Source organism: Cetorhinus maximus, unplaced genomic scaffold (genome assembly GCF_964194155.1).
Source record: "Cetorhinus maximus unplaced genomic scaffold, sCetMax3.hap1.1 HAP1_SCAFFOLD_550, whole genome shotgun sequence".
Lineage (NCBI taxonomy): Eukaryota > Metazoa > Chordata > Chondrichthyes > Lamniformes > Cetorhinidae > Cetorhinus > Cetorhinus maximus.
The window spans coordinates 176,474-248,562 of NW_027596492.1; the positions used below are offsets into that span (position 1 = coordinate 176,474).

The window sequence follows — 72,089 nt, forward strand, 5'->3', positions numbered from 1 at the left end:
CATGACCAGCTTTTGCAAGGAGATTGTATGACTTTCCCATTTGTCCAGTTGTTCTGTAGTCCACTAAACCACTCAACTGTTTGCAGTTTGTTCCCGAGTGGTGAAAATTTCAGGAGCATTTGGTGGCACTTTCATGCCTCTGCATTGCTTCACTGGGAAGAGAAGCTAGAGGCCCGACTCCAAACATGTCAATGTGGCTGCATCTGAACTGTCTCAGCTGCAGAGGAAAGGTCACTTCATACAATGGTTCCCTAATGTGTGGCCATCTCCCTCCGCCTCTGCCCCGCTCCCTGCATGTACTTCTGCACCACCATCAGGCTGTGCTGCCTTCCCACCCCCCACCAACGGCAGAGCAGCACTTGCTCCAGAACTGCGCAGTCAGCCAGTTGGAAATAGCGAAATGCCTGTGCCCTCGCCTGAATGTGTGGCGCCTGTTTCTTAAGTTCAAACAGGCGACCCTGGCGAGCGCTGTGTAACGTTAGTGCACACTCGCCCCCGAGTTCCTCTGGAAATTCAGCTCACCAGGTGCACCGTCTTTTACATGTTGCTGTGAAACACGTCGGCGTATAATCTCGCCGACATTCCCAGATGATCCAGCATGGGGGGATGATTCTCGTGGGCAGGGCTTATAATAATATGCAGATGTATGAAAATGACATTCCTGATGTGCGGCAGCAGGAAACATGGTCACCCATTGACAGGTGGAGGGGATGTTCGCAAAGCTGGTTTCACAACGGAGTGGAACCAAATTTTGGCCTTCTCACCATATTGTTCACTCACGCCCACCATGACACCCGACACCAACGGGGACGGCAAATTCCAGCCAAAATATTAAGTATTTTTCTTTCTTCACAGATGCTGCCAGACCTGCTGAATAATCCCAGTATTTTCTGTTTCAATTTCAAATTTTCAACATCTGCAGTATTTTCAACATCTGCTTTTATTATGAATTATTACAGACATTGGATTAAGAATTTGGATTTAGAACTTGAGATTTACCATTAAAATAATTACATTTCTTCTTTCTAACAGGTAACACAAATCATATTTATTTTTTGGATAAGAGAGGTGATATCTCACTAAATGGACCAGACAATCCTGGAGATGGTCCTGTTGTCTGGAAATGGAAACCACACTCAGGGCAAGAAATCCAACAGCTGGTTACTTTTTGGAGAGACGGATGGAGCTGGCGGAGTGCAGATTGGAGCAGACAATTTATAACCAGCGAGTTGTTGAGGTGTATAATAAAAGATCGGTATACCATTAATCTGAGAATTCGCAATCCTAGAATTCAATTTGCTGGATTGTTCACATTGACTCAGACACAGCCGAGAAATGAAATCCTGAAACGTTATGAAATATTTGGGATCAAAGGTGAGTGGAACATAATACAGAAAAAAACGATGATTCTCCATAAATAATTTCAGGTGTAATGATGAGAGATTGCTGGGATTCAGATGGTTCAGGATTTTGGATTTTGGGTCGGGATGCCGACGTTTGGGTCAAATGGGGTTTACAATCCTGCCCCTGTATGGGCACAGTCGCCCAGCAGTGATTTTCCTTGAATTGGTCAATTAGAGGGCAGGCTGGCCTGCTATTTGAGGATGGTGGCCGGACTCTCGAAGCTGAGGACCAATGGGAGGATCAGATAAAACAGCAGCCTGCAGCTCCGGTAAGAGAGAGGGGTTGCAGGCTGCCCATCACAAGGTGGTGGGAACCCAATTGGAATATGTAAATTCCTATTAAACTCCATTTTTCCAGGCCATCAGCATTTTGCCATCAGTGGATCGACTCCCCGCCATGTGGAGAGACCACGAGCTAAATGAAGACGGCTTCTCAGTGACAGCATAGGGGGGAGGGATTTTAATATTAAAAAGGGGGTCACGGCCCAGTTGGCACTGCTGACACTGCTGAGCTACCAGTCCTCTGACTGGGGAATTCATGCACATTGATCTTTGAAGTTGCTGGGACATATTGAGATCAGTTCACAAAGCATATCCGACACTGGGATTCATTTATAGAGGTATTGGCCAGAACTTACATTCCCCAGTGGGTCATAACCTGGAGGTAACCCATAAGATGTGCTCGGCAACTTCCTACCCACTCCCCCGTCCCCCCCTGCCCCCCCAACCATCTCCAGCTGTCCCCAGGCAAGGACTACACAGGAGTTGCCCAGGAAGTTTAAGCTTCTATTGGACAACAACCCTGCACCTGGAACCATCCGAAACTCCAATTTATATCGGAGAATTTGATTGGCTCCAAATATTTAAGCAGAATTAAAGCCAGGATTAAAGCCAAGTCTAATCCTGGGTAAACATGGTACTGAACCCCCGAACACCCACCTTCTGACTCCCCACCTCCCCTGCAATTGTAAGATTCCCCTCTCTGGTCCAGAAGTCCTTGTCTTTACTTTTGGTATCAATGGTACACAACAACTGGGGATACTGTTTCACTCAATGTGAAATACCTTTATTAAATCTCTAAGTAATAGGACATACTCACAATGACACTGGTTGCTTCGGAATCCCACGTGCTCGAGTCCATCTCATGTGGCCAGTCCTTCAACAGATCTTGCAGCGTGAATTTGGAATGTCTGACCAGGCCTCTCTACCGACTGCAGTAACAAGGTCCTTGAGGGCTGTGTCTTTATACACCTTCCTGACCCTGGGCCTTGGCATATAAATCAATACCTTAAATCAAATTGTCTGATTGGATTACTAATCCCACCCTGACCATCCAGGACGACCTCTATGAGATCATATCCCACCCTCAACAGGGGCAGGGGATATCTCCAAGCCTACAACGGGTGTGATTACTGTAACCTGGGGCAGGAAGAAGGCCATTCACACTTTCCGAGTGGCCATCGTCTAGTTCAGTTTCTGTAGGTGAAGTGTTTGTGTCAAACCACCACCTCAGTGACCTGCCCTGATATGTCTGTGTCTGTTTAGTTGAAACTGTTTTTATTTTTAATCTTCAATATGAGCATCAGCGATGTCTTCCATCAGAATTTTCCCTCCGTAGCTCCGCCATCTCCCACCATGAAACAAACTCTGCCCACAGGTCTCCACCGTAACCAGTTTACTTTCATTAATATGAAAGAAATGAAAGCAGTCACATGATTAAAGATGAATTATAAAATACAATTAAATGATTAATTGGCATACACAACTCCCTCCCAACACCTCGACCACCCCTCCTGAACAGCCCCTCTCAACCAGCCGAACCCCCACCCACTGGGTGGTCCTACTGTAATGGTCTGGGTACGTTGAGTACAGGGGAGGACTGGAGCCTTCTCTGTGACAGATATTATGGGTAATTCATTTCCAGCACATCCAGTGAGTTGCCAGCACCTGTCGATTTTGTTGGTCTTCCATAAATACCATTCCAAACTATGTAAGCTTAGCTTGATGGGCCGAATAACCTCCTTCTGTGTTACAACCCTATGGAGACAAACAAAGTGAAAGAATCGAACTTCCCAAATGATCTTAAGTGCAAGAAACCAAAAGACAAATTTTCACTTTTTCAAAACTTTGATTGTAAAATCAAACCAAAATCTGCATCAATTAGTCATGAATGAAGAGAAAAGTTGTATTCATTAGGCATTTTAAATTGCACTGTAAATAGCCGATAAAACAAGGATAGATCGTAAAAATATTCTGGCAGTTCCCCCCGAATGTTTGGCACCATGTGCAGAATCCAAAGTCCCTCATAATTCTGGTTTCCTCAAGTAGAGTTTAACTCCTTTCCCTCATGCGGGGTTTAATCATCACGTAGCCTCTGACAACAGCCTTACTCCATCCGAGTTCCATGGATACAGTTATCACCAAAAAGGCACATTTCAGCTCATGACAGTCCTGATGGCATAAATTTCCCAGAGTCACCTTCACCCGGCCACTCACACACCCTTGGAAATGATACGGCCAGCCCTGGTAAAACTTGAAACAATGGGAGTATCTTTCATTCACTACACTGGCTGCCAAAATCCAGACTTCAGTTTTTCTTTCTATTTTAGCTACAGTAATTCCTCACGAAATTTAGGTAGGAAACAAAATTTCTTTACCAAATCAAAATTGAGGAGAGATCTCTCTGAGACAGCCTCACTTCTCCTCAGCAACTGAAGTTTGTGTAATCAGAATTCATGCTCCATTTGAAGCTTTTTCCTCTTGCTTCCTCTTTCCCTTCATATCTGTCACCTCTTTCTGTATCTCTTTGATCATCTTTTTCCTCCCTTGCTGATTTCTCCTTCTCTCAGTCAATCTTTCTTAGTTCTATTCCGTTTTCAATTCTGGTCAGTTGTACTCAATCTTTAAAGGAAACAATCCTTCCTTGGGCCCCAAGTGCCTAACCAATTCTTCAAGGATCCTGCCCCTGGTAGCTCCTGATCTTATGTTCATTCCCATGTGCTCTGCTACAGCCTCGAAATGGTCTTTTCTCAAGTGTTTTAAGTCTCTGACAGTTAGATCCACCCATTCTACAAAGGCTTGAGCCTCAAATGTTAATTTTCCAATAGAATATAGCAAAAGCAAATGTGAAGTTTGTTTAAATGCTGGAAAGTTCCAGTGAATCTCCTTTACAGTCATTGGGTTTAATCCCCCACTTGAGCCTAATTTTGTTACAATCCCGGTGGGGAATCAAAACAACCATATGTGTCAAATGATTTCCAAAGAAGAAACTGCCGACAAGATTTCACTTTTTATAAGTTTAACACAAATCAGAATCAACATAAATTAAACATGAATCTGTACCATAATAATCACTCTATGACTCCAGAAATGGTAATTGTGCTGGTGGATGGGGACCGAGAATTGTCATCCCCACTGTGTTGTTCTACTGGTAAGATGCACTTGTGTTTAAACTGGCCAGACCCTTTAATGCAGGAAGGTACAAGTGCTGATGATGAGCACATCCAAAGATCAGTTTGAACCTAATCATTGGATTGTATATTGATCTGTCTTTCACAGCTGAAGCAAGTCGACAGTGGCCTCTGGTGGGCAGTGACATCACTCTCAGTTGTACCATCTCCAGACTCTCAGATACAGTCAGCCTTCACTGGAAACAGAGAGATTCATCTCAGCAGAACAGGGGGAAAACTGATCAGATCCTACTAAATAATACAGCCTATCTGATAGTCAAACATGTTACAGGAGAGGATGGGAAGTTGTATGAGTGTGAAGTGAAGGAAAATGGATCCAATGTTATCACAGGAAATGCAGATATTTCTGTGGATAAATGTAAGTGCAATTTCCTCGCAGTGGATATTCGGAGTTACAAACAATAAACTGGGACAGAGAAGTGTAGTCATGCATGTGAATCATGAGCACTTCATACTAACAGTCACAATTTGGGGTTCTGATATACATATCAACATAGAACAAAAAACTGAGCTCTCTCCTCTCAATACCACTTCTAGTCAAGTGCTGCTGCTACTTAGTGATTCCAGTTGGTGCAGACTGTAGGTTTCAAATAAGCATTGAGTTGGGAACAGGACTAAGGGAAGAGGGAAGGACAGGGAATCAATGACAATGAACGAGAGGGGGAAGGATGGAAGTGATAGGAATGTAGAGTAGTAATGGTGGACAGCGGGAATGGCAGGGACTGGGAGTGGAGCTCTGGGAGTAGACGAGGGGAAAAGATGCGAGTGATGGTGAAAAGAGGATCAGAGCTTGTATTTACACAATGTACAGAAACAATCCAGGTAACTGAATGGGGAAACAGTGACCAGATATAGACAGAAAAGTGGAGTTTGGGGAACGAGGGCACAACTGATATTTGCTTTTCTTGTCTCTCACCTTATTGAGACTGGAATTGTCAAAGTAAGTGAGGCAGTTCAACAGCGGAAGGTAGAAACTCTGAATTGCAGCATGTGTTTTATAAATGGTGATGCACTGTTTAATCAAACCAGCAAATGCTTTCAGTGGCAGAGCGACTTGAAGAGTGAAAAGATATTCTTCACTAAAGAGGGAGGAAGTGGATCTCAGAATGAGTGAGAATGTTCAGAAAGGCGAGTGAAAGCTTAGAGAAAGAGAGAGGTTTTCAATCCGTGTGAAGACAAAGGAAGAGGTGGAGAGGGTCAAGAAGGGAGAACTGGAAGTTAGACTGAAGGGAACAGAAGATTTTGATACCAATTGTGGAATAGAGGGAGGGGACAATGAGAGAACGACAGAGAATGTGAAGGAGATCATCCTGCAGGAAATTGCAGAGTTACATTGGGATGAGGCTGTGGAGTGATTTGCTGATGAGGTTGAAGATTTCAGATTTAATGCAATGAGGGACAGGGAGACAGTGTCTGTTAGTGAGGATGGTCGAGGAGGATTTAGTGTGGGATAGAATATGGACAGATAGCATGTGCAAAGTCGTCTTTGTGAGATGTTAAAGGTGCTGCTAATTTATTATTCCCCATTCATGATTGCTCCCTGGACAATAAGTAAAGGTTTCCCAACCTCCCAATTTTACCAGCTGTCAAGTGTATTGCTCGAGCAAATAAATTGACTTTGGGTTAGTCTGTCTGAGGAAACTTGAAAGATGGAGTTGCAATGGAGAAAAAAAAAATCATGCAGGATTTTAATGGGTATAAGTCCTGTACAAGATATTAAGTGTACCAGGAGACAGATGTTCAATGTGAAGAAACCAACACGTTGACAGCAACTCAAGCAGCAGCAACTGGATGGTGTTAAAGTGGGTCAGGGGCATGGAGCAGGTATCTGCCCATTTCATATTAGTGAGGCGAGAACTAGAGGCAGAATTTTGTCATGATATTCTGCATCATGCTATTTCTGAATAATTATTACAAACAAATGTGGACTGCACTTGCCTGAAGGGAACCATATTCGGGACATTGCAAAATTCTATGCAAACTGTAGCCCCCATCAGCAGAACTCGATGTTGTTGGCAGAACCTCATAATATTTGGGCATGTGATGTCATAGTGTCGTTCATAGCCAAATAAAATGTTAAAACTTAAAAAGGTTTTTCTTTATTTTCAGAACAATCTATTTATTTTTCATTTTGAATTCAGCCAATTTACAATGTTTAAACAACTCTTATCTTTGACAATAGTGTGATGAAACAAAGTTTAGATGATCAAAGCACAAAATATTTTTGCAAAGTTATGATTATTAATTATTTTTACTGTTTTCTGTACCTCCACATTCTAAAATTCTAACACATTGTTCTCTGTCGCTCTATTACAGATTTATATGGGAAGAGTTACACTCTTTATCGATCAGGCACAGATCACAGTGAACTCTACCTGATTTGTTATGGTGATTATAAGAGTAATTTTCACTCTGCCGCATGGAGTTGGACGTCACATCATCTTCTAATTTTGGAGGAAACAATAGCATCTGTATCAAGTTCCCAGGTCATCAATGTAAACAGTGTCCACTTTGAGAATCGACTGGTCCCCACAGAGGCAAATTTTAATGGTGTGAACTTCAGTGTGAGGATTGTCCCTGTTCTGTTTGAAGATGCTGGAGTTTATAAATGTTCTCTGGGATCAAGTGAAATGGTGACCATTACACTAATCACAGTTAAAGGTAGGAGACAGAATGTTGCTGCTGTTTTCAATGATCAAGTCAGTGTTTAAAATGTAAGTTATTTTCTTGTTTACACAGTGACAGCTGAACCATCTGATGCAGTGACTGAGGGAGACACCGTTACCCTGACCTGCTCTGTCTCTGATGTCACTGAATCAATGAGACTTGTTTGGATCGATAGTGATGGCAAAACTGTTGTAGAGAAAACATTGAATGGACGGAATAGGGAAGAGAAATCACTGAAACTGATTATTCTGAAAGCTGAGAGAGGTGGAGGGAAGTGGATTTGTGTTTTGTTTCATGAAAACAAGCCCCAGGTTTCTGCCCCGTACTATCTGGAACCCAGCGGTAAGTGATTCAGGGTTTGCTCTTTATATTTATACTCTTGATAGAAAATTGTTGTCACTTATTGGTCTTATTGCCAGTAAAAAGTGAGCCTTTATCTCCTGTGGTTGAGGCTCTACAGTGATGTCGAGCATCAGAAAATTTACCCTGAGGTCACTCAGCACAGCCTGGGATCAAACTGGGAAAATTCTGCTTTGTGCACCTCAACTCCATTCTTGGTAAACTCACTGAGACAGAGGAAGCATTTATTTCTAACAGCAAAATGGAGCCATTTTCAATGGTTTTCAAACCCAGAGTGAATCCGAATTCTGAGACTGAATGCCCAACGTGATCACACCAGATCTTATTCTGTGCTGCAAACATTGAAATTGAAACTCTCCATTCCTCAGACTCAGAGAATCTCTTCTTCTCTCTCTGCCTCAGCTGATCCTGGAAACATCTGAACCTCATCACTCTCGTTCTAACTGAGGGAGAGTTCTTTGTGAGTGTAACTCACTCCAGGATTTGAACACAAATATCATGTTTGACATGAGGGCTACAACCAGTGGATCAGATCTAAGCTCTGCTTCCTGCAACATCCATTTGTGAATGATGGTGGACAATTAAACAACTCAATGGCAGAGGAGGCTCCACATATATCCCCATCCTCAATGATGGAGGAGCCCAGCACAACAGTGCAAAAGATAAAGCTGAAACATTCGAAACAATCTTCAGCCACAAATGCCGAGTGGATGATCCATCTCAGTCTCCTCTGGAGGTCCCCAGCATCTCAAATGCCAGTCTTCAGCCAATCTGATTTACTCCAGGTGATATCAAGAAACAGCTGATGGCACTGGATACTTCAAAGGCTATGGGCACTGACAATATTCCTGCAATAGTACTGAAGACTTGTGCTCCAGAACTTGCCGCACCCCTACCCAAACTGTTCCAGTACAGCTCCTACACTGGCATCTACCAGGCTATTTGGAAAATTGTCCTGGTATGTCCTGTACACAAAAAGCAGGATAAATCCAACCCGGCCAATTACCGGCCCATTCAGTCCACTCTCGATCATCAGTAAGGTAATGGAAGGGGTCATTAACAGTGCTATCAAGCGGCACTTGATTAGCAATAACCTACTCACTGACGCCCAGTTTGGGTTCCACCAGGGCCACTCAGCTCCTGACCGCACTGCAACCTTGGTTCAAACATGGACAAAAGAGCTGAACTCCCAAGGGGAGCTGAGTCTGACTGTCCTTGACATCAAAGCAGCATTTGACCGAGTGTGGCATCAAGGAGCCCCTATAAAACTGGAGTCAATGGGAATCAGGGGGGAAACTCTTCACTATTGGAGTCATACCTAGCACAAAGGAAGATGGTTGTGGTTGCTGGAGGTCAGTTATCTCAGTTCCAGGACATCACGGCAGGAGTTCCTCAGGGTAGTGTCCTGGGCTGAACCACCCTCAGCTGTTCCATCAATGACCTTCCTTCCATCATAAGGTCAGAAGTGGGGATGTTAGCTGATGATTGCACAATGTTCAGCACTATTCGTGACTCCTCAGATATGGAAGCAGTCCATGTCCAAACGCAGAAAGTCCTGGGCAATACCAAGGCTTGGGCTGACAACTGGCAAATAACATTCGCACCTCACAAGTGTCAGGCAATGACCATCTCCAACAATAGAGAATCCAACCATCGCCCATTGATGTTCAATGGTAATACCATCACTGAATCCTCCACTATCAATATCCTGGGGGTTACCATTGACCACAAACTGAACTGGATTAGCCATATAAATACTGTGGCTACAAAAGCAGGTCATAGGCTAGGAATCGTGCAACGAGTAACTAATCTCCTAACTCCCCAAAGCCTGTCCACCATCTACAAGGCACAAGTCAGGTGTGTGATGGAATACACCCCACTTGCCTGGATGAGCGCAGCTCCCACAACACTGAAGGAGCTGGACACCATCCAGCACAAAGCAGTCCGCTTGATTGGCAATACATTCACAAATATTCACTCCCTCCACCACCGACGCATAGTAGCAGCAGTGTGTACCATCTACAAGATGCACTGCAGGAATTCACCAAGACTCCTTTGACAGCACCTTCCAAACCCATGACCACTAACACCTAGGAGAACAAGAGCAGCAGATGGATGGGAACACCACCACCTGGAGGTTCCCCTCCAAGTCACTCACCATCCTGACTTGGAAATATATCGCCGTTCCTTCACTGTCACTGGGTCAATATCGTGGAGCTCCCTTCCTAACAGCACTGTGAGTGTACCTACACCACATGGACTGCAACAGTTCAAGAAGGCAGCTCACCACCACCTTCTCAAGGGCAACTAGGGTTTGGGCAATAATTGCTGGACCACCAAGCGAGGCCCATATCCCATGACTGAATTTTTAAAAAGGAAGGTCATTTAAGAAGCAGCGGAAGATGGTGGGGATGAGACACTACCCTGAGGAACTCCTGCAGTGATGTTCGGGAACTGAGATGATGAACTTCCAACAACCAAAACCATCTTCCTTTGTGCGAGTTATGACACCAACGAGCAGAGAGTTTTCCCTCCGATTACCATTGACCCAAGTTTTGCTAGGGATCCTTGATGCCACAATTGGTCAAATGCTGCCTTGGTGTCAAGGGCAATCACTTTCACCTCACCTCTGGAGCTCAGCACTTTTGTCCAGGTTTGAACCAAGTCTGTAATGATGTCAGGATCTGAGCAGCACTGGCGGAACACAAAATAAGCGTTAATGAGTAGGTTATTGCTAAGCAAGTACCGCTTAATAGCACTCTTGATGTCCCCTTCCATCACTTTGCTGATGTTAAAGAGTAGACTGATGGTGTGGAAATTGGCCAGGTTGGATTTGTCCTGCTTTTTGGGTACAGGACATACTTGGCCAATTTTCCACATTGCCAGGTAGATGCCAGAGTTGTAGCTATACTGAAACAGCTTGGCTCGGTGCGCAGCAAATTCTTGAGCACAAGTCTTCAGTACGATTGCCTGAATTTTTGTCAGGGCCCATAGATTTTGCACTATCCTGTGCCTTCAGCTGTTTCTTGATATCACATGGAGTGAATTGAATTGGCTGACGACTTGATCCTGTGATGCTGGGGATCTCTGGCAGAGGCCAAAATGCATCAACCACTCTGCACTTCTGGTTGAAGATGGTTGCAAATACTTCAGTCTTATCTTTTGCACTGATGTGCTGGGCTCCTCCATCATTGAGGATGGGGATAATTGTGGAGGCTCCTCCTCCTCCAGTGAGTTGTTAATCCACCATACACGACGGGATGTGGCAGGACTGCAGAGCTTAGATCTGATCCATTGGATGTAGTATTCCTTAGCTTATTGCTTGCTGCTTATGTTCTTTGGTAATATTCCTTGTTATAGCTTCACCAGGTTGACAGCTCATTTTTTGGTATGCCTCATGCTGTTCGTAGGATGCCCTCCTGCACTCTTCATTGAACCAGTGTTGATCCCCTGGCTTGGCGGTAATGGCAGAGTGGGGGATATTCCGGGCTATGAGGTTACAGATTGTGGTTGAGTATAATTCTGCTGCTGCTGGTGGCTCACAGTGCCTCATTGATGCTCAGTCTTGAGCTGCTAGATCCGTATGAAATCTATCCCATTTACCACAGTGGTAGTGCCACACAACACGATGTAGTGCCCCCTCAAAATGAAGACAGGACCTCCTTTCCACAAGGACTGTGCAGTGGTCACTCAAACTGATACTTTCATGGACAGATGCATCTGCGGAAAGCAGGTTGGTGAAGATGATGTCAAGCATATTTTTCCCTCGTTGGTTCCCTCGCCACCTGCAGCAGACCCAGTCTAGCAGCTATATCCTTCCAGACTCAGCCAGCTCGGTCTGTATGTTGCTGCCGAGCCACTCACAGAGTGCATTCTGTGCCCTTGCCACCCTCAGTGCTTCCTCCAAGTGGTGTTCAACATGGACAAGTACTGATTCATTAGTTGAGGCCCCCCCTATGGTACATGGTAAGCAACAGGAGGTTCCTTGCCCTCATGCCATGAGACTTCATGGAAGTCCAGGGACAATGCTGAGGACTCCCCGGGCAACACCCTCTGACCGTTGCCGCCACCTCTGCTTGATTTGTCCTGCCGGTGGGACAAGACATACCCAGGGATGGTGATGGGGGTGTCTGGTACCTTACCTCTCAGGTACGATTGCGTTAGTATGACTGGGGCCTAACCAGCATGTTATACAGTTTCAGCATTACATTCCTGCTTTTGTATTCCATACCTCATCTAGTAAAGAAAGCATTCCACATGGCTTCTGTTATCATGCAGCAGATGATATGTGCCAGGTGGATCAATTCCACGAATGAATCTTGATCGCGCTCTCACAACCATTTTGCAATTTGTATTTATTTCGCGACACGTGCACTAAATTCAGAAGTAATAAGTCCACCAAGATTTGAGAGATTTTTTTTTAAACTAAAATTAAAATATTTATTTACAAAAGAGAAGATTTGAAGCACATACATAGAACTACAAATTACTGCTATAACAACTCCTGCTTAGCTACAAAATATAACTAAATCACACACAGAGACAGAAGAACACAAACTCTCATAAATCCACTTTACAATGAACTAGAAAAGTTATGAAAATTATTAGACTCTTATGGCACTTCTTTACTGTCGTGAAACCTTCAGGGACCTGTGGACATGCACTCCAAGGTCTCTCACTTCCTTAACCCCTCTCAATAACTTCCCATTTATTGTGTATTCTCTTGATTTGTTTGTCCTCCCAAAATGCATTACATCACACTTCTCGCGACTGAATTCCATTTGACACTTTTCCACCCACTCAATCAAACCATGAATATCATTTTGAAATCCACAGCTATCCTCTTCAGTGTCAGCTACGCAACCGATTTTTGTGTCATCTGCAAATTTCCCAAACATGCCTCCCACACTTAAGTCCAAACCACTAATATGTAACACAAACAGCAAGGGTCCCAACACTGAGTCCTGTGGAATGTCACTGGAAACCTGTTTCCATTCACAAAAACACCTGTCAATCGTTTCCCTTTGATTCCTGCCATTGAGCCAATTTTGGATTCAACTTGCCACATCCCCCTGTACCCCATGGGCTTTTACTTTTCTGACTAGTCTGATTCAATGAAAGAAAGTTCTTGCATTTATATAGCACCTTTCACATTCACAAGGCATCCCAATGTACTTCGCAGCCAATGAACTGCTTTTGAAGTACAGTTACTAGTGTTGTGTAAGGAAATGTAGCAGTCAATTTGTGCAGTCAGGTCTCACAAACATCAGTATGACAAATGGCCAGTTAGGCTATTTTGAAGGTAAGAGTAAAATATTGGCCAGGCCAGCAGGGCGAACTCCCCTGTTCTTCTTCAAATAGTGCCATGAGATCTGTTACGTCCACCTCTGACAGTGCAGCACTCCCCCCTGTACTGCACTGGAGTGTCAGCCTTGATTATGTGCTCAAGTCCCTGGAGTAGGTCCCGAACCCCACAACCTTCTGAGAGAGTGTATCACTCAGCAACTTGCCACAATGATCACACTGCTGCATCCAGTTTAACTTGTAGCATCCTCATCACGTGCAAGTTATTTCTTAAAATTTATGAAGCACATGTTGTTGGCAATTAAATATTTGGAAAAAGTTGTGCAAAAATCAACATTGGTTTAGTTCAGTTAAGAGCATTGAATAAAATACAATATGACCAAATCTTCTGAAGCCAGCACAGTGGAAACCAGAACATATCTAATTGGTAACTACCCATAATCCAAGCAACGGCAACCTCTATAATGTGAAATAATACTTGTGTTTATACAATACTTTATCGTTCAAAAGTTCACTAAGTAAATGAGAAACTGGTAAGGCGCAGTTAAGAGGGTGTTTCAGTACCACTGGACAAGGGCTGAATATTGGTCACTAGGTTGACTCTTTTCAAATACCACCTTGGGATCTTTCACATTCACTTCTGCTGGCAGACCGGGGGCTCGGTTTAGCAATTCAAACGAAGGATAACACCTCCAACATTGGAGTCAGCCTAGATCTTGAGCTTGAACACTGATAAACTCCGCGACCTTTCCACTGTGAAGCAAGAGTTACCAGCTTAGCTAAGCCTATGCAGCGCCATACATGCAGTCTGCCACAGTTTAAAGCAGTTACAAGGGGGGAAGAAAAAGCTCATACAAGAAAAGAGATTTGTGGAATGTCTACGAGATGGCTTTTTGGAGCAGCTTGTGGTGGAGCCCACTAGGGAACAGGCAATTCTAGATTGAGTGATGTGTAATGAGGCAGATTTGATAAGGGAGCTTAAGGTGAAGGAACCCTTAGGAGGAAGTGACCATAATACGATAGAATTTATCCTGCAATTTGAGAGGAAAAAGCTGGAATCAGATGTAACGGTATTACAGTAGAATAAAGGCAACTATAGAGGCATGAGGGAGGAGCTGGCCAGAATTCACTGGGAGATGAGCCTAGCAGGAAAGGCAGTGGAACAGCAATGGCAGGAGTTCCTGGGAGTAATTTGTGAGACACAGCAAAAATTCATCCCTAGGAAGAAGAAGCATACTAAAGGGAGGACGAGGCAACCATGGCTGACAAGGGAAGTCAGGGACAGCCTGTCAGTTCATCAGACTTTGGATCGTTAGACCATCCCTGTAAGACTTGTTCCCTTACGTGAGACAAAACTGGGTCATGGTCTGTCCACTCTCTTATTTATTTGGCATGTACTGGTGACGAATCCAGAAAGTTTAATAACAAGACAATCTCTTGAGGAATTGGGACATTCACATTGCTGTCTTTTAGAGGTAATCAGCTCAGTGAGTCAGCATTTGCAATCTGGCTTCCCGGCTGGTGGATAAAAGTATATTTGTAAACAGCTAGGATCAGTGCCCACATTTGGATGTGTGCAGAAGCAATTGGGGGTATTACCTTATCTTCCCCGAACAAGCCTAGTAATGGCTTGTGATTGGATACAATGGTGAAGTGGCAACCATGGATGCATTGGTGGAACATCTTAATGCCAAATACAATGGATAAGCCCTTTTATTCTATTTGTTAGTATCTTCATTCTGCAACGCTGATTTGAACTTGAGACATAACCAATGGGCCTTTCAGAGCCATCAGCCATCCGGTGGGAGAGTCCTGCCCCTGCGCCTTAAGGGGATGCATCGCAGGTCAAATTATTTCTTTCTTTGTGTCGAAATGTACCATCAGGGCCGATGAATGTAGTCACTGCTTTACTGTCATAAAAGCCTGTCCTTGTGGACCTTGCCAAGTCCACCTGTGGTTTTTCTTGAGTAAACTGTACATTGGGGCCAGTACTGTTGACACATTTGGGAGAAAACGGCCATAATAGTTAATCATTTCCAAGCAGAACTCGAGTTCTATGGCGTTTATCCGTGCTGGCGCCTCCCGAGTAGCTCTCACCTTGTCTCCTACTGGGCGAAGGCCCTGCCCAGGTAAACCACTTTTTTTGCTTGGAAAATACACCTTTCTCTTTTCAAATGTACTCCGGCTTGTGAGAAACACTTCCATGCCTCTTCCAGGTTAGGCAGGTGTTCCTCATAAGTTAGTCCTGTTACTAGGACATCATCGAGATAAAGCACAACATGGGGCAAACCTTGTGGGAAATTTTCCATTGTCCGTTGGAAAATGGCACAATCCAATGAGACTCCGGCTGTTGGTGTAACCACCTGTGTGTGTTGATAGTCACAAAATCCCAAGAGGCAAGCATGACCCAGACCTCCCTGTCGCTTGCCATTTTAACACTCCACCCTGCTCTCTTGCCCACATGTCTGTCCTTGGCTTGCTGCATTGTTCCAGTGAAGCTCAACGCAAACTGGAGGAACAGCACCTCATCTTCTGACTAGGCACTTTACATCCTTCTGGACTGAATATTGAGTTCAACAACTTTAGATCTTGAACTCCCTCCTCCATCCCCACCCGCTTTGCATTTCTTCCCCCTCCCTTTTGTTTTTTCCAATAATTTATGTAGATTTTTCTTTTCCCACCTATTTCCATTATTTTTAAATGTATTCCACCCATGGTTTATTTCACCCCACCCCCACTAGAGCTACCTTGCTTGTCCTGCTCTCCAATCTTAATTAGCACATTCTTTTAGATAATATCACTACCTTCAACACCTCTTTGTTCTTTTGTCTGTGACATATTTTGGTTATCTCCTCCTATTACTGCTTGCTTGTCCCAACAACCCCCCCCCACCCCCCCACACTACTTCCCCCCACCCCCCCACCCCCCACCAACTAAAACCAGCTTATATTTCAACCCTTTCCTATTTCTACTTAGTTCTGTTGAAGGGTCATGAGGACTCGAAACGTCAACTTTGCTCTTCTCTGCCGATGATGCCAGACCTGCTGAATTTTTCAGGCATTTCTGTTTTTGTTCCCAACCTTTCCAGCCTGTCTAATTCGACATCACTTTTTCTCGTAATGTATAGGGGACTGGCCTTGCCTTCAAGAATCTGGGGGTTGCCCCAGGATCCTCGTCGATTTAGCTTCTAGCCCCTGAATCTTCCCAATCTCTTCCATGAAAACAGAGGCATATTGCTGGAATAATTCTTGCAAGTCTTCCATTCTGAGTTGAAAAATCTCGGTCCAGTCCAATTTTTTTTTCTTAAGCCAGTTGCGATCAACTGGACATGGACCGTCCCCTGCTACCGCTATTAGTGGTAAATTAACTGACTAACTTCCATACTGGAATGGAAACTCACATATACCTCTCAGTCATAGGTCTTCACCAGTATACGTCTTTAATTTAGCATCTGAATGTTCCAGATTTAGTGAGTGGTCTCCTCCATTCAGATATTTGGACGTATGTTCCCCTATAACTGTCGTGGATGCCCCTGTATCCACCTCCATTCGGATGGGTTTCCCGTTGACTTCCACTGTCACGTAGATTGGCTCTGTTTTACCCATTTTTAAGTTGTGTAGTGATTAAATACCTGACTCTGTTTCTTCTGGTCCATCTATTATGTGGATTTCACGATTTCTACCTTTCTGCTTAAAGTTTTGTCTTAATCTATCTTTACAATATCGCATAATGTGTCCATTACGATGGCAGAAGATACACTCGATTCTTTTAAATTGTCATTCGCTTGCAGGCTGTCTGGTTCCATGTCTGCCTGTTACTATTGTTGGTTTTCTCTGTTAAACTATTGCTTTTTGCTGGTCTGTTAATGGTGGCTGTTTCCCAACTTTCCGCACAGCCCTGTGCTTCCCCGCCTTTTCTGACTGATACTTTCCTCCCGGTGTGAAGGACGGCCCCATTTTGTGCTCCCTTGATTGTTTCTGAATCCCTGACTACGCTCTCCATTACGAGCGCAAACTCCAGCGCCTTGCTGAAGTCTCAATTTGTTTCTGACCTCAACAACCCTTTTTGAATGGTGTTTTCAATAATCCCACATACTAACCAGTCTCTTAACATGTTGTTAATCAACATCCTCAACTCACAGTGCCCTATCAGTTGTTTTAAGGCTGCTACATAGCAAGCAACTGTCTCTCCAGGGGTGCGACACCTTGAATTAAATTTAAAACACCGCGTTGTTACCGAGGGTTTCGGTTAAAAGTGGCTTTTCACAAGATTTACCAACTCATCAAAGCTCTTGTAATCTGAGGCATTGAGTGCCATTAGACTATGAATTAGGTCATTTGTTTTACTGCCACATGTCGATTAGAGGGTTGCTCGCCTCTTCTCCTCCCCCAATATATCATTGGCCAAAAAGAAGAATGCAGGGCATTCAATATAATGTGGCCAGTCATTGGTGGTCTGATCAAATGGTTCAAAATGGCCAAACTGTGGCATAGTGGAGGGAGGTAATTTTTATAAATATGGTGAACACTGTGTTTACAATCACCTTGCAAGGTAAGGCTGATTCACTTCTGTTTAATTTTCATGGCTTTCTTTGGTATCATTGACTGGTCGTGTTTTGCCTCATCGCTAGTTGTTATGTTCCTTCTCTGTCAGGTTGCTTTGCTCAGCGAGCATGGTAGCATGACTATCGACTGGTGAGTGAGTTGGTAAACAAGATACTGCAGACGCAGAGACCAATGTAAGATGAAGCACATGCTGTTTATTAACACAAGTAACAGAGCATGAACACAATGTGTGCTTCTCCAACCAGACCTTGTTCTAAACTACTGATTAACATTATAGCCCGCGCTACACAGCAATGAGGTAATCCAGTCATGTTGTTAATTTGCTCACATTCTCTTAAAGGTGTATTGCACCTCAGATTACCACAAATGTCTCCCACTGGTCTGTCACTGATTTGCCTTCAAGTAATTGTACCTAGTCCACTTTTGCCAGATCACCTCTCATAAAATATGTTTTTCCTCAAATTAGAACTTTAGCTCCTGTTCTATCTTTATCCTTTTCCATAATTATGCTAAATCTAGCTGTATTATGGTCACTATCTCCAAAATGGTCACCCACTGCTACTTCATCCACTTACCCAGCTCCACTTGCTAAGACTAAATCTAGAATTGTACTCCCTCTCGTTGGGCTTGTTACGTGCTGGCTAAAAATGTTCTCTTGAGTGCAGTTCAAGAATTTTGTGCCCTCTGTGCCCATTACCCTGTTCGTATCTCAGTTGATATTAGGGTAGTTGAGGTTCCCAACTTTTACCAGTAGGTGAATAGTGAGGCTTCAGTGGAGTTGACTTCGGTCGATGAATAGACGGTTTCGAGGTTCCAGTTGTGTCAGATTTGGTAGAGAGAGAGATTGGGATATCTGCAAAATAGCGATTTGCAGGGGTACTGTGTGTGGCTATTACTCCTGAGTCAAACTTCCAGCACTTGCTCTCTATCAGAGCACCCACCAACTGATACCAAAGCAGCTTTTCAGTTCACTTTTAAGCCCGCCTTTGTATATTCCAAGTGGGAAGTGAATTCACAAATCTGTCTGGGCATTGCTCACAGGATTTCTTGATGAGATGATGCTTGTCTCCCATTATGTCCCATTGGCTCTACCAGGGGCAGCAATGAGTTTCTGGAAGTCTTTAACAGTAGCTTGTCTGGCAACAGGGTGGGGTTCCATTATCTCTGAGGGAGTCACCCAGCAGCATTGCAGCCAGTCGCTTGTGTGCATGTTGAAAACTCAGGTCTTATATTTAAAGTCCAATATTTCCTGATGCAATTCTGTTTCTTTCCTTCACTATCATGACACTCCAAACTCACCGACGTTGCTGTTTGCTGCTCCTTCAATCACAAATTGTTTCTCTCAGACAAGGCGGGAGAGAAACAGCCTATGATTGGAGGACAGCTCCACACAGAAACTTTCATTCAATCTTGCCTGTTTGACAGGCATTTTGAAAGCTGGCTCCAGGGCCCATATAGAGGGGCTTCACGGGCCGCATGCAGCCTGTGGAGCGTATGTTGGACAAGCCTGATTTAGTATATCATCCCCCTCACAGCTGTAATAGATTCTTTAACCAATAATGCTGTGCGGCCTTTTTTTGGCCCCATTTCTATCCTGCCTGAAAACCCTATATCCAGGGATGTTGAGCTGCCATTTTTGCTCCTCTTAAAACCAAGTTTCCATTATAGCAATGATATCATGCTGCCATCTGTCCCCTCAGCTCATCGGCATTTTTAAAATTCATTTACGGGATGTGGGTGTCACTGGCTGGGCCAGCATTTATTGCCCATCCCTAATTGCCCTTGAGAAGGTGGTGGTGAGCTGTCTTCTTGAACCACTGTAGTCCCTGTGGTGTAGGTACAACCACAGTGCTATTAGGGAGGGAGTTCCAGGATTTTGACCTAGCGATAGTGATGGAACAGAAATATATTTCCAAGTCAGGATGGTGATTGGCTTGGAGGAGAACTTCCAGATGTTGGCATTCCTACATATCTGCTGCCCTTATCCTTCTAGATGGTAGTGGTCATGGGTTTGGAAGGTGTTGCTGAAGGAGCCTTGGTGAGTTCCTGCAGTGCATCTTCCAGGTGATACCCACTGCTGCCACTGTTGGTTGGTGGTGGAGTGAATGTTTGTGGAAGGGGTGCCAATCAAGTGGACTGCTTTTTCCTGGATGGTGTCAAGCTTCTTGTATGTTGGAGCTGCACTCATCCAGGCAAGTGGGGAGTATTCCATCACACTCCTGACTTGTGCCCTGGAGGTGAGTGTCACGTGGTGAATTTTTCACCGCAGGATTCCTAGCCTCTGACCTGCTCTTGTAGCCACAGTATTTATATGGCCAATCCCGTTTAATATTTGGTCAATTGTAACCCTCAGGATGTTGATAGTGGGGGATTCAGCAATGGTAATTCCATTGAATGTCAAGGGGTGATGGTTTGATTCTCCCTTGTTTGAGATGGTCACTGCCTGCCACATGTGTGGCGTGAATGTTACTTGCCATTTGTCATCCCAAGCCTGGATCTCGCTGCATTTCGACATGGACTGCTTCAGTATCTGAGGAGTGGTGAATGGTGCAGCACATTGTTTGCTGATGATTGCACATTGTTCGGAACTATACATAACTTAAGTAAGTTATGCATGTAATTAAGTGTATTAAGGATAACGTCTATCTTTAAGTTTGAGTTTTACCTTTAATGTTTAAGCTATCCCTCTATTTGTGGATTAAAAGGTGAAACCTGGGATCAAGTTTCATTTTTGAGTGGGGACAGCAGGTTTAAAGCTCTATTTATATACCTGCACTTCTAGTGAGATTTTTATGACTTGTGAAGGAGAGTTAAAGGCAACAAGAGTGGAGAAAAAAACTGTGTTGTTGCCTAGCAACAGTTATCCAGAGAGGGAGGCCCACCCACACAGACAGAGAAACCAAAAGTTTGATTTCAATTGGTAATTATGCTGTAAGTTGTAGGGAGCACTTTAAGTCTCTCTCTGGCTGACATACCAGCAGACCGCTGAGGGAAATAAGTCTAAGAATGTGAGATGAGTTTCTCTAAAGTTAATGTAACAATGAACGTCAACTCATTAACTGAATCCTGGAAACTGGGTGTCACAAGGAAGTCACCACTGTCTGCAACTCTCCATATCCTTTTTGATTGAAGGATGTTGACGAAATACAAAGGATGCTGTCCAGAATGAGTGCTCAACGTGCTTCCTGCTGGTTTAGTTCTTTTATGGTATAAATATTGGAACAACGCTGAAGAATTTTAAATTTATTGGATTCACCCCAGCTTCTCTCAAGGCAAAGGTAGCTGCTGCAATGTAGTGATGATAGATCTCCCCTCTCTGAAGCATTAACAAGTTTTGGATTCTCTATATTAGGAATGGGGTTATATTACCTGTCCTAGAACGAGTAATGTTTTGATCGAATTGCCATCCAACATGAATTGCATGTTCTGTTCTTTTATTAACTTTTATATCATTTAGAAACTATATTGTCTCACATGGTCTTCTGTGTCCAAACTCAGAAAGCTTTCTCCATATACACTTCAGTGGAGAGGTTGAGGGGAGATGCCCGGACCCTTAAAAAACCTGAGTTATGATATTCTAGCTAAAACTTGTTAAAATGGTTATATGGAGGACGGTAATATTCTCTGGTGTTTCCATTCCCTCAGGGAGAGTTAAATCAGTTTTTTCAGACCTATTTAAGTCTCTGTTGGGCCTCTCTTACCCTACTTTGAGTGAGGGTATTTATCCGGGGTGTACACCTGATCTGAAACGGTCACAAAAAGTGCTAGGATTATAATTCACTTCATCGGCCCCCCCATCTGTTGCCTCCCCACCACCCCCATCTAAATAATCCCCTCAAGCCCCACAACTTCCTGAGTGCTCATCTGATTATGGCTTCTTGAACATCCCCGATTTTAAGTGAGATAAGAACAGAAAGAGCTGTAAAATCCCAGCAGTTCTAGCAGCTTCCGTGGAGAGAGAAACAGAGTTAACATTTTGAGTCCAATATGAGGCTTCTTCGAAAATGGAGAGACCAATTTTAACTGCTTCACCATTGGCTGTCGTTTCTTCAGCTCCCGAGGCCCCATGTTCTGGAACCCCCTCCTAACAGCACTGCCTCCTTACCCACATCCTTCTTTTAAGACGCTCAATATAATCTCTCTCTTTGACTAAGTTTTTGGCCATCTACCCTGATATCTCTTCATGTCACTCAGTTTCAAATTTTGTTTGATACCACTCCTGTGAAGCTCTTTAGGGCTTGTTGACATGTTTATGGTCCTGCATAAGTGCAAGATGTTGCTGAGATTTTTCTCTTTTAATCCTGTCATATCTTTTTCCACTCTTTGTAAGTGTCTTGGAATTTTTTTCATTCAAATTGCTATGGAAATGTGAATGTTTCTTTTGTTTAAAGGGTTGATGGCTGGGAGCAAGTCTGAGAAAACACAATCCATTATAATAACTGTTTCTTTGGAACAACGACCTTCATTCTTTCAGCTACACAGCACATTATCCTGGTGTGTATGTGCTATATCACATCTGAGCTGAATCATAAATAACAACTTATTGAAAATGAATTGTCTACAGGAATAACAGTTACACAAATTGGAATTAAAATTTGCTTTCTGATTTTGAAATATTTATTCCCTTTCCTTCCAGGAAGTCAGAATGATATTTATTTTTCCCATGAGGAAGGTTTCTTTGTATTGAAAGGACCAGACAATCCTGGAAATGGCTCCATTGTCTGGGAATGGAGACCACATTCTGGGAACCAAACTACAAAACAGTTGGGAACTTTTCACAAAGATGATCAGCGGTGGGCTGTGCAATGGAGTGATGAGTACATTAATATACCAGACATTTCTCAGAGGATCCATAAGGACTGGGGCACCCTTAATCTGAGAATCAGAAACCCCACGTTTAAACTTGCGGGAATGTTCACCTGGAGCCAGACACAGCCCAGGAAGAAAATCCTGAAACAGTATGAAGTATTTGGGATCAAAGGTAAGTTGCACAAGAACTAGAATGGGTTCAAATTGTGTTTTTCTGTGAGTAATTCCACTAATATTCTGAACAGAATGTTGGGATCATGTCATTATCCTCCAGTTCTATCACAAGAACCACAACCTATAATTATATAGCACCCTTAATGTCATAAACCAACACAGCGTGCTTCACAGGAGCACCGAGCCACATAAGGTGATATTTGGCCAGACTACTGAAACCTTGGTCAAAGAGACAGGTTTTAAGGAGTGTCTTAAAGGAAGAAAGCAAGAGATTTAGAGTTGAGAGTCATAGGCTGGGACTTAGTTCCTGCGAATGGTTCTGCCCAGCAGTTGGAGGATGAGTGGGAGGCCCGCGTCACTCCTGTGGGGGGGAACTGATGCAAGTAAGTGCTCATTTGGCACTTAATTGGTAAGCATCGGGCCTTCCACTGGATTTACGAGCCCAGGGATGGAAATACCACCCCCAACCTAACTGCACTCCGGAGCGTAATACTTCCTGGGACTTCTCAAGGATCAGTACTGAATCCCTGGACACGTGTTTGGAGGAGGGATGGGGATCGTGTGGTGAAGGTTGCCTGAAGGCAGGGGCGATCTGAGGCAAAAGCAGAAGGTGTGGCATTTGGCACACCCCACCCCCACTCCCCCCACCCCGCTTCATGATGCCAGGTCCCTCGATCAGGCATAGAGTGCCTGACAACGAATCCCCCAATGAGGTCACACGCAAACCCGACATTATTGGTTATTAGCATGAGCATCTGTTCACCAATTAGAGAGCTGCCATTGATTTCTGGTGGGATTAGGATCATTGGTGTCAAGAGCCTCATTAATGATTCTACTTGATAAACTGCAGTCAGGGAGTGGGAATCCCGCATCGTGCCCATCGCACTTCCAACTTTACATGGGACAGATTTCCTGAAACTGGGAATCCTATGCAGATATTTCAGCCTGACTCCCTACCACTCACAATCATGCCCGCTCCGGTGGGCAAAACTAAATTACATTCATAGAGTTATTTATGGCACAGAATGTGGCCATTCCACCCATCGACTCTCTGCTGGCTCTCCATGGAGCAATCCAATTAGTCCCATTCCCTTGCTCTATCCCCATAGCGCTGACAGTTAATTTCCAGAATTTAGGAGCCCAGGCAACTGAAGATGTGGCCATCAATGCTGGAGTGATTAAAATTAGGAATGTTCGAGAAACCAGAATTCATGGAGTGTAGATATCTTGGAAGATTGTGGGACAACAGAAGATTCCACAGGTTGGGAGAGGTGAGTCAGTGGAGGACGTTGAATACAAGGGTGAGAATTTTGAAATCGAGATGTTGCTTGAGTGGGAGCCAATGTAAATCAGTGAGCACAGGGATGATAGGGAAAGGGACATAGTGCAAGTTAAGACACGAACATGAATGACCTCAAGTTTACAGAGAGTAGAATGTGTGAGACCAGGCAGGACTGCATTAGAATCATTGAGTCTAGAGATAACAAATGCATGGATAAGTTTTTCAGAAGTTGTTGAGCTGAGACCTGAGCAAAGTTGGGCAACGATATAGAAGTGGAAGTGGGCAGTGTTAGTGACGGCATGAATTTTGGTCTCCTTATTTAAGAAAGGACATAATTTCATAAGAAGAAGTTCAGAGCAATGTTCACTAGATTGATTCCCGGGATGAGGGTGTTATCTTATGAGGAGAGACTGGACAGATTGGGCCTGGAAACCTTGGAATTTAGAAGAATGAGACGATCTTATTGAAAGATCTTGAGACAGTTTGACAGAGTGGGTGCTGAAAGTGGAAACTTGTGGGAGGGACCAGAACCAGGCGACACAGTTTAAAAATAAGTGGTTTCCCATTTTAGACGAAGACGAGGAGAAACATTTTCTCTCTGAGGGTCATGATTCTGTGGGACTCTGTTCCCAGGAGAGTCTTAGAGTCAGGGTCATTGAAAACTTGAAGGCAGAGGTAGATAGATTCTTGACTAACAAGGGAATCAAAGGATATTGGGGGTAGGCAGGATAATGGCGTTGAAGCCACAATCAGTTCAGTAATGATAGTGTTGAGTGGCGGAGCAGGCTCAAGAGGCCAAATGATCTACACCTGCTCCTAACTCATATGTTCATCTGTGCATATGGATATCGGTTTGAAGCTCATCCAGGGGTCAAATGTGACACCAATTTGTGAACAGAAAGGCTTAATCACAGACCATTGCCAGGGAGAGGAATGGAGTCAGTGACTGGAGAACGCAGTTTGGAGTGGGGATTGGAAACTACAGTGTCAGTTTTCCCAGTAATTAATCACCCAGCCCAAAGTGAATCTCTGACTAAACATGTCAAGTGGCTGAAAATGCTTTGTGCATTACAACTAGTGAATGTACTAAGGGTTAGTAGTGCTGATTATTAACATTAGCATTTGTCTAGGATCATAAAATTACTTACACAAGGACCCTGGAGGGGATTGAAACTGGTGGCAACCTTATGGAATTTGTGGTGAGGGCCGAATATGATGACATCGATTTTTCGAATATTTACCTTTTTCTTTCATTATTTCCCGGGATGTGGGCTAGTCCAGCCTTTTTTTGGCCATCCCTAATTACCTTGAGAAGGTGGTGGTCATCATCAACTTCTATTGAATTCAAATTTCACCATCTGCCATGGTGGGATTCGAACCTGGGTCCCCAGAACATTACCCTGGGTCTCTGGAGCAGCATAAAGAGGAAGAGAGGAGGGAGGAGGGAGCCAAGGGGAACAAGTGAATATTATCCAGAAAATGCTAATTGTCAGCACTAAGCACTGCTGGTTGGCATTTGTCTGATTATATGTGTTCATCGTGAAAGAAAACTCCTAATGCATTGGTTCCACAGCTTATTGAGAAATATCAGCTTCATATATCTGCTTTTACAGTTGAAACCGATTCCCAGAGGCCTGTCATGGGCAGTGACATCACCCTCAGTTGTACCATCTCCAGGCTCTCAGATACTGTCAGTCTTCACTGGAAACAGAGAGGCTCATCTCAGCAGAACGGGAGGAAGAACACTGATGAGATCCATCTGAATAACACTGTCTATCTGATAGTCAGACATGTTGGAGCAGGAAACCAGAATCTGTATACATGGGAAGTGCAGGAAAATAACTCCATTGTTCTCACTGGATACACAAATGTTGATGTGGATTGGGGTAAGTCCAGAGCTACCTTGCAGTAGATATTAAATAGTTACTCATATAAAACTATTACACAGAAAGTACAGTGATGACTGACGTCACTGTGGGATTTTACTGCAGAATGTGCTCCTTGTTTTTGCTCTTGAACATGGGACATGGGTGTAAATAGAAACTGGGGACATGAAGAACTGATGTAACCCACCAGCTGGGTTTATTTCAATGCACATTATTGAATAAAAAAGAATCAAATCCCTCATTCAAAAAAGAAAATGTGATTCCAGTCGATACTGGGATAGAGAAATACAAACAAATTAAAGACACCCAACATAATGGTAAAAGATTAGGCTCTTTCCTGAGGCATTTTCTCAGTCAAGGTGGTAACTCACAAATATGATCTGAGTGGTTTACATTTCGGGATGTTCACATTCTGGTGATACCTGAATAAATGATCGCATAACCCAGGGATGTAAGAATAAGGCCACTTTAATCTAAATGGTAATTTGTGCCTATCACACACGTACCTCTTTAGACCATTTGAAAAAGAATCAAAGAATTCCTTGGTTAGACAAGGCCAGTAATGAATTGTAAAGCTGTTTGAATCACACCCCCACTCAAGATCAAATGGCCACACCAGCATCCTCAGGAGCTGGTGGCATTTCTGTTACAGGATCGTAACTGCAACATAGTTTTTTTGTGCACAGATTTGAGATGGTGCAGCCTCTTCAAGCATCTCGCCAACATTCCACTGCCTACAGCAGTCTTCAAGGGGCAGGAGCAGCACTTTAATCCTCAGTGCTCTCATGGCAGTATGCCTGCAGTCTGGCAAGGTGCCTCAAGCAAGACAACCGTCACTCAGTGGATCTGGCCTTTGTGTATGATGTTGATTCTGAATCCGCACTGTAGTTTGTCCACACAGGCAATCGTTAATGCAAAACAAGTGTCCAGGCCTCATCAACATCCTCAGTTCCCAGCAGCCTCAAATATCTGGCAGGAATCGCAAGGTTCAACATCTGTTTCCCTTGGGGAAACAGCATCACATTGAGAGGGGTCATGTTTGGGGCAGATGGACTTTGTGCCACGACCCAGTGTTTAAACAATAGTCAGCCTGGGTCAGTAGCCAGTTTCTGGCCAATTTCGCTGTCCCAGTGCTGCACTCCCAGCTGACTTATGCCAGGAGAGTGATGTTTATCCCTGTGGAAATTCAGAAGATCTGCATCTCAGCAGCTATAAAAATCTAACACCTTGTCTCCTGTCTCTCTGTTCCAGATTTACACAATAAGAAATACACACTTTATCGGCCAAGCACAGATCACAGTGAACTCGCCCTGATTTGTGAAGTTCATTCTGAGTCCACTAAAACTAAATGGACCTGGTCATCACGTTATTTTCAGAATCAAGAGAAGGAAATAGCTTCTGCTTACAAATCTCAGCCCATCGATGTAAACAGGACCTACTTTGGGAATCGTCTGGTCCCCACAGAGACAAATTTTAATGGCAAGAATTTCAGTGTAAGGATTGTCCCTATTCTGTTTGATGATGCTGGAGCTTACACATGTATTTCGGGGAAGTATAAAATGGTGACCATTAAACTAATCACAGTTAAAGGTAGGAGACAGAATGTTACTGCTGTTTTCAATGATCAAGTCAATGTTTAAAATCTAAATGATTTTCTTGTTTACACAGTGACAGCTGAACCGTCTGATGCAGTGACTGAGGGAGACACCGTTACCCTGACCTGCTCTGTCTCTGATGTCACTGAATCAATGAGACTTGTTTGGATCAATAGTGATGGCAAAACTGCCGTAGAGAAAACGTTGAAGGAAGAGAAACAGGAACAGGGTTTGTTACAACTGATTATTCAGAATGCCGACCGAGACAGAAGGAACTGGACATGTGTTTTGTTTCATCAAAACATTCCAAAGGTTTTAATTCCATATTACCTGAAGATTAACAGTAGGTGTTTTAGATTTTACTCTTTCCTCCATCGAAAGTTTATACTGCTTTTTTATTATGGTGAGCGCTTACTTTTCATATCTTCTTACACGGGGGAGGGCAATGCGTAGTGGGACCATCGCTGAGCTAGTAATCCAGAGACCCACAGGGTAATGCTCTGGGGTCCCAGGTTCCAATATTGCCATGGCAGATGGAGGAATTTAAATTCAATACAAATCTGGAATTTAAAGTCTAATAATGACCATGAAACCATTGTTGATTGTTGTAAAAACCCATCTGCTTCACTAATGCCGTTCAGGGAGGGAAATCTGTCGTCCTTGCCTGGTCTGGCCTATGTGTGGCTCTGGGCCCACAGCAAAGTGGTTGACTCTAAAATGCCCTTTGAAATGGCCTAGAAAGCCACTGAGTTATATCAAACCACTACAAAGCCTCAAATACGGAATGAAATCCTGACTGAGCAGCTGGCACTGCCACTGGCACCGGAATTGACAACACAAACTCAGCCCTGTCAACACTGCAACGTCCTCCTTACTAACACCTGGGGCTAGTGCCAAAGTTGGGAGAGCTGTCTCACAGACTAGTCAGGCAACAGCCTGACATAGTCATCCTCACGGAATCATACCTTACAGATAATGTCTGAGACTCCACCATCACCACCCCTGGGTATCTCCTGTCTCACTGGCAGGACAGGCCCAGCGGAGGTAGCCACACTGTGGTGTACAGTCGAGAGTGGGTTGACCTGGGAGTCCTCAACATCAGCTCAGGGCCCCATGAAGACTCATGACATGAGGGCAAACATGGGCAGGGAAACCTCCTGCTGATTACCACGTACCGCCCTCCCACATCTGATGAATCAGTGCTCCTCCATGTTGAAAACAATTTGGAGGAAGCATTGAGGGTGGCAAGGGCGCAGAATGTACTCTGGGTGGGGGACTTTAATGTCCATCATCAAGCGTGGCTCAGTAGCACCATTACTGACCAAGCTGGCCAAGTCCGAAAGGACATAGCTGCTAGACTGGGTCTGCGGAAGGTGGTCAGGGAACCAACACGAGGGAAAAACATACTTGGCCTCATTGTCACTAACCTGCCTGCCACAGATTCATCTGTCCATGACAGTATCGGTAGGAGTGCCCACTGCACAGTCGTGGAGACAAAGTCCCTCCATCGTGTGTGTGGCACTACCACCTTGCTAAATGGGATAGATTTCGATCAGATCTAGCAGCTCAAGACTGGGCATCCATGAGGTGCTGTGGGCCATCTGCAGCAGCAGAATTGTATTAAACATAATCTGTAACATTATGGCCCGGCATATCCCCCACTCTACCATTAACTTCAGGTCAGGGGGTCAACCCTGGTTCAATGAAGAGTGCAGGAGAGCATGCCAGGAGCAGAACCAGGAAACATAAAAATGAGGTGTCAACTTGATGAAGCTATAACACAGGACTACTTGCATGCCCAACAGCATAAGTAGCAAGTGGTAGAAAGAGCTAAATGGTCCCACAACCAACGGATCAGGTCCCAGCTCTGCAATCCAGCCACATCCAGTCGTGAGTGGTGGTGGACAATTAAACAACTTGCTGGAGGAGGAGGCTACAAAAATATCCTCATCCTAAATGACGGAGGAGCCCAGCACATCAGTGCAAAAGACAAGCATTTGCTGCAATGTTCAACCAGAAGTGCCAAGTGAATGATCCACCTTGGCCTCCTCTGGAGGTCCCCAGCATCACAGGTGCCAATCTCCAGCCAATGCAATTCATTCCACGTGATATCTTGAAATGGCTGAAGGCACTGGATAGTGCAAGATGTACCCGCGACTGTAATTCTGGCAATAGATCTGAAGACTTGTGCTCCAGAATGTGCCGTGCCCTTAGCTAAGTTGTTCCAGTACAGCTACAACACTGGCATCTACCCAGCTATGTGGAAAAATGCCCGGTTATGTCCTGCCCACAAAATGCAGGACAAATCCAACATGGCCAATTCCAGCCCCATGAGACTATTCTTGATCATCAGTAAAGTAATGGAAGGTGTCATAAACAGTGCTATCAAGCAGCACTTACTTAGCAATAAGCTTCTCACTGACGCCCAGTTTGGGTTCCACCAGGGCCACTCAGCTTCTGACCTCATTACAGACTTGGTTTAAACATGGACAAAAGGGCTGAATTCCCCAGGTGAGGTGAGAATGACTGGTCTTGACATCAATGCAGAATTTGCCCGGGTGTGGCATCAAGCCCTGGCAAAACTGGAGTCAATAGGAATCAGGGCGAAAACTCTCCACTGGTTGGAGTTATACCTAGCACAAATGAAGATGGTTGTGATTGTTGGAGGTCAGTCATCTCAGCTCTATCACATCACTGCAGGAGTTCCTCAGGGTCATGTCACAGGTGCGAGCATCTTCAGCTGCTTCATCAATGACCTTCCTTCCACCAAAAGGTTAGAAGTGGGGATGTTCGCTGATGATTGCACAATGTTTAATACCATTCACGACTCCTCAGATACAGAAACAGTATATGTTGAAATGCAGCAAGACCTGGTCAATATCCAGGCTTGGGCTGACAAGTGGCAAGTAACATTCGCGCCGTACAAGTGCCAGGCAATAACCATCTCTAACAAGAGAGAAGCTAACTATTACCCCTTGACATTCAATGGTATTATCATCACTGAATCTCCCACTATCAGTATTCTGGGGGTTATCATTGACCAGAAACTGAACTGGAATAGTCATATAAATACAGTGGCTATTAGCATAGGTGAGGCTAGGAATCCTGTGGCGAATAACTCACCTCCTAACTCCCCAAAGCCTGTCCGCCATCTACAAGGCACCAGTCAGGAGTGTGATGGAATAGTCCCCACTCACCTGGATGAGTGAAACTCCAACAGCAGTGCAGAAGCTGGACACCATCCAGGACAAAGAATCCCTCTTGATTCGCACCCCATCCACAAACATTCACTCCCTCCACCACTATAGCACAATGGCAGCAGTGTGTACCATCTACGAGATGCATTGCACGAAATCACCAAGGTTCCTTAGACCTTCCAAAACCATGACCACTCCAATCTAGAAGGACAAGGGCAGCAGCAACCCCACCACCTGGAAGTTCCCCTCTAAGCTACGCAGCATTCTGACTTGGAAATATATCGCCATTCCATCACTGTCGCTGGGTCAAAATCCTGGAACTCCCTCCCTAATAGCACTTTGCGTGTACCTGCACCACATGGAATGCAGTGGTTCAAGATGGCAGCTGATCACCACCCTCTGAAGGGCAAATAGGGCTGGGCAATAAATGCTGGCCCAGCTAGTGACACTGACACCCCATGAATGAATAAAAAACAAGGCACTAACTGGCCAATTATTGACCAATTAAGGGCTGTTTCCCATCAGGCCATTCCTGTCCATTGCAGCATTTGGCGTTGGAGAGCTGCTGGCTAATCAGATTGGTCGGCAGCTCTGTTATGATGTGGCAAATGACGTGTGCCAGGTAGATCAAATCCATGAGGGGAATGTGATCACATGGTCACAACTGTTTCACAACTTGTATTTCATCTTGTGATGCATGCCCTGAACTCAGAAGTAATCGACTATTGCGACCTCATACATTTTTAGAAAACTAAATTAAACATTTATTAACAAAAGAAAAGATTCCAAGCACATACATAAGTCTACAAATTGCTATTATAATAACTCCTAAAACCTATAATTAATCTGACTCCCAGTTGCACCTCCATTAAGGCAACAGTAAAAACATATAGATTTCAATAGACCCAGGCAATGCCCACAATACCCTGCACAGTGAGTTACAAAGTGACGTCTCTCAGCTTCAGTTCCTGTCGACAGCAACTCCATGCACAGAGTCTGGAGGCTTTTCACACTTGTGTTAGATCATAGAATGCCTTCCCCTCTTACACATAAGCTCATCTCATGTATTCATGTTTCTCCCTTTATAATGCAAATTCCATTGTCTTTGTCTTTGGAAGTTTACCTTTCTCAGAATATAAATATTTTTGTAGTGCTAATTTTATCAATAAACTTTAGGAAAAATAAACACACTGTTTGGCTTAGCTTCTTCTGGCTGGGTGTAACACCTTACCATCTCTTTGAAATTCAAATTAACCTAATTTATCTAAAAACGCAAATGTTCCTTGAATCTCACATTCTAAAACTTCAGCCATGTTTACATATTTAGCATTTCAAACCTAGCTTCTTGTTGAATGCTCAAAGATGATGGATGGTTTGGCGCAGTTTTCATGTTGCTGATTCCATTTAGGCTGACAACTCTTTGAAATTCAGCGCTGGTAAAGGCAGTACCATTATCTGAGAATATTACTTCTGGCAATCCATGGAGAAAGAAACTTTGGCATAACTTTTCTATAGAAGCACCTGACGTTGACGTTAATCTCATAAATATCTAACCATTTGGAAGGATCATCAATAATCAGTAGAAAAATGGTTCCAATGTGCAATCTCACCCAGGGCCTACCAGGCCACTCCCATGAGTGTAATGGGGCTGCCACTGGCAACTTCTGTAGCTGTTGGCACTGCACAGTGTTTAACAACCTTCTCAATACCGCTGTCCATTCCCAGCCACCTAAGATAACTTTGCGCGATCATCTTCATTCTTGAGATTCCCGGATGGGCACTGCGTAGCTCTACTAAGAGCAGTTCCCTTCCTAGTGAAGGAACTACTACTTGTGCACCCCATATTAGGATACTATCTTGACTGCTCGCCTCGTGTCTCAGGTTGAAAAATGGCTTCAATTCATCAGGGGCTCATTTCTGGGACCATCCACTTAACACTTGGTCTCTCACTTGAGATAGGACTGGAACACGATCCATCCAGTTTCTTATCTGCCTGGTACAGACTGGTGAGGAATGCAGGATATTCATCGCGAATACGATCTCTTGGGGAATTGGGACATGTTCATTGCTCTCTTGCAAAGGAAGGTGACTAAGGGTATCGGCATTGCCAATATGCACCCCTGGTCTATGCACATAATTGTATTCATATGCTGATAAAATTAGAGCCCATCATTGAATTTGTGCAGAAGCTATGGGAGTGATAGCCTTTTCCTCGCTAAACAGATCCAAGAGTGGTTTGTGGTCTGATACTATTGTGAAGTGTCGCCCATTGGGAAATTATTTTTACACCAAAAGTAATCAACAGGCCTCCCTTTTTGATTTGAGATTATCCTTCCTCGGGCATGCTAAGTGTCCTGGATACATAGCCTATTGGCCTCTCTGCACTATCGTCCATGTGAGATAGTACCACTCCCACTCCATAGGGAGTGCGTCGCAGGTTAGCACCAATTCCTTATTTGTGTCGTCATGTACTGACAAATTTGAAGAATGCAAAAGCTGTTTGACATTCATGAAGGCTTCTTCCTGGGGTGACTTTCAAACCCAACGCTGGTTTTTCTTTAGCAGAGAGTGTAGAAGACCATTGTTAGATTGGTAGGAATCGACCATAATGATTTAACATTCCTACAAATGATTTAAGTTCAGAGGCGTTCTTAGGCGTAGGTGCCTCCCTGATAGCTTTATCCTTCTCTTCAACAGGGTGTACCCCTTGGGCGTCTATCCGGTAGCCCAAATAAATGACTTAATTTGCCTGAAAATTACAGTTTTTCTTCCTTAGGTGCACTCCTGCTTCGAAAAATTGATTCATGACTTCCGCCAGATTAACCAAGTGTTCCATTTCCGTGAATCCAGTTATTAGTTCATTGTCCATGTAGACCACGACTTGGGGTAATCCTTTTAGCAAGCTCTCCATTGTCCTCTGGAAAATGGCACAGGCCGAAGGAAAACCGAAGGGCAGGCGTGTGTAGATATAACCCTTTGTGGGAGTTTATGGTTACAAATATTCTGGAGGCATCATCTAGTTCCGGTTGTTGATATGCCTGATACACATCAAGCTTTGTATATGTTGTCCCTCCTGCTAGTTTGGCTTTGAGGTCTTCAACCCTGGGCATCGGGTACCCAGCCAGTTTGGCTGCTTTGTTGACCGTTAGTTTATAGACCCCACAGATCCAGATGGTCTGGTCTGGTTTTAGGACAGGGATGATAGGTACTGTCCTCTCTGAGAACAGGACCGTTTTTACGATACCCAGCTTCTCTAGCTGGTTCAACTCAGCATCAACCTTCTCTCTCAGAGCGTATGGCACCGGTCTTGCTTTGAAGAAGCCAGGGGTTGCTTCTGAGTCCACGTAAATCTTGGCCTGTAGGCTTTTGATTTTTTCCCAGTTGATCCCGAAAGACGGTGTCAATTTTTTATAGGTTTCTATGAGATCCCCCCTCATTCTTTTGAACTCCAGCGAATATAGTCCTAAACGACTCAACCTCTCCTCATATGCCAGTCCTGCCATCCCAGGAATCAGTCGGGGAAACCTTCGCTGCACTCCCTCTATAGCAAGTACATCCTTCCTCAGATAAGGAGGCCAAAACTGCACACAATATTCCAGGTGTGGTCTCACCAAGGCCCTGTATAATTGCAGCAAGACATCCCTGCTCCTGTACTTGAATCCTTTGGCTATGAAGGCCAACGTACCATTTGCCTTCTTTACCGCCTGCTGTACCTGCATGCTTATCTTCAGCGACTGGTGTACAAAGACACCCAGGTCTCATTGTACATTCCCCTCTCTCAATTTTAGCCACTCAGATAATAATCTGCCTTCCTGTTTTTACTACCAAAATGGAGAACCTCACATTTATCCACATTATACTGCATCTGCCATGCATTTGCCCACTCACTGAGCTTGTCCAAATCACACTGAGGCATCTCTGCATCCTCCTCACAGCTCACCCTCCTACCCAGCTTTGTGTCATCTGCAAATTTGGAGATATTACATTTAATTCCCTTATCTAAATCATAAATCTATATTGTGAGTAACTGGGGTCCCAGCACCGATCCCTGCGGTACCCCACTAGTCACTGCCTGCCATTCGGAAAAAGACCCGTTTATTCCGACTCTTTGTTTCCTGTCTGCCAACCAGTTTCCTATCCATCTCTATACACTACCCCCAATCCCATGCGCTTTAATTTTACACGCCAATCTCTTATGTGGGACTTTGTCGAAAGCCTTCTGAAAGTCCAAATAAACCACATCCACTGGCTCCCCCTCATCAATGCCACTAGTTACATCCTTGAAAAATTCCAGTGGATTTGCCAAGCATGATTTCCCTTTCATAAATCCATGCTGACTGTGTCTGAGTCTGCCACTGTTTTCCAAATGCTCAGCTATTAAATCTTTAATAATGGACTCTAGAATTTTCTCCACTACCGATGTCAGGCTGACTGGTCTATAATTCCCTATTTTCTCTCTGCCTCCCTTTTTAAATAGTGGGGTTAAATTAGCTACCCTCCAATCTGTAAGAACTGTTCCAGAGTCTATAGAATCTCGGAAGATGACCAACAATGCATCCATTATTTCTAGGGCCGCTTCCTTAAGTCTTTGATTCCCCTTCCTCTGACTCTTTGCATAGGTTCCCATCCCCCTGCCATTTTAATTTAAACCCTTCCCAACCACTCTAGCAAAGGTTCCCCCTGGGACATCAGTCGCAGTCCTGCCCAGGTGTAACCCATCCAATTTGTCCTGGTCTCACCTGCCCCAGAACCGGTCCTAATGCCCCAGGAACCTGAAACCCTCCCCTTCACACCATCTCTTCAGCTAGTTTATTATAGAGTTGATTTTCCAGGCTAATTTTCTTGGTGGAAACAATGAACTTTGTTGATTTATTTACAAGACAGCATCTTATGTGTGCATTTAAGTCTATAACAAAAGAAGAACTCTCCCTTAGAGGTTCCCCGCACTGATTGGTTTACACAGATTATGTGATTTTACAACACAGGATTATTTTTAAAGCTACAGACCTACGTTTATCAAAACTATAATTACTACAAGAGTGAAAGTGTAAATAATATCTTTGTCCTTCACAGTGAGAGCGAGAATACTTCCAGACATTTGGATCATCACAGTTTCCAGTTACTTGTTTGTTAAATTGGGCTTTGCTGTTGGACTAATTTGCTGTTTGAAGAGGATGGACAGAGTAAGAATTTTTTGGGCTTTCCAGTAAATCACGAATTAGTGTCAAACTGTTGCTTGGTGCTATGAAAACTGATGTCTTTGAATGGATATTATGTGGTCACAAACTGAATTTTAAAATGCCATTTAAATGTGGTACATTGCACAGAATTTAAAGGAATCATCAACTGGTAGATTTAAGCAGGGAAATTGCTCCAAATTGGGTGAAATCTTAGAGTTTGAGTATTTTTTTCCAGATTTAAATGTCAGAAAGTACCCCATTCCCACTTTCCATCATAATCAAGGAAGAATCCAGGAAAACCTTAGATCACCATACCTGTTTATCAATAAATGAACAATGCTCAAACCCAGAGTTGGGCCTTTTAACATTTTTCATTGACTCTCACCAATATTCCTCTTGGAAATTATTATTTTGAAAACTGTCAGAAAGCAATATTTGGACAGTTAAAGCACGAGCTGTTAAATGATGATGCACAGAAAACATGACTATATTTAGTGACAATGTGAGTATATTTTTTGTGTGTGCTGTTATTCTTGTTGCTCTGGTCTGGTGTCATTAGAGAGCATCAGTAGGGTTGGGTTTAGAAATGATTTTTTCACTCTGCAAACCACTTACTCCGTGGCAGGTTTGATTTACCTGATTTACTCATGTTGAAATCTCAGTCAATTCAAAATTAAATGTTCTCTTTTAGAGAGCCCTGTTCAGTTTGTGTTCGAGGAAAGGATGTTTCAAAGCTGTATACTTTTGGGTAAATTGACAACTGTAGGATAAGAGCCAGTCAGGTCAAAGATACAGAAATGTGGAAAGATTGTGGAAAAATTGAAATTACAGCAAGGATGTGAGGTAATGTGTATTGTTTATATGTTTACATAGAATGATATGACAGGTACAGCACAGAAACAGGCCATTCAGCCCAGCTGGCCTATGTTGGGGTTCATGCACCATATGAGCTCTTCCCACTTCACTTTATCCCATTCTTCTGACTCTTCCTTCAATTCATGTCTCCCTCATGTGAACTCTCGCTTCCCCTGAAATGAATCTTCAATGTAATGCTATCCTCAGCTACACCAACTGTTCACCAGTTCCACAAGGAAAGAATCAGGGAAATCTCTGATTGTCAAAACTGATTATAAATGAATGAAAAAAACAGAAAATGAATGAACATTGCTCACATTAGGAGCCCATTATTCTAGTGTTAAAATGTTCAATTAATTTTTGATCCCAACAATTCGTCTTGGAAATTAGTAACTTGCAATTGCCAGAAATTAATCTATTTGAAGAGTTGTTGGCGACAACATGACAAATAAAAATGCCGACAGGTTGATCAGTGATACAGACTGTTGTGAAAATAAATGATTACGTTAAACTTCACAGCAAATCACAGATCAGGGAGGTAAAGAAAGAGACTGGATCAGCAGCTCTGGGTGGAGAACATTGTTCAGTCAGAGGCAGAGTCGTAAGTTCAAGGTTCAAGGAGGTAACTTTACTGGTGAGGTTGGTCAGCCACAAGGAGATCCTGTTGAAATATGGTCACATTGTTGCCATGAGCTTTGGCTTCAGTGGCGTGAATCTACTTTACATTCAGACTTTCACAGCCGTAAAAACCTTCCACAAAACATTCTATCAGTAACTGGAGCGAGTTTATACTTCCAGGTCTGTTCCTTCCAATTGCTTCCACTGAAGCCTTTGGGTGGAATTTTGCAATAGCCTGCCATTCCCAATGTTGGGGTGAATTCCAGGTCAGGAATTCGGATGTGGTTGTGATGGGGCTTCGGACGCAATTTTCCTGGAGGCGGCCAATTTAGCAGCTGCCTGCAGGTACCTTGTCCAATTAGGAACAGCAGCCAGGTTCCAGTGTTCCAATCAGTGTGGGCTGTGGATAGGGAATTCAGCCATTCTGATAATGTGGGCAGAGCCAGGGCAAGAAGAGGAGTGGCAGTGATGCCTTGGAGGCACTTTCAATGGGAGAAATGAGTCTTTTATTGCAGCAAGGTAAGGATTGGTGGAGACATCGGTCTCCATGAAGTGTATGTGAGGGCATGCCTGCTATCTGGGCTATCACTTTGTGAATTACTGCAGACAAATAAACTGAAACCCTCAACTGAATCACAACTTAGACTCCTGCTGCAAGGCCAACTCTGATCCATTGTCAGACCTCTGACCCAGTGAGAGGCCCATCCATTCCAGGGACAATCTCTTTCCCCGTGCAGGTAACTACTTCATGGCCACACTTCATTGGCACCATACTGCTGCCTGGCAGGTTACCATCAAACCCATTAGCCCACCTCCTGTAAAAGCTCCTGGAGGCAGGAATATATTGAGGAGCCAACCCGATCTAGAACTTTCCAAATTTCCTCCCCACCACGTTCCAAAGCCGCCTCCATGGCTCTAGGAAAATTCAGGCCTTTGCCTGTTGCTGTGATCCCATTAACAATGAGTCAGTTTTGTGTGGGTCAAGTTCTGTTCAGTTGCCCATTCTGTAAAAATGTCTTTATTCAATTTCCACTTCATCCATCACTTAAGCCCAGTGTTTGTTCCTGAAGGATTTATTTAAATACATTCTTTGCCTTTTGTTAGATATCGAACAATAGGAATCTACCCAAGGCGACAGGAAATAAAGAAACTGTCCAATTACAGACCCTGAACTCTGACGCTGATTTGAGATCATCGAATAAATGACATAGCACAGAAGGAGACCATTCAGCCCATCATGTCTGTGGCCAGTGATAAATCCAAGCTCGGAAACTGAAGACTTGGTTTTATGGATATGTCCTGTGGCCATCTTTTTATATAGCTAGATTTGATTATATTGCAAAGCAACATTTCAGTAGTTCCCAGTCTCAGTATCTCTTATTTTACTTCACAAGCACTAATGTTTCAGGCTATTCTATGAAATTGCAATGGGTGGAAATTCGTTTGGATTTTGTTCTGAATTCCTGATCTCCATTCCTGTCTGGTGAAGCTCCACACTGTTGTCATGATTTTATGACCGGGGGAATTGATGTTGACCCAGTCATGCAGCTGAGTGTAATCCTTGAAGAAATGCAACATGGATTTGTGACTGTGCATCCCCAGTGCATGATCACAAGGGATTGTTTATAAACAACCATGGCTAAAAGCTTAACAACAAAATAATCATAATAATATCACCATGAATAAATGATGTGGAAAAGTAAATTTGCAAATTCAAGTTGGAGTGACTAAAATTTTGGGGAAGATTTATATGTTTATCCTCAACAATCATTTAAAAACCTCAATAATCAACTGATTGGATTGATAGATTGTGATGATGAGATTGGTTCAGAATGGAATGGGAAAGTATTTCCTCTCGTCATTGAATGACTCCTGCCGTCTGCCCAATCACAGACCTTCCCCTTTGATCTTTCCCTGTCAGGGAATGTTTGATCTGTTTGTAAAGAGAGCACCGAACATTCTGTGCAAGGACCTAATATTGTAAACTTTGAAAGGAAATTAGCAAAATTATTATCCTGGATTTTCAATTCTTTTAGCTCATAATTTTTGAATTTTGACATTGAAAGTTTGCGACTGTTGATTTACAATACATAAAGATATTTGTGTGGATCTATTGAGTGTGAGTGTATATTTATTGTCCAGGTATCTGCCTTGGCTCATTGGCAACACTTCCACCACTATTCTAAGATGGGGATTTTAGGAGAGTCTGATGGAACGCCCATTAACTTAATGGGTAAGTGTGATTAGATTTGTGATCAATGGAGGAATGTTCCATTTGATAAGGGAAGAAGTTTAATCCTGAAAGAGAATTTCAAATAGAGACTGAAAAACCATTAGCAAGCTTTGTAAATCTATTATTAAAAAGGACACTTTAAGGATGACATATTTGGATAATTATTGAAGTTTAATTGATGAATATATCTCATGGTTGACAAATTGAACTTTAATTTCTGAAGCTAATAAATGGTAAAGGAAAAACTGTACACAATAAGAGAATAATAATAATGTTTTTAAAAATCTTTAATGATGAATTTTAATTCTGTAGTAAAGAACTGCCAAAGGAATGATTGTGCAGAACAAAGGAATGATTCCAATGGTGTAGATATGTTTAATGTTGAATAAATGTGATATAAAATTAACGCACTCACCTCTGATTGAGACATTGTGAGCTCGAATCCCAGTCCAGATACTTGATCACCACATCCAGGCTACTTCAATGCAGTACTGAGTGAATGCTACATTGGCAAAGATGCTGCCTTTGGAATGTGAAGATAAACTAAACCCACCTTCTCAGCTTTCCTCGCTTTCTATTTCGAAGAACAAGAAGGGAATTCTCCATGATGGTCTGGCTCGCATTTACCCCTGAACCACCTTCTATAAAAACTGATTGACTGATCGTTATTCCACTGCTGTTGGTTGGACCTTGCTTTGAGTGAAATGCCCGGTGCATTTTGCACATCACAACAGTGACAACATTTCACAAGTAAAGAAATTTTGCTTGAAACCACTTTGGGACATCCAGAGGTCAAGAATGGCACTATATAATTCCGAACCTTTATATTCAGAAATTCTTTTAAGACAGGAGCTTGGTTGTCTGATTTTTAATGTGCGCTGTTATTTGTGTTGCTGTGAATTGCTGTGCTTGTGAGCTGAAGTCATGTTGGGGCCAAGAAATGAATAAGCTGGATTTTATGATCAGCTGTAAGGCAATGCCCTCGCTGCTGCCTGAGAAGAAAACTGCCTGGAAAGATCCGGAAATATCTTTGGCCCAGTCTTCCCCTTTCCTGAAGGCAGTTTCATACTGTAGTTGCGCCAAAGGGATTCCCATGCATGCAATAGCAGAGATACCCTTGAGGAGCACTGGATCACTGATAGCAACAGCTGGATTTCCATCTATGGAGAGTTAATGCTTTGAGTCTGTATGACCCTTCTTCAGAGCTGAAGAGAAGTGGAAATGTGATGAATTTAAACAGTTTAAGGGGGGTGGGGCAGGTGTAGCTGGATAGAAGGGCAGCAACAGGTGGTGACCAAGGAGGGATTGACAAAGATGTCATGAACTAAAGGACAAAGGGATTGTTAATGGTTTTTCATCACATTTCCACTTCTCTTCAGCTCTGAAGAAAGGTCATATCGACCAGAAACATTAACTCTGTTTTCCTCTCTCCACAGATGCTGTCAGGCCTGCTAAGTTTTTCCATCATTTTCTGTTTTTGCTTCAGATTTCCAGCATCCACTGTATTTAGCTTTTATCTGAATTTCCATGTTATTCTGCACTCGTGCAGACTCCTGAAATTGCTCAGTTTCAGTGAAGCACCTACGGCCAATGCTGACAGATTCGCTAATATTACCACTGCAAAACTGGGGTAATTTGTTACTCTGAGTGGAATTTAATGCTGCCGCCATGACTTTGGGAACCCTGGTGTGTTTTGCACATCAACACAGTGGGAACCCTGCTGCCTTACTTCCAGTGCCCCTTTAAATCTGGGGTGGGAAGGTTCATGGGCGGATGGCAATTGATGCAATTAATTCCCACTTAAGGATCTCACCACTCTGCCAATGGTATTTAATCAGCAGCGGATGGTGGAGTTGTCACATGGGGAGCCTGTTCCTGTTCATCTCAGGTTTCATATTTTTACCCAGCTCCTCTAGATTTATATTCATAATTCAACTGAAAAAACCTGCACACATCTAAATTTTCAGTCACTCCCATCAATGTAAACACTTCGGATCAAGTCACATGTCCACCTCAATCATTTCCAGTAAAATTATCTCCATCTATCACTCACAAAACCTCGATACAACCAGAAGCGAACATTCACTACATTGCTCCTTCCTGTTTTTATGCCATTTCTGCCATTTTTAAACAGCTTCCACTTTCATTATTAAATGGACTATTAACCCCCGATGGGGAGAAAATTCAGCTCTAGGGGTTGTCATTCTTGATTTATATAAAACAGTTTACGGAGTTCTGACCCATGGAACAAACAACGCTATATAAAGATTTCTGGAATATAAAAGTAAGAAATAAAAATACTTAAACATCAACAAGAGATTGCACATAAGCCTATCAAGATCTAAATCTTTATTCGAAGATCATGCTGACTTTTCGCAAAAATCTCATACGTACGAATACCAGTGAGTGGTGAGTTCAGCAGTGATTCGACATAGCTGTTTAACTAACAACTGATCAAGTTACGTCTTTGACCACAGCAGTGAGTAGCTTTACATTACACCTATTATACTTTTTCCTTGGACTGGGCTTGCATGTTAAACTGACAGGACCTTAGGTCCTGTAAAAGTTCTGCTTAATACAAAATGTACAATAGCTTGTTGAGTTCTTTGTCTAAAACCATGGAGTAAATGCCCACCCTCACACGCAATTCCCAGGCAAAATCAGTTGTTTCACAGACTCTCTCATCTACCAGAAGAAGTCATATTGGACTCAATATGTGAACTTTGTTTCTCTCTCCACAGATGCTGTCAGGCCTGCTGAGTTTTACCTGCATTTCCTGTTTTTATTTCAGATTTCCAGCATCTGCAGTCTTTGCATTTACTCTCATGCACCTTATCAGACTTAGGAACGTCTTATACCAATTACACTCTCAGCTGTTAACTCTTACCCAAAGACTTTCTTATCTGTGAGAAGCAGTTTGGAACATTCAGCAGGTTTTATTTTCCTTTGTAAAAGTCGTTTGGCCTTGCATTGCAGATAAAATTGGGTCATTTGTTAAGTTTGCTGAGCTTATAGCAAAACTCTATATTCCTATGGCAGTAATTTATGTCGACCCTTGGAAGGCATCAACTTCTCCATTGGAACCCGTGAGCCAAAGTAAAAGCTCATGGAATTGACGTAAAATTATTGCTTAAGAGATTGTTTTATAAATTTGTGCCTTTGAGATTTAATTACTTCAGCATGTGGCTATATTGTTCTTGATTTACAGCCTCTCATCTTCTGGTATCTGGAGTTCATCTGATTAACTGTGAGTTCTGCTATTTGAGATCCTCCAGTATTGGTTTAGGTTGGCCAATTTGAACATTTGAACTGCCCATTCAGCCAGTCCGTTTGAGGAAGGGTGATACGGTGCAGTTTTCACATACGAGTGATAGCGTTGAAGCTGACAAACTGCTGAAACTCAGCACTCGTAAATGCCGTGCCGTTATCAAAAACTGTTATCTGGTAGTCCGTGAATGGCAAAACTCTGACGTAGTTTCTCAATTGTAGCAGCTGACGCTGTTGACTTCACCTCTTATATGTCTGACTATTTTGAATGGGCATCAACAATGAGCAGAAATATTGTTCTCAGGAAAGGTCCAAATTGGTCAATGTGTAACCGCACCCAGGGCCTACCTGGCCACTCCCATGGGTGTAACACAGCTGTCACTAGCAACTTATGCAGGTGCTGACATTGAACACAGTGCTTTACTAAACTCTCTATTTCACCATTCATCCCAGACCACAATTGGTAGCTGTATACCATGTCGTCATTTGGGAAATTCCTGGATGGGCACTGGGTAGTTCAATTAAAAGTGGCTCCCTATCCTTTGGAGGAACTATCACCCATGCACCCCATAATAGGGTGCCATCCTGACTGGTTGTTTCATGTCTTCTGTTGAAGTATGGTTTCATGTCATCAGATGTAGGCTTCTGTGACCAACCATGTAGCACTTGTTCTCATACTTGAGATAGGACTTGGCTCCGAATTGTCCAGCCTTTGACCTGTCGAACACTTACTGGCAAGCAATCTAAGAAATTTCACAGTAAATTAAGTTCCTGTGGAACTGGGACTTGCTCATCACTTTCTTGTGAAGGCAAAAGAATAAGGACATCAGCATTTGTGATTTGATTGCCAGGCCTATGTACAAAAGTGTATTAGTGCGCTGCCAGAATTAAGGCCCTTCCTGCTGAGGCTATGGGCGGTATAGCCTTTTCCTCACTAAACAAACCTAACAGTGGTTTGTGGTTTGAAATGACTGTAAGGTGCCAGCCATGTACATACTCTTGAAATTTCTTGACACCAAAGGTGATGGATAGCCCTTTTTTTCTATCTGTGAGTGTCCCGTTTCCGCTGTGGTGAGGGTGCTTGATACATAACCTATTGGCCGTTCCTTGCTGCCATCCATCCCACTCTGTAGGGAGTTGCGTCACATGTCAGCACCAATTCAGGAAAATTGAACATTGCCAACTCATTCTTCAGTTTGTTCAGAGTGGTGCTGAATTCTTCCTGTTCCTCTTCATAATTTTCCAGAGGTACAAACTTTGACCTGAGGGAATCTTGTAGTGTGTGAAGGTCCTTTAACAGCTTTTCTTTTTCCCTTCACAGGCTGCTCACCTTGTTTCAAACTCTATCATCATGAGGGTCTCTACAAGATTCTTCTGCTGTTCTTCCAGATTTTGGCTTAAGACAGCCTGCATTTCTTCAGGTTGTTAAGTCCTTACACACTCCTTCCACAAGACAGCTTCCTTTTGATACATCAGTGGCCAATCACAGTCAAATTCCCTTATCCAATTTCACCGTAGAGGGCTTGGTCCTCTGCCTCTCAATACCAACACTGGTAGCTTTGCCGACTGGCTTCCATAATTGACAGTTATTCTGCTTATGCCTTTCACTTTAATGTCTTCACCTGTGTAAGTTTTTAGCTTAGTGGCTGCTGGTTCCAAATTTAACTGATGCTCACCATTATTCAATTTTCTGAAAGTATGTTCCCTGATTACTGCAGTGGAAGTTCCTGAGTCCACTTCCATTTTAACAGATTTGCCATTTACTTTCACTGTGACAAATATTGGCTCTCTCTTTCCAACATTCAGATTAAACAACAAGGAACTGTCAGAAATTGTTCTTTCAGGCTCTTCCACATTGTAGATTTCATTGGGCTTCTTCTTTTGTTTCCAAGCAGCTTGAATCTTTCCTTGCACTGTCTCATGATATGTCCATTTCTCTGACATTAGTAGCATTTGAATTTTTTAAACTGCCAATTGCTGAAAGACTTATTGTTTCCACCTCTATTAAAATTATTCTGCAATTTCACTGCTCAGTTATTTTTCTTTATTCTTCAGCTAGCGGGGACTGTTTCCGGCTTCTTAGCAGAGCCTTGCCTTTTTGCGCCACATTCGGCTGACGTTTCCCACCCAATGTGGAAGACGATGCCATTTTGCATACCCTTTGTTGCTTGTGAATCTCTTAAAGTACTTTCCATGGCCAGTGCTTTCTCTAGCACCTTCTTGAAATCTAGATTCACTTTGGACAAAAATCTTTTCTGAATAGCAGCTTCTTTCACACCTCACACCAAACGGTCTCTGAGCATATCGTTCAGAGTCGTAGTGAACTCACAACGTTCTGTTAGCAGCTTCAGATTTCCCAGATAGCATGCAATTGTCTCACCTGGGCCTGTATTTTGCAAATTCATCCTAAACCTGTACATTGTGACTGCGGGCTTGGGTTGAAAATGCCCCTTCACAAGGTTCACCAATTCATCAAAATTCTTCGAATCTGGGGCACTGGATGCCTTCAAACTGTGAATAAAACTATAGGTTTTGTTCCCACAAATACTCGAGAGGATCACTCACTTCGTCTCTTCCCCTGTAATCTCGTTCACTTGATAAAAGAATGTAAGGTGTTCTATGTATTGAGACCAATCATCTCTGGCTGGTTCAAAAGGATCAATTCTCCCAAATTGTGGCATTTTGAGGGAGGATAACTTCTTCAATTCTTACAGAGATTGCTAATTACAATCACTGGGTGAGGTACAGTGCCAATTTCTTTCTAACTTGATTTCTTCTGTTTAATCCTGTTTTATCCTTGTCACCAGTTTGTTGTCAGGTGGCCGACTTTTATCATTGGTAATAGAGTTGATCTGCAGACACTTCTTGGGTGGATGTATTAAGTTAATTTACAATATACTCAGTAGCAACTACACGTGTGCTTGCAGCTCCAACTCTATCTCTACTCTGAATACTGAGGTACCTGCACTACTCTCTTATTGGTTACTACAGATCATGTGATCTTCCTTACAAGTATTATTCTTAAAGGTACATTACACACTAAATTAAAGCATAAGGAGTTGAATATATAAAATATTATTATAATGTAAGCATATATAAAATAACATCCCAAATGTGAATCCTTTTCTCCCCATCACAAAATATTTTGATATTGATAAGTTCCCACTCTGAGCTACAATGTGTTTTCTATTTTGTGCCAATTTCCTGTCTCAGCTTGAATGTGAACAGCTCTGATCATGTCACAATCCAGAGCTGCAAAGAGAGTGAAAGTGCCCGTTCTGTGGTTTAACAAGAGAAAACGTCAAATGATTAATTGTGCAGAGTAAGGACTGAGAGTCTCAGTTTGTTGTCTATCTCTGTACTGGGAGCTTAGCTGCTCAGTCTCAGTGTTTCTGCAAGTCTCTTCCCACAAGGTAAGCAATCTAAATGTGATCATAATTCTTTTTAATGGATTGATTTAAATGTGGTTTGAGTAATTGAACACATTGCTCAAAGATCTTCTACTTTCTGAACGTTTACTCTTTCAAATCAGCTCTTCTGCTGCACCCTGTTCCTCATGAGACTAAACAAGGACATCAAATGCCTGTTCATGTGGTTTCATCTTTTTCATATAACTCCAAGGAGGTTTCTTACAACTGAATGACTACCACCTGCCATTTTACACATTTTAATCTCTCCTGCTTGTTGCCTGGCCAGTGTAATTTTTTGGCTCTAACTAGTCTTGGTTTCTCTAGTTTGCCATGTGATGTTCTGGTTCTGCTTGAGGTTTTGATTGACCTTCAAACTTCTGTTGCCTATTCAATTCTTTAACTAATCCATGATGTCCAATTGAATTGAAAATGTCTCATAGAAAAAAGAGAAGCTAAAGTCACAAATGCAATGTAACAGAACAGATGAATCATTATGGACAAACTTGATTGGTTATCTTTAACATTGATGTGTCAGCTACCCCTAATTTTAAGTCAGTTCCTCCAGTGAATATGATACAGGAAAAAGCAGAAACTCTAATTGACGTAAGGATCTGTCAATCTGTTACCTTCTAATTCAGCTTGGAAAGCACAGCAATGAAACCTTGCAGCTTCATATTGTCCAAGTTTCCCTTTCTCAGCACAGTGCTTGTGATGTGGTACAATGCTCCTGTTCTTACAAACCGCCCTCTGACCTACTGTGAGTAGATCCATATCAGGTACATTATACTTAAAGTATGCAGTATGGAAATGTATAATCGGGAGGACTTGTCTCTTTAAAATGTTGGAAAATAATGTAATTGATGGGCTTGTCTCACAGTTCCAGACTCTGGTCACGTGACTAACCCGAAGCAGTAGATGATTATCTTCCTGTCACAGTTTTAGATGAACCACATTGGGGTCTTAGGCAGAATGTTGAAGGGTGTGGCTGTGGTTAATCCAAAACTGTGATACCAAGATAACCATTTACTTCATTGTGCTGCTCACATGATCAAAGCCAGGGCAATTAGACAAACAAATGACAATTTTGTCCAGCATTTGCAGATCTGGAAATAAATAATCTAACTTGTGTTCCAGAGTTGGTGTGATATATTTCATTTGTTATATCACATTTAAAAATCACTTGTCACGCATTTCAGTTGAAATGTTCAAAATATGAAATGTTGGTCTGGACTCGTTTGTGGCCCTTTCCGATCAGAGTCAGAAGATTGTGAATCCGACTCCAGGGGTCTGGATACCTAATCTCAACTGACTCTTCAGTCCATTCTGATGAAAGGTCATCTTGACCTCAAACGTAAACTCTCTTTCTCTCCACAGATACTGCCTGACCTGCTGAGAATGTCCAGTAGTTCTTGTTTTCATTTCAGATTTCCAGCAGCCACGATATTTTGCTTTTGTTTATTTGATTTTTCATTTTTTTTTGAGGTGTCATCATTTGAACGAGATGTTAATCTGATGCACTTTGGCTGCATGCTTCACAGAAGGCCAGGTTAGTGTGAGGCTAGTCAAATTCAAAGTTATTTGGCACTTCATAAAGGGGAGGTGTATTCTAACTGCTGCAGGTGCTGGACTTGGATGGGAGAGACATTTTTCAGCAAGAAGAAAACAAAGGATTGGGGCAGCAAGGTGGGGAGTGGACTCCTGGGTTCTCAGATACAGCGCTAGATGCCTTAATGCAGGAGGTGGCATGGGGGGTTAAGAAGCCTTCCCAATCAGCACTTAGAAGGCAATTGGAGCAGATAGCGTCAGAGGTCAATACCAGGTTTCTGGCCCTGAGGATCTGGACACAGTGGCAGAAAAGGTTCAATGACCTCACACAAGTGTCATAGTGTCATAGAGGAATAGAGGCCAACAGATGGCCCTGAGGCCCATCGAGTCTGCGCCGGCCAAACAAGTACCTAACTATTCTAATCCCATTTTCCAGCACTAGACCCATAGCCTTGTATACCATTGCATCGTAAGCACATTTCCAAATACTCCTTAAATTTTCTGAGGCTATCTGTCTCTACCACCCTTTCAGGCAGGGAGTTCCCTATCTATGCCACTCATAGTTTTATAAACCTCAATCATGTCCCCTCTCAATCTCCTCTGCTCCAGGGAAAATAACCCCAGGCTATCCAATCTCTCATAACTAAAACCCTCCAGCCCTGGCAACATCCTGGTAAATCTCCTCTGCACTCTCTCTAGTGCAAGCACACACTTCCCATAATGCGCATTCCAGAACTGCATGCAATACTGTAGCTGTGGCCTAACCAGCGTTTTATACAGTTCCAGCATAACCTCTCTGCTCTTATAGTCTATGCCTTGTTAATAAAGGCAAGTATCCTATATGCCTCCTTAACTGCCTTATCTACCTGTCCCGCTACCTTAGGGGATCGGTGGACATGCACACCAAGGTCCCTCTGATCCTCGGTACTTCCCAGGGTCCTTCCATTCACCATGTATTCCCATGCCTTGTTTGTCCTGCCCAAGTACCTCACCTCACACTTATCTGGATTAAATTCCATATGCCACTGATCAGCCCATCTGGCCAGACCCTCTATATCCTCCTGTAATCTAAGGCTATCCTCCTCACTATTTACCTGTCTCCAATTTTCGTATCATCCGTGAACTTTCTGATCAACGCTCCTACATTCAAGTGTAAATCGTTTACATATGCCACACACAGCAGGACACCCAACACCAATCCCTGTGAAACCCCACTGGACACAGGCATCCAGTCACAAAAACACCCCTCGACCATCAATCTCTGCTTCCTGCCACTCAGTCAATTCTGGATCCAATTTGCCAAACTGCCTTGGATCCCATGGGCTCTTACCTTCATTATCAGTCTCCCATGTGGGACCTTATCAAAAGCCTTGCTGAAGTCCAAGTAGACTACGTCAAATGCATTGTCCTCATCTACACAACTGCTCTCCTCTTCGAAAAATTCAATCAAATTAATCAGACATGACCTCCACTTAACAAAACCATGCTGACTGTCCTTGATTAACCCCTGCCTCTCCACGTGTAGATTAATTCTGTCCCTCAGAATTGCTTCCAATAGTTTCCCCACCACTGAGGTTAGACTGACTGGACTGTAGTTCCCTGGTTTATCCCTTTCTCCCTACTTGAATAACGGTAACAAATTGGCTGTCCTCCAGTTCTGTGGCACCTCTCCTGTGGCCAGAGAGGTATTGAAAATTATTGCCAGCACCCCTGCTATCTCCTCCCTTGCCTCACTCAACAGCTTGGGATACATTTCATCCAGGCTTGGAGATTTATCTACTTTTAAGCCTGCCAGACAACTTAGAACCCCTTCCCTTTCTATGCTAATTTCTTTCATTATATCACAATCCTAATGCTTGATTTCCATAACCATGTTTTCCCTCTCACTTGTGAACACTGACACCAAGTATTCATTCCAAACCCTACCTACGTCTTCGGGCTACACACACAAATTAGCACAATGTTCCTTAATAGGCCCTACTCTTACCCTAGTTATCCTCTTTCTCTTAACGTACTTGTAAAATAACTTTGGATTTTCCTTTATGTTATCAGCCAGTGTTTTTTTCTTGTCCCCATTTTGCTCTCCTATTTCCCTTTTCAATTTCCCCCCTACACATTCTATACTCCTCAAGGGTTTCCGTTGCTTTGAGCCCTCAGTATCTGCCATAAGCCTCCCTTTTTCTCTTTATCCAATCCTGTATGCCCCTCAACATCCAGGTTTCCCTGGATTTGTTGGTCCCACCCTTTGTCTTTACTAGAATATGTTGGCCCTGTGCTCACCCTATTTCCTTCTTGCATGAGTCCCTCTTCTCTGATGCAGGTTTACCTAAAAGTAGCTGCTCCCAGTCCAATCTGGACAAATCATATCTGATCTTATTAAAATCGGCCTTCTCTCAATTTAGAACTCTGATTTCTGGCCCATCCTTATCCTTTTTCATAACAACTTTGAATCTAATGGAGTTGTGATCACTATCTGCAAAATGCTCCCCTACTGGTACCTCCACCAATTACCCGGCTTCATTTCCTAAAGTTAAGTCCAGGACCTCTCTAGTAAGACCTTCTACATACTGGCTTAAAAAGCTCTCCTGGATACATTTTAAGAATTCCGCTCCATCTAAACCTATCACACTATGAGTAACCCATTTAATGTTGGGAAGTTGAAATCCCCCACTATTACTACACTATTCTTTTTACACTTCTAAGTGGTGGAGGTCATTGAATGCATTTTTCAATGCTATTGCCTCCATCTGCATCACCATCCTCACACATTAATCAATGAACCACACCCCTACCTCTCGCTTCTAGTAATCAGGGATCATGACTAACATTCAAATGCTTTGCATCTCCTCTAAACTACATACTCCCAGCTATTCAGCTGTGGAAGACAAACACATGGCAACACACTCACTGACCCTCTTCTCTCTCATTTGCAGTACATAAGGTAACACCTAACAGTAGGGAGTGGCAGAGAACTGATGGGGGCAGGCTCAATTGCATGTCCTCACCACCTAGTGCTCAATACTATGGGCATGACCAATTGGCTGTGCCAACTGGCATTGCTGAAACCATCGAGGATGACAGACTTTTCCTGCCTTATGTACCTTCTGAAAGTCCACATTACCCTCATCTCACAATCTGGTATGATGTAGAAACTGGAGATGGTGTAACCATACATTTCATGCTTTGTACCCAAACCCTTTTCATTCACCCCAACTCTCCCCATGTGACTTTATTCTTTCAGAGACACGAGAATACTTGGCCAGTCAGTAGCGAATGAAGGAAATGGCTGAGCTAAAACTCTGATGAAAATGGACCACCACTTAATCTGACACATTAAGGCACCGGCTCAGATACAGGAAGAATAAAAACTTGAGTGGGTGTTATAGAGGTGAGATCTGCATGTGGTGAGTCAGGCCAGTGTCCCAGCTTCCTGGAGAGTGAAGTTACAAATGTGTGCTCCTGCAGAGGGCTCAGATGTGGACTGTGATGTGGTGGCACATAGAAAAAAGCTGGTGGGCATGTCGACCAAAATGTTTGGTGCATTGGCGGGTCTGCCACAGATCTATTGTCACTGTCAAGGACCATGGAGCAGGGAGTTTTATGGAGCTTAGAAATGAGAGCGGGAAATAGTGGCCAACACCATTAGAATATTTGTGAACCCAGCAATGATGCAGCGTTTGATGATCAATCTCTCAGCTTCCATTGTGGCACAACCTGAAGCCAATCATTGTCTCAGTGTTGACGGGGAAGCTCAGGCTGAGCTCATGAGATCTCTGTTTGTTTCCATGTAATTCAGCTTTTTGACTTCCAGGCTCAGGCAGCTGTCATCATGGCTGAGGATGTCAGTGTTCAAAGGGATTCCCAGTTTCAGACAGCACTCCAGTAATCTGTCCTCAAAGAGACAACTCACATTGATGTGGCAGCTTGGAGATGGCGGGAACGGCTGACTGGTGCCACCACACAGGACACAGACTTCCACAAAAACAGCAAAAGAAAATCAAAAACTCTCTCCCTGGATGTTCCATGGTGAACCATTTAAATAATGCTGATTGAGGGTCTCTCATTACAGCTGAGCCCAAGTTCAGGTGCGTTGTTAAGAGCGGTGGTAAGAGGACGTGTGAGGTCCAAAATGGCAGGTCACCTATCCAATCAGTGTTAAATGCTGACTGACAATGTGGTCTGCCCATTCTGCATTCTCATGATGCACACACAGGACAACTGAACGAGTGCTTTTCAAAAGATGGCAATCGGCACGGACCACCTCAGAAGTCATTGGAAGCAGAAACAGCGCCATTTTATTCTTCTCCAGCTCCTGTACTACTGAACCCATCAAACTACAGAGCCAGACTGCGTAGCTCGAGATCTGGGGAACAAATGGTGTTTCTCAGCGCACAGGCAGAAGCACCATCATTTTCCATCTGTAATACACACCTAGTATGGAGGTCATAGATTTTGGAAGTGCTGCGATACAGCCTTGTTGTGCTGTGCAGCGCATCCTGTAGATTGAACACACTGCAGCAATGGTATGCTAGTGGTGGGAAGAGTGAATGTTTAATGTCTTGGATGGGTTTCCAATCAAGCAGATTAATTTATCTGGGATAGTCAAGCTTCTTGTTCAGTTGCAGATGTACTTACCTTGGCAGGTGGAGAATATTCCATCACACTCCGGACTTTGGCCTTGTAGAAGGTGGGGAGGTTATTGGGGAAGCACTTGCCACAATGTACCCTGCCTTTCACCTTCTCCAACAGCCACAACATTTATATGGTTGGTGCAATGGAGTTTCTGTTCAATGGTGATCCCCAGGCTATTGATGATGGGTGATTCAGCGATGATAATGCCGTTGGAAGTTTATTATTATATTGGTATTATCAATAAGCTTTGCATGAGTGAATAAATATTAATTGCTGTTAATTAGTACTCTCATTTGCATAAAATTCATTTTTTTTGATCAATATCATTTAAATAGTTTTGCTGGAGAGATCTTTTGTAAATGTATTTTTTGTCTATTCTTCCTATAATTGGTAATTACATTTCTCTTTTTAATTCCTAATTCAATTACTTTATTTTTAGTTTAAAAGTCTATTGGCTGGATGTTACAGGGCATCATGGTTCCCACATCGCCGTCTTAAAAGTCACTGGGGGTTCTGCCCATCACACTGGCAGCAGCGTTTATTGCCTTAAGGCGAGACTTTTGTCCCTATTGCAGTAGGAAATTCTGACTTAGAGAGCTCTCGGCCAATCAGATGGCCAGCAGTCTCTAGTCACAGCAGTGCCAGATGGAAGCAGCAGTCTCTAGGCCTACCAAATTAGAGATGTGCGGAATTAAGATAAGTTGAGGGTATCACCAGGACCAGGCTGACAGACCCAGGTGAGGAAGTTGATGTGAATGGGGCCAGGTTGGAGAGGCCAGTAGGGAGTGGGACCATTGTCATTCAGGGGTCTGACACTGATAAGCACAGGATGCCCACCAATGAGGTCACTCCCTTGCCCGGCAGCAGTCCACGCAGCTAAAGCAGCTGGGCTTCCCACATGGCATTGGCCTCCCCATGCCACAGGTGAAATGGCAATGTGTACGTGATGAGGCCCTTATGAATGCGTCGCTAAAGGTACTCATTGCTTGTTATGGGCTTGATTTTCCAGACAGGTTTCTCATTTGAAACATCAAACTTTATTTACAGGCTGAAGCAGCAGTTACATGCTTCCAACAAGCTCCACAACTAGAAGAAGAACTCCCACTCTAAGGTTCCCCACACTTAGAGCTGATTCGTTACACGTCACATGATACTATACAGCACAATAAGTCTTCAAGATAGAGTCACCATGTTTCTTAACACTACAATTACTACATTCCTCTCCCTTTAAATTTTTTGTACAGTTTGTATTTACAAGATTATCTAACTTCATGATATTACAAATATATACAGGGGTGATTGAATTATAAGTTCAGTCTTTCAGGTGACTTCCTGATCCTGGTGGAATCTGATAGCGCCATGAATTTCAATCCCTTACAGGATCCACATTCTGTGGAAACTCAGCAATGTCAGGTACCTCTTTAGCCACAGGCAGTTCAGTGTTATCTCCTCCGACAGAAACATCTGGTATGTCTATCCTTGGTTGAACAATTTCAACAGGGAGCACGATTTCTACAATGGAACATCATTTTTTTGCTGTTTTCTCCCGTCTTCTCAAATGATCCACATGTTTGCAGGTGATACGGCCACTTCTACATGGTACAAGTGAAACTATTACACCAGGTAACCACTTGCATCTTGGATAGTTGTACAACTTTTTCTTTCAATGCCTCTTTAGCTTCATTTAGCTGATTCCTCAGTTGTTTGTTAGACAGCTAGCTTCACTGGGCTGGAACTGCCTTGGATTCTCTCTGAACTCCTATGTCCTGGCTGTATCCAGTGATATAGGACTCCCAGGGCTTCCTGTGAGCCCTCTCCAATTACCAGGGCTTCCCCTGAGCCCTCTCCAATTACCAGGGCTTCCCCTGAGCCCTCTCCAATTACCAGGGCTTCCCATGAGCCCTCTTTGAATTTCTTCTGCTGTTTCCATTCAACTGTTTAAAACAGTCTTCACTTCTTCATGCTGCTGATGGTTACACATTATTTTTGCATTTGATTTTGAAGGAAATCAACTGTTCTTTCAAATGTTTATTTTCTGGTTGCCTCCATCTGGGGCCTCCTGTTGACCTTGGCAGGGTTGCCCTCTCTCTGGGTTCGCTTTGGCAGAATTGCCTTCTCTTTGGAGTCTCTTGTTGTCTTTCGCAGAGATGCCTCCTCTCTGGGGTCTCTTGTTGCCAATGGACCTGTACAGAGAGTTTCCCTCTCTCTGGGGCCTCTTCTAATTATCTGTCCAGAGTAACTTTTTTTGTATTTATCACTTTAAATGCATTGCTGCTTTAAGAGCAGTCATTGATATTTTTTACCAGGGCCGTCTCTGCAGTTGTTGACTTTTCTGGGCTGTTTTTGAGTTTCCTGCACTTTTTGTGATTTGACACCAGCAAATGTGGCTGTTTTTTTTTTACTAACTCCGAAGGTTCATTTGATGTTGGGCATCCCTCACTTCGGGACACCCAGCGGCCTCATGGTCCATTCAGGGCCATTTTAAAAAAAAATTAAAGCTGTTGCATTGATTTCTATTCTGATTGCCCTTTTCTAAAACTCGCAATCTGTCAACTCTGCAGCAAGCTTTTTTTTATTTTTAACGCTGCATCCTTTTTTTTTTACTGTGCACTGCAGGTTGTTTTTAAACCTTTCTTTACTTGAAGCTGTGTGCCAGCTTCTCTAACCTACTCAGCCAGCAGGGCTGCCACCTATTTTATGATTTATGTACAGATTCTCTTTTGCTTTATTTTTTGCCTCTGCAGCTGCCGTTTTCTTTAAAATGTTCGGAATGCTCCGCAAGTATTCTCAGCCATTTGGCTTGGGGTCTGTTTTTTTTCTTTAACTTAAAATGACAGAGTTTCTGTTTCTTCTGTTTGAACTCGGTGGCATACTGGGTGAGTATATTTTACTTTTCATCTATTTAAACAAGACTCTCACAGTTGCTGTGCGCGGGACAACACCAGACCTGATCCCTTCCTCGTCGCCAATACTTTATGAACTTGCTTTTCCAGACAGGATTTTCATTAGAAATATCAAACTTTATTTACAGGCTGCAGCAGCAGATCTTCGAAGCTAGATGAATAACTCCAACTCTAAGATTCCCCGCACTTAGAGCTGATTTGTTCACACTGTCATGTGATATTAAATGACACAATACGTCTTAAAGCTACAGTCACTACATTCCTTAAAGCTACAATTCCTACTTTGACCTAATGCCTCCTGTGCTCCCCCCATAAAATTTGAGACAGATTGGCAATGGATGGGTAGGCAGTGGGCAGGACACTCATTGGATTTTATGAGCCCTCCTGCCTTCAAACCTGCCGGCAGAGGAGAGTATGTTGCTGTGGGATAAATGTGGATTATATATGGTCCGGCGGATGTTAGTATATATAACTTTTATTACGCTTATCAGAGGGAGAGGTGGTATCATGACTGAAAAATTTCATTGCACGTTTTATATTTCCCAATGAGAATGAGGAAATAATGTGTTAAGATGTTTTACTTAATTTCTTTATATACACAGTCTGAGTGAAAAACATTTTGAAGAATTGTGTCTCAGTTATACTTCATGTTTTTTTGGTGCGATATATCAATAACTGTATCTAAATGTATATTTCTCACAGGCAAAGAGACTGAATCTGTGAAATGAGTCTACGATTTTCTTGCAGCAAATTGCCAGCTGGTTCGATGTTCAGTTTCTTTGTGTTTCTACTTCCGCCTGTTTTCACACAAAGTAAGTGTCTTATTTCCATCAGTCATACTTATCTTACTTTACACTATCATAGTGTTTAATGAATTTACATATCTACTATTGTGAAAGGAAATAACGTCTTTATTATCATGTTCCTGCTCCTTTTAACAGGACGTGTAAGTTCACTTTTCCGATTCCAGCAATGGGACAATTTAATAAAATGAAAACTGTGAACATATTTCTCATTGCTCTTAACTACATTTCCTGATCTATCTCTGAATTTTCTTGTTCACCTCTACATATACTCTTGCATATAACAAACATCTATCATATAGCTTGCTGTCACATTTCAAAGTATCACAATCACTCCATGGAACTCTTTCTGGAATCCATATATTTGATATTTAAACATTCAGTGGTCAACCGGTTACATATGTTACAGAATTCAGCTTTCCAATATATAATAATATTCAAATGTGAATTTATGGTTCTAAAATGAGGAACAGTTGAAAATACTTTATTGTTTGAGCCTATAGAACCTATTGTAGCTACGCAAAATGATGGAAATACTCAGGTCCGTCAGAACCTGAAAAGTTAAAACGGGTGAGATTTCAATTCAATGAAAGCTCATTCGCTAAAACAGAGTTAAAATTGGGCCCATTGCCTCTCTTTCTCTCTCCACAGATGCTGCCGGAGTTGCTGAGTGTTTCCAGCAGATTGTATTTTTATCTCAGATTTCCAGCATCCTCAACCATATTTGTTTTTTTTTACACGATAATGTTCAACTAAAATTTAAGTTGAAAAAGTTTAATAATTTTATACAATTTGATGTTTCAACCAGAGCTATTGTGATTCTAGTATCTGTGATGTGAAAATGTAACCAAAATATTGGTTACAGTGAGGATTTTGCTATTTCACTTTTACCCTTTAAAATAAAGGCTGATGATGATTTGAAGGTGGAAATATATTCCAGTGAATGACGAACTATTGACTGAAAGATGGGACCAAAGCCACCAGGGGCCATTTAGAAATATTCAAATGCATTAAATACATTTTTCACCATCACAGCCATGGATGTCACCTGCACTGATAAGGCACAGCACCTGAAATACACTGCCAGTCAGATTCCTAGAGCTGGTTTATCCCCGTCACATTTCAGACATAGTGAAGAGTGGACGCAGGAAACACCTGAACTCATCCCAACTTGGGAAACCCCGTTACAGGATAAACAGGATGGAGACCCACATAACTGTATCCTTCCCCACTTTCTCTCCCATGAGCTCCTGTCCATCCTGATAATGTCCCCTGTAGACCAGGAGCCACAAGGAGTTCTGGAACCTTTATATTCTGTCTAAGGATTTAACCACGTCCCCGCTTTTTTATTTGATTGTTTTTTGTTTTCGTGTTGTATATTCAGCTAACTCTCATAATCAATAGACTGAATATAATAGGATTGTTCTGTTTTTCTCTGTAACAGTGATTGAAATGAAGACAATATTATATGCTGATTATAAAAATATGACTCTTAAGTTAACACTATAATTATTACATCTGCCGCCATATGTACACACTCGACCTCTCCCTTCAGCAGCACACACTCACCCGATCTCAAAGCTCTCCTTGTCCCCAGTTCCACTTCATTCTTTGTCTCATCCAACGCCTGAACAAGAAATATTTTCTCTTCCTTTCAGGGGTTGAGGAATGCAAGTTCCAACAACTTCCTTTATTCTGCTACTAACACCTGCTTTACTCTTTAATGTTATTATTACCATGGTCTTTGTCTTGTGTTCTGTGACATATTTGTCATTTAATCTCTCCAGACCTCTAACCTATTCCTGACCTTCTATTTTGCTCCACCTGCAACCCCTCCACATTTTCAACAGCATAAACCTCATCACATTTCTATCCGATCCCAGTTCTGAAGAAGAGTCATATTAGACCCAAAGTGCACTAAGTGTGGTTCCAGATGGGAAAAAGGATGCTTTCCCTGCCAGCCACAATGATAGATTTTCAAACCATATCGTAACATTCCCAGCATCTCCAGCCTCATTAATAATTCAATCCCGGCAAACACGCTGGGTTGGTGGTGGGGCAGCCTCTGATTTGCCTGCCCCGCCATCACCTGAGGCCTTCAGTAATCCAGGCAACATATTTAAAGACCTCCCCTGCAAAGAGCTAACACTCAAGGTATCGCTGCAGGGACTGAAGCCGGAAAGTTGCCATCTAGGTGTGTAGGCACACCAGGGCCTGAACGCCCTCCCTAACCGGGAGACTCAGAACCTCAACAGCGGCCCAGTGCAGCCTTTTGTCCCAGAAGAAGTCAACGAGCATTCTCTGGATTTTAGTGACAATGTCTGGGGGAGGGGTCAAAGTGACTAGCCGGTACCACAACACGGCGGCAATCAACTGGTTTATGACCAGAACTCGAACATGGTAAGACAGCACTCGGAGCAATCCTGTCCAGCACCACAGGCGAGTGGTGACTTTGGCCTCCAGCTCCTGCCTGTTCGCCGGCCAGGATTCCTCAGCAGGGCAGAGGTGGACCCCCAGGTAGATGAGGCTTGTCCTGCTCCAGGTGAAAGGCCTGAGCTCCTCAGGTGCGGGATCCATCTGTCACTGACAACCAGAAGTCCAGAACACTTGTCCCAGTTGATCCTGGCAGAGGACACAGCAGAGTAGACCTCCTGACACTCGTCCATCCTCCACAGGTCAGCTGAGTCAGTGAACATGAGGATCACATCATCCGTGTAAGCCGAGATGACCACCCTGATGCCCGGCCCGCGCAGAACCAATCCCGACAACCTCCTCCACAAGAGGTGCAGGAAAGGCTCCACACAGATAGAACACAATTGGCCACACAAGGAGCTGCCCTGACGCACTCCTCTCCCAAAGTGAAGGGGCGCCGTCAGGGACCCGTTAACCTTAACTGGACAGCCTGTGGCAGCGTACAGAAGTCGAGTCTGAGCGACATGATGCAGCCCAAACCCAAATACTTGCAGAGTCCTGAATAAATATTCATGATCCACCCTGTCGAATGCCTTCTCCTGGTCAAGAGAAAGGAAGGCACTCAATGTACCAGTCCTGTGGGAAAAGTGGATAATATCCCAGACCAGACGGATGATATCGAAGATGGTGTATACCGGGACTGTGTAGAACTGGTCAGGGTGGATCATGTGGTCCAGCACGGTGACAAGGTGAAAAGACATTGCCCTGGTAAAGATTTTGTCATCCGTGCTGAGGAGGGAGACTAGGCGCCAGTTCTTCAGGTGGCGGAGATCCCGCCTCTTAGGCAGCAGGGCAATCATAGCCCTGCGCCACAAGAGGGGCATCGGTTACAATACTCTCCCCCAGGACCCTCACAAAGCTATCAATGCCCAGGCACCGTTCAGGAACGATGGTAAATATCTGTAGATGCAGCTGGCTCTGGGCACTGTTAGCAAACCCAGGCGGGGCAAGAGAAGATAGAGTAGGGTACAGGTCTCCTTCCCCTCAAAGTTCAGTCTCTCACAGCCCTCCCTGCATGAATGTTGCATTCCTACCCCTGCAGACAGCCAGACAGACAAAATACAATTCTTTTCTCCCACAGGCTCCCACCTCTTGCAGCGTAATTCCTCCCCCTTGAGCTGGAATTGGGTCCTCCCCCTTCAGCTCTCCCCAACTCCCACTCCCAGGCTCTTCAGGCCTTGCTAGGCATCACAAGGCCCTACCCTGCAGGTTCTACTAGACTAGCAGCAGCAGACTTTTTGGCAGCATCTTCTTGATCCAGTTGAGGACTAGAAGGAAGTCTCACAGCAGCAGGAACAGCCACAGGAATACTTCAGCAGCAGGAACAGGAACAAAAAAAATCCCACAGCAGCAGGAATAAACACTGGAATACTGCAGCAGGAACAGCCTCAGGAAACCCCACAGCCACAGGAACAGCCACAGGAAATCCCACAGCCACAGGAACAGCCACAGGAAATCCCACAGCCACAGGAACAGCCACAGGAAAACAGCAGCAGGAACAGCCACAGGAAAACAGCAGCAGGAACAGCCACAGGAAAACAGCAGCAGGAACAACCACAGGAAAACAGCAGCAGGAACAGCCACAGGAAAACAGCAGCAGGAACAACCACAGGAAAACAGCAGCAGGAACAGCCACAGGGAAACAGCAGCAGGAACAGCCACAGGAAAACAGCAGCAGGAACAGCCACAGGAAAACAGCAGCAGGAACAGCCACAGGAAAACAGCAGCAGGAACAGCCACAGGAAAACAGCAGCAGGAACAGCCACAGGCAGCACCAAGCTCATCCACAGCAACAGCCACAGCTCAGCAGTAACGAGCTGCAGCTGAGACCAACCAGGAAGCACAGGCTGGGCCCGGGTGTGAATCATTTGTACATAATGTTCACCATTGTAAATAAAATCCCAAGGATGTCTCCTTGCCTATGGCTCCTTGTTCTGATGAGCAGTGTCCGTTTCACTCTGATGTGAAACCTTGGTTACTGCACAAGATAAAGGCAGGTGTCTCAGTCCAAGGCCTCTTCCCTGTGCTTATGCAACCTTCCCAGCACACTGATGGTGTCTTCACTGTCACTGGACACAATAGTCATGCCTGCACCTCAATGGGGCTTATCATTGCTGCCAGAATGTCCTGGGCCAGTGGCACAGAGTACCATCATTTTCTCTGTGTGCTCTCAGCACCTTTGAGGTGTGGCTGGCCCACCATCTCATCAGCATCTGTGTCCGGTGACAGTGTGGTCCTGGAGGCTTCTGCTCATGAAGGATGCCATAGGAACTGGAGAAGTTAAGGTTTCCCCAGAACATCCCCATGATATGATCATATTCACAGAGCGCAAGAGGGTTTCCACAAGCCAGACAGGAGCCAGACATTCACATAAGCTATGTGAGGATCGACGGAGTGTCTCCACCGCGTGTCATCATCATCTTTCTGGAATGTAGGGACTATGAGCATCTGCTCATACAATACAAGATAATACAAGATCGGAATACCAGTAGCCTGAGAATTCGCAATCCCATAATTCAATTTGCTGGATTGTTCATCTTGACTCAGACACAGCCAAAAAATGAAATCCTGAAACGTTATGAAATATTTGGGATCAAAGGTGAGTGGAACATAATACAGAAAAAAACAATGATTCTCCATAAATAATTTCAGTTGTAATGATGAGAGATTGCCGGGATCACATTGTTCAGGATTTTGTATTTTGTGTCGGGACGCCGACGTTTGGGTCAAATGGGGTTCACAATCCTGCCCCTGTATGGGCACAGTCACCCAGCAGTGATTTTCCTTGAATTGGTCAATTAGAGGGCAGGCTGGCCTGCTATTTGAGGATGGTGGCCGGACACTCGAAGCTGAGGGCCAATGGGAGGACCAGATATAACAGCAGCCTGCAGCTCCAGTAAGAGAGAGGGGTTGCATCCATCTTGAGGTGTCCCTTCTCCAAACTTCTTAGTCTTTTATATTAAAATTTTGTCCCAGCAATCGGATCACAATTGTGGAAGAGGAACCCTCTACAGTGTGGCCTATGGCTGCAGCTGTGGCTGTGCAAGTGGGGAGGACCTGAAAGCCAGTCTTGAGTATTTGTCCCCCTGCTCAGCCACCGGGTGGTAGCCGGCAGGTAGCTGGCCTAGTTCCCCCAGGCCTCAGGAGGCCCACAGACCGGCAAGAAAATTTCAGTCTGAGTTTGCTGATTGGCCTTGATAGGCCTTTAAGTCCACCCACTTTGGGTAGCCATCCTGACTCCCAAGCTGCCTCCAGGAAAATGGCCCAGGGGTGGGATGGTTCCGGGAAACAGGGCTGGGGGTGGGGGTGTGGCATGAAAATTAGCCCAGGAGCTTTATATTAGCCAGTGCGATGCACATCCCTCATTATAATTATCAGGGGAAAGATTCTGCTCATTGTTCCTATTAAAATGGTCAACCTGAGTAAAAGAATATTGAAAATTTAACCAGAAACAACAAACTGAGGAATGTACCCCATAGACACTATTATGGTCTATACACTGACAGACTCTCTGTAAGATGTACTGAATTCTGTTACCAAATAGCTCCCTTGTGCTAATAACTCTCATCATTGTGAGATAGAGGGAAAATCAGAGAATCAAAGGGCAGAATTTTCCCTGTCCCCAGGAGGTGGGAATGGAAGTGGTGTGCCCAGGATTTCACAGGGATCTGTGGCAGATTATCTCCCCGACCATGTCCTGCCATGGGGGAATTTTACTGATGGTGGGAACAGAATCGGGCAGGATGCCCATCACAAGGAGGCAGGAACCCAATTGGAATATGTAAATTCCTGTTAAACTCCATTTTTCCAGGCCATCAGCATTTTGCCATCAGCGGATCGACTCCCCCCCGTGTGGAGAGACCACCAGCTAAATGAAGACGGCTTCTCAGTGACAGCCTGGGGGGGACGGATTTTAATATTAAAAAGGGGGTCTCGGCCCAGTTGGCACTGCTGACACTGCTGAGTTACCAGTCCTCTGACTGGGGAATTCATGCACACTGATCTTTGAAGTTGCTGGGACATATTGAGAGCAGTTCACAAAGCATATCCGACACTGGGATTCATTTATAGAGGTATTGGCCAGAATTTACAATCCCCTGGGGGCCATAACCTGGAGGTAACCCAGAAAATGTGCTCGGCACCCCCCTACCCGCTCCCCCGTCCCCCACTCCCCCCCAACCATCTCCAGCTGTCCCCAGGCAACGACTACACAGGAGTTGCCCGGGAAGTTTAAGCTTCTATTGGACAACAACCCTGCACCTGGAACCATCCGAAACTCCGATTTATATCGGAGAATTTGATTGGTTAAAAATATTTAAGCAGAATTAAAGCCAGGATTAAAGCCAAGTCTAATTCCTGGGTAAACATGGTCCTGAACCCCCGAACACCCCACCTTCTGACTCCCCACCTCCCCTGCAATTGTAAGATCCCCATCTCTGGTCTAGAAGTTCTTGCCTCTAATTTTGCCTCTAATGGTACACAACAACTGGGGATACTCTTTCACTCAATGTGAAACACCTTTATTAAATCTCTAAGTAATAGTACACACTCACAATGAGACTGGTTGCTTCGGAATCCCACGTGCTCGGGTCCATCTCATGTGGCCAGTCCTTCAACAGATCTCGCAGCGTGACTTTGGAATGTATGACCAGGCCTCTCTACTGACTGCAGTAACAAGGTCCTTGAGGGCTGTGTCTTTATACACCTTCCTGACCCTGGGCCTTGGCATATAAATCAATACCTTAAATCAAATTGACTGATTGGATTATTAATCCCACACTGGCCATCCAGGACCACCTCCATGTGATCATATCCCACACTCAACAGGGGCAGGGGGTATCTCCATGCCTACAACGGGTGTGATTACTGTAACCTGGGGCAGGAAGAAGGCCATTCACACTTTCCGAGTGGCCATCGTCTAGTTCAGTTTCTGTAGGTGAAGTGTTTGTGACAAACCACCACCTCAGTGACCTGCCCTGATATGTCTATGTTTGTTTAGTTAAAATTGTTTTTATTTTTAATGTTCAATATGAGCATCAGCGATGTCTTCCATCAGAATTTTCCCTCCGTAGCTCCGCCATCTCCCACCATGAAACAAACTCTGTCCACAGGTCTCCACCATAACCAGTTTACATTCATTAATATGAAAGAAATGAAAGCAGTGACATGATTAAAAATGATTAATAAAATACAATTAAATGATTAATTGGCATTCACAACTCCCTCTCATCACCTCGACCACCCCTCCTGAACAGCCCCTCTCAACCAGCCGAACCCCCACCCACTGGGTGGTCCTACTGTAATGGTCTGGGTACGTTGAGTACAGGGGAGGACTGGAGCCTTCTCCATGACAGATATTATGGGTAATACATTTCCAGCACATCCAGTGAGTTGCCAGCACCTGTCGATTTTGTTGGTCTTCCATAAATACCATTCCAAACTATGTAAGCTTAGCTTGATGGGCCGAATAGCCTCCTTCCGTGTTACAACCCACATGGAGACAAACAAAGTGAAAGAATTGAACTTCCCAAATGATCTTAAATGCAAGACACCAATGGACACATTTTCACTTTTTAAAAAATTTGACTGTAAAATCAAACCAAAATCTGCATAAATTAGTCATGAATGAAGAGACAAGTTGTATTCATTAGGCATTTTAAATTGCACTGTAAATAGCCGATAAAACAAGGATAGATTGTAAAAATGTTCTGGCAATTCCCCCCAAATGTTTGGCACCATGTGCAGAATCCAAAGTCCCTCATAATTCTGGTTTCCTCAAGTAGAGTTTAACTCCTTTCCCTCTTGTAGGGTTTAATCATCACGTAGCCTCTGACAACAGCCTTACTCCATCCGAGTTCCATGGATACGGTTATCACCAAAAAGGCACATTTCAGCTCATGACAGTCCTGATGGCGTAAATTCCCCAGAGTCACCTTCACCCGGCCACTCACACACCCCAGGAAATGATACGGCCAGCTCTGGTAAAACTTGAAACAATGGGAGTATCTTTCATTCACTACACAGGCTGCCAAAATCCAGACTTCAGTTTTTCTTTCTATTTTAGCTACAGTAATTCCTCACTAAATTTAGGTAGGAGATAAAATTTCTTTACCAAATCAAAATTGAGGGGAGATCTCTCTGAGACAGCCTCACTTCTCCTCAGCAACTGAAGTTTGTGTAATCAGAATTCATGCTCCATTTGAAGCTTTTTCCTCTTGCTTCCTCTTTCCCTTCATATATGTCACCTCTTTCTGTATCTCTTTGATCATCTTTTTCCTCCCTTGCTGATTTCTCCCTCTCTCAGTCAATCTTTCCTGGTTCTATTCCGTTTTCATTTCTGGTCAGTTGTACTCAATCTTTAAAGGAAACAATCCTTCCTTGGGCCCCAAGTGCCTAACCAATTCTTCAAGGATCCTGCCCCTGTTAGCTCCTGATCTTATGTTCATTCCCATGTGCTCTGCTACAGCCTCGAAAGGGTCTTTTCTCAAGTGTTTTAAGTCTCTGACAGTTAGATCCACCCATTCTACAAAGGCTTGAGCCTCAAAGGTTAATTTTCCAATAGAATATAGCAAAAGCAAATTTGAAGTCTTGTTTGTTTAAATGCTGGAAAGTTCCAGTGAATCTCCTTTACAGTAACTGGGTTTAATCCCCCACTTGAGCCTAATTTTGTTACAATCCCGGTGGGGAATCAAAACAACCATATGTGTCAAATGATTTCCAAAGAAGAAACTACCAACAAGATTTCACTTTTTATAACTTTAACACAAATCAGAATCAGCATAAATTAAACATCAATCTGTACCATAATAATCACTCTATGACTCCAGAAATGGTAATTGTGCTGGTGGATGGGGACCGAGAATTGTCATCCCCACTGTGTTGTTCTACTGGTAAGATGCACTTGTTTTTAAACTGGCCAGACCCTTTAATGCAGGAAGGTACAAGTGCTGATGATGAGCACATCCAAAGATCAGTTTGAACCTAATCATTGGATTGTAAATGCCACTAATTACATTAAATCTTATTGATCTGTCTTTCACAGCTGAAGCAAGTCCACAGTGGTATCTGGTGGGCAGTGACATCACTCTCAGTTGTACCATCTCTAGACTCTCAGATACAGTCAGCCTTCACTGGAAACAGAGAGATTCATCTCAGCAGAACAGGGGGAAATCTGATCAGATCCGACTAAATAATACAGCCTATCTGATAGTCAAACATGTTACAGTAGAGGATGGGAAGTTGTATGAGTGTGAAGTGAAGGAAAATGGATCCAATGTTATCACAGGAAATGCAGATATTTCTGTGGATAAATGTAAGTGCAATTTCCTCACAGTGGATATTCGGAGTTACTAACAATAAACTGGGACAGAGAAGTGTAGTCATGCATCTGAATCATGAGCGCTTCATACTAACAGTCACAATGTGAGGTTCTGGTATACATATCAACATAAAACAAAAAACTGAGCTCTCTCCTCTCAATACCACTTCTAGTCAAGTGCTGCTGCTACTTAGTGATTCCAGTTGGTGCAGACTGTAGATTTCAAATAAGCATTGAGTTGGGAACAGGACTAAGGGAAGAGAGAAGGACAGGGAATCAATGACAATGAACGAGAGAGGGAAGGATGGAAGTGATTGGAATGTAGAGTAGTAACGGTGGACAGCGGGAATGGCAGTGACTGGGAGTGGAGCTCTGGGAGTGGACGAGGGGAAAAGATGCGAGTGACAGTGAACAGAGGATCAGAGCTTGTATTTACACAATGTACAGAAACAATCCAGGTAACTGAATGGGGAAGCAGTGACCAGCTATAGACAGAAAAGTGGAGTTTGGGGAACGAGGGCACAACTGATATTTGCTTTTCTTGTCTCTCACCTTATTGAGACTGGAATTGTCAAAGTAAGTGAGGCAGTTCAACAGCGGAAGGTAGAAACTCTGAATTGCAGCATATGTTTTATAAATGGTGATGCACTGTTTAATAAAACCAGCAAATGCTTTCAGTGGCAGAGCGACTTGAAGAGAGAAAAGATATTCTTCACTAAAGAGGGAGGAAGTGGATCTCAGAATGAGTGAGAATGTTCAGAAAGGGGAGTGAAAGCTTAGAGAAAGAGAGAGGCTTTCAATCCGTGTGAAGACAAAGGAAGAGGTGGAGAGGGTCAAGAAGGGAGAACTGGAAGTTAGACAGAAGGGAACAGAACATTTTGATACCAATTGTGGAATAGAGGGAGGGGACAATGAGAGAACGACAGGGAATGTGAAGGAGATCATCCTGCAGGAAATTGCAGAGTTAAATTGGGATGGGGATGTGGAGTGATTTGCTGATGAGGTTGAAGATTTCAGATTTAATGCAATGAGGGACAGGGAGACAATGTCTGTTAGTGAGGATGGTCGAGGAGGATTTAGTGTGGGATCGAATATGGACAGATAGCATGTGCAAAGTCGTCTTTCTGAGATGTTAAAGGTGCTGCTAATTTATTATTCACCATTCATGATTGCTCCCTGGACAATAAGTAAAGGTTTCCCAACCTCCCAATTTTACCAGCTGTCAAGTGTATTGCTCGAGCAAATAAATTGACTTTGGGTTAGTCTGTCTGAGGAAACTTGAAAGATGCAGTTGCAATGGAGAAAAAAAAAATCATGCAGGAATTTAATGGGTATAAATCCTGTACAAGATATTAAGTGTACCAGGAGACAGATGTTCACTGTGAAGAAACCAACACGTTGACAGCAACTCAAGCAGCAGCAACTGGATGGTGTTAAAGTGGGTCAGGGGCATGGAGCAGGTATCTGTCCATTTCATATTATTGAGCGGAGAACTAGAGGCAGAATTTTGTCATGATATTCTGCATCATGCTATTTCTGAATAATTATTACATACAAATGTGGACTGCACTTGCCTGAAGGGAACCATATTCGGGACATTGCAAAATTCTATGCAAACTGTAGCCCCATCAGCAGAACTCGATGTTGATGGCAGAACCTCATAATATTTGGGCATGTGATGTCATAGTGTCATTCATAGCCAAATAAAATGTTAAAACTCAAAAAGGATTTTCTTTATTTTCAGATTAATCTATTTATTTTTCATTTTGAACTCAGCCAATTTACAATGTTTAAACAACTCTTATCATTGACAATAGTGTGATGAAACAAAGTTTAGATGATCAAAACACAAAATATTTTTACAAAATTATGATTATTCATTAATTTTACTGTTTTCTGTACCTCCACATTCTAAAATTCTAACACATTGTTCTCTGTCGCTCTATTACAGATTTATATGGGAAGAGTTACACTCTTTATCGATCAGGCACAGATCACAGTGAACTCTACCTGATTTGTTATGGTGATTATAAGCGTAATTTTCCCTCTGCTGCATGGAGTTGGACGTCACATCATCTTCCAATTTTGGAGGAAACAATAGCATCTGTATCAAATTCCCAGGTCATCAATGTAAACAGTGTCCACTTTGAGAATAGACTGGTCCCCACAGCGGCAAATTTTAATGGTGCGAACTTCAGTGTAAGCATTGCCCCTGTTCTGTTTGGAGATGCTGGAGTTTATAAATGTTATCTGGGATCAAGTGAAATGGTGACCATTAAACTAATCACAGTTAAAGGTAGGAGACAGAATGCTGCTGCTGTTTTCAACGAGCAAGTCAGTGTTTAAAATCTGAATGATTTTCTTGTTTACACAGTGACAGCTGAACCATCTGATGAAGTGACTGAGGGAGACACCGTTACCCTGACCTGCTCTGTCTCTGATGTCACTGCATCAATGAGACTTGTTTGGATCAATAGTGATGGCAAAACTGCTGTAGAGAAAACATTGAATGGACGGAATAGGGAAGAGAAATCATTGAAACTGATTATTCTGAAAGCTGAGAGAGGTAGAGGGAAGTGGATTTGTGTTTTGTTTCATGAAAACAAGCCCCAGGTTTCTTCGCCGTACTATCTGGAACCCAGCGGTAAGTGACTCAGGGTTTGCTCTTTATATTTATACTCTTGATAGAAAATTCATGTCACTTATTGGTTTTATTGCCAGTAAAAAGTGAGCCTTTATCTCCTGTGGATGAGGCTCTACAGTGATGTGGAGCATCAGAAAATTTACCCTGAGGTCACTCAGCACAGCCTGGGATCAAACTTGGAAAATTCCTGCTTTGTGCATCTCAACTCCACTCTTGGTAAACTCACTGAGACAGAGGAAGCATTTATTTCTAACAGAAAAATGGAGCCATTTTCAATGGTTTTCAAACCCAGAGTCAATCAGAATTCTGAGACTGAATACCCAACATGATCACCCCAGATGTTATTCTGTGCTGCAAACATTGAAATTGAAACTCTTCAATCCTCAGACTCAGAGAATCTCTTCTTCTCTCTCTGCCTCAGCTGATCCTGGAAACATCTGAACCTCATCACTCTCGTTCTAACTGAGGGGGAGTTCTTTGTGAATGTATCTCACTCCAGGACTTGAACACAAATACCATGTTTGACATGAGGGCTACAACCAGTGGATCAGATCTAAGCTCTGCTTCCTGCAACATTCAGTTGTGAATGGTGGTGGACAATTAAACAACTCACTGGAGGAGGAGGCTTCACAAATATCTCCATCCTCAATGATGGAGGCGTCCAGCACAGCAGCGCGAAAGATAAAACTGAAGCATTCGAAACAACCTTCAGCCACAAGTGCCGAGTGGATGATCCATCTCGGCCTCCTCCAGAGGTCCCCGGCATCACAAATGCCAGTCTTCAGCCAATTTGATTCACTCCATGTGATATCAAGAAACAGCTGATGGCACTGGATACTTCAAAGGCTATGGGCACTGACAATATTCCTGCAATAGTACTGACGACTTGTGCTCCAGAACTTGCCGCACCCCTAGCCAAGCTGTTCCAGTACAGCTACAACACTGGCATCTACCAGGCTATTTGGAAAATTGCCCCGGTGTGTCCTGTACACAAAAAGCAGGATAAATCCAACCCAGCCAATTAACACCCCATCAGTCTACTCTCGATCGTCAGTAAGGTATTAGAAGGGGTCATTAACAGTGCTATCAAGTGGCACTTGCTTAGCAATAACGTTCTCATTAATGCTCATTTTGGGTTCCGCAAGTGCTACTCAGCTCCTGACATCATTACAGATTTGGTTTATACATTGGCAAAAAAGCTGACATTTGTAAACAATAGAATTTACGTAATAAAAGGGAGAAACGTGCATAAAGGAGCATGAGTCTATGTGTCAGGAGAAGGCATTGTAATATCTAAAAGAAGGGTATGAAGCCTCCAGTATTTGTGCATTAAGCCTGCTGTCTGCAGAAACTGAAGCAAGAGAGAACCACGTTGAATTCCACTGTCCAGAGAATTGTGTTAATTTGCTGGGTTTGTTTAAAATCCATAATATTTTTAGACTGTTGCCTTAAAGGGGCTGTAACTGGGAGACAGCTTAATTAGGGATTGTAGGAGTTGTTATCATAATAATTTGTAGTTCTCTATATGTGCTTGGAATCATCTCTTTTGTTAACAAATATTTTAATTTTAGTTTTCTGAAAAAATTCTCTCAAACCTTGGATGACTTATTACTTCTGAATTCAGTGCATGCATTTTGAAATAAATACAAATTGCAAAATGGTTGTGACAGCGTGATCAAGTTTGCATCGGGGATTTGATCCGCCTGGCACATCATCTACTGCGTCCTAACAGAAGGCATCTGGAATGCTTTTCCTTATTGGATGAGATATAGAACACAGAATGAGTAGGTTATTGCGAAGCAAGTGCTGCTTGATAGCACTCTTGATGAGCCCTTCCACCACTTTGCTGATGTTCATGAGTAGGCTGATGGTGTGGAAATTGGCCAGGTTGGATTTGTCCTGCTTTTTGTGTACAGGGCATACTTGGGCAATTTTCCATGTTGCCAGGTAGATGCCAGAGTTGTAGCTATACTGGAATAGCTTGATTAGGGGTGTGGCAATCTCTGGAGCACAAGTCTTCAGTACGATTGCCTCACTATTGTCAGGGCCCATAGATTTTGCACTATCCTGTGCCTTCAGCTGTTTCTTGATATCACAAGGAGTGAATTGAATTGGCTGACGACTTGCTCCTGTGATGCTGGGGAATTCTGGCAGAGGCCAAAATGGATCATCCACTCTGTACTTTTGGTTGAAGAAGGATGCAAATACTTCAGCCTTAACTTTTGCACCGATGTTCTGGGCTCCTCCATCATTGGGGATGGGGATAATTTTGGAGGCTCCTCCTCCTCCAGTGAGTTGTTAATCCACCATACACATGGCAGGACTGCAGAGCTGAGATCTGATCCATTGGTTGTAGAATTCCTTAGCTGTCCATCACTTGCTGCTTATGTTCTTTGGTATGTAAGTATTCCTTGTTGTAGCTTCACCAGGTTGACACCTCATTTATTGGTATGCCTGGTGCTGCACTTGGGATGCTCTCCTGCGCTCTTCATTGAACCAGTGTTGATCCCTTGGTTTGACAGTAATGGCAGAGTGCGGATATGCCAGGCTATGAGGTTACAGATTTTGGTTGAGTACAATTCTCCTGTTGCTGATGGCTCACAGTGCCTCATTGATGCCCAGTCTTGAGCTACTAGATCTGTTCGAAATCTATCCCATTTAGCACAGCAGTAGTGCCACACAACACGATGTAGTGTACCCTCAATATGAAGACAGGATCTCCTCTCCACAAGGATTGTACAGTGGTCACTCCAACTGATATTTTCATGGACAGATGCATCTGTGGCAGGCAGGTTGGTGAAGATGATGTCAAATATGTTTTTCCCTCTTTGGATCCCTCACCATCTGCAGCAGACCCAGACTAGCAACTATATCCTTCCAGATTCAGCCAGCTCGGTCTGTATGTTGCTGCCGAGCCACTCACAGAGTGCATTCTGTGCCCTTTCCACTCTCAGTGCTTCCTCCAAGTGGTGTTCAACATGGACAAGTACTGATTCATCAGTTGAGGGAGGGATGGTACATGGTAAGCAACAGGAGGTTCCTTGTCCTCGTGCCATGAGACTGCATGGAAGTCCAGGGACAATGCTGAGGACTCCCAGGGCAACACCCTCTGACTGTTGCCACCAGCTCTGCTGGATTTGTCCTACCAGTGGGACAAGACATACCCAGGGATGGTGATGGTGGCGTCTGGTACCTTACCTCTCAGGTACGATTGCGTTAGTATGACTGGGGCCTAACCAGCGTTTTATACAGTTTCAGCATTACATTCCTACTTTTGTATTCGTCCAAGAAAAGAATGCATTCCATATGCTTCTGTTATCATGCAGCAGATGATATGTGCCAGGTGGATCAAATCCACGAGGGAAACTTGATCGTGCTGTCACAACCGTTTTGCAATTTGTATTTATTTTGCGACACGTGCACTGAATTCAGAAGTAATAAGTCCACCAAGGTTTGAGGGTTTATTTAAAACTAAAATTAAAGTATTTATAAACAAA

The 72,089-nt window shown here is 43.4% G+C and overlaps 1 protein-coding gene and 1 long non-coding RNA gene across 2 annotated transcripts; both read left to right on the forward strand.

The window, feature by feature from the left end:
* Window positions 1–7,391: 7,391 nt before the first annotated feature.
* LOC144674077 (uncharacterized) lies at window positions 7,392–27,560 on the forward strand. The gene is made up of 5 exons (XM_078535599.1): window positions 7,392–7,534; window positions 7,613–7,882; window positions 22,406–22,750; window positions 25,648–25,920; window positions 27,172–27,560. Exons 1-5 carry the CDS (start codon window positions 7,504–7,506, stop codon window positions 27,558–27,560), a joined length of 1,308 nt encoding a protein of 435 aa, XP_078391725.1. The 5' UTR covers window positions 7,392–7,503.
* Window positions 27,561–27,588: 28 nt separating this feature from the next.
* Window positions 27,589–40,007, forward strand: LOC144674080 (uncharacterized). The gene is made up of 3 exons (XR_013574467.1): window positions 27,589–27,858; window positions 35,786–35,895; window positions 38,470–40,007. It is a non-coding gene; the product is annotated as an uncharacterized LOC144674080 (long non-coding RNA).
* The last annotated feature ends 32,082 nt before the right edge of the window (window positions 40,008–72,089 follow it).

Coding starts and splice junctions, on each gene's coding strand:
- LOC144674077 (XM_078535599.1), top strand. CDS start 7,504: ATGGTGACCATTACACTAATCACAGTTAAAG. Junction 7,535..7,612: donor TACACTAATCACAGTTAAAG/GTAGGAGACAGA, acceptor TTGTTTACACAG/TGACAGCTGAACCATCTGAT. Junction 7,883..22,405: donor GTACTATCTGGAACCCAGCG/GTAAGTGATTCA, acceptor CTTTCCTTCCAG/GAAGTCAGAATGATATTTAT.